The following is a 72,089-nucleotide window of genomic DNA, read 5'->3' as shown; positions in this document are numbered from 1 at the left end:
TTATGCCACTCTTTTTGTGACTAGTAGACACTGAAATGTCTGTTAAATCACCAGAGGAGAGAACGTTTCTTGCTGAAATATATTGTTCCTTATGATGTCTTGATTCTGGATGCTCTCCCAGCAGAATCCATTTCTCCCATGCTTGCAATCATATTAATCCACAAGTCATTCCATCTTTCTCTGTTGTTCAATTGTAAAGAATTCTAAACTTCTTACTTTTCCTCCTTCTCTTCCTCTTCTCTCCTGCCCCTCTATCTCCTCTTTCTCTCTTCCCAGTTCTTTTTTATTATTCTTTTCTTTCAAATCAACTCTTTACATGATTTAAAATTAAGCAGCTGAAATTAAATAAAGTCCTCTGTTGTCATTATCAGTGCTAAAATTATAGACCATATTGTTAGGGCCTTTGGTGTGATCTTGGAAATCAGGGGACTACCTCCTTCATGTTCAGTGATGGGAACCTGCTTTTTCTTCATGCACTTAACACAATTTTGCATTTGTTACTTTTCCCAGAGAAGAATAAAATATGTCACATAGCTGTTTAATATTAGGGATGTCTAAATTAATCAGTTGTGAAAAATAAGAAACCGAAGAAGATAGATGGTATGCAGATAGTTTGATGTATTTTATTAAGAGCTACACTACCAAAATATACTTAAATCTTGGGACAACTGATAATGTCTACAAATTAGACCACAGACCACAAATCCATGAATGCACACCAGTATTGGACTGGATTCGAAGGATGTCTTTATTTAAAAAAATTAAACAGTAGTTTTCAGGAGAAGGGTTCCTGTTTCAGTAATAACTTATAATTTCCTTTTAATTCTCCAAGTATTTTGGGTAAAATAAAATCAGTGGTATCTCAATTTCAAAGGTTTATTTATTTATAAATCTTCCAAATACAAGAATTAACAAATTACAAGGAAATCTAAAAAAGGCATTTTTTAAAATAACACACAAACAAATTCAAAACCCAAAAGGAAACAAACCAACATGTTCCATTTGTTAGTGTACCACTCAGGAATTGCTTTTAGCTGTGAGTAGTGAGACCCTCTCTTCCTTCCTGTTCATTCTCCCTACAAACTCAAATGGTCCAAAGACATCAGGTTTATTCTGACCTAAAAGAAGTCCAGACATAGGTAATCCAGTGTTGATGTGGTGGTTCCATTAAGTCATCTGGTGTCTTGCCTCCTTGTATCTTTTTATTTGTGCATCCTTAGCACATGGTTTCCATATACAGAAAACATTTCAAGGACCAAGATGGTTTCTGTAGCACCAGCCATTATGTCTGCATTCAGAAATGAGAAAAAGCAAAAGGGGTCCAAGTTGTCTCCTTCGCCTCAGAAAACATTCTGCTTATATCACATTAACCAGAACTTACCCAAACACGTCTAGTTAGGAAGAGTCTGAAACACATCGTCTTTGTTTCAGACAACAATAACCAGCTGTAATGTAATGTAGTCAGGGTTTTGTTAGAAGATGGGGAGAATGGGGCCCCTGGTGACTCAATCCATTAAGTGTCTCCCTTCAGCTCAAGTCGTGATTCTGGAGTCCTGGGACAGAGTTCCAACTTGGGCTCCCTGCTCAGCGGGGGGCCTACTTCTACCTCTCCTGCTTCCCCTACTTTGCTCTCTCTCTCTCTTTCACTCTGTGTCAGATAAATAAATAAAATCTTAAGGAAAAAAGAAGACAATGGGGAGAATGGATACATGGGAAGCAAACAGAAGATTTTGCTGTAGTGACTAAGGCAATGTGGAGAAATTACATCATGCTTTTTCTTGGCCACTAGAATCTATGAAAACCCTTCAACTCTAACTGCCTTGTACCTTCATCTATTGACTACCTACCTTGTGGCTTCATCCTTCCCCTGTTTGTAAGTGAGAAGTTCACTTTCTCGTATTTGTTTTTGCATCTAGGTCATAGCAATGTGGCTTATGCTCTAAGTCAGATGCTACTATCTAGGACTTTGATTTGGAATTATGTAATGTAAAAAAGCAAATACTTGTGCGGAATCCATTTTTTTAATATTATATTTATTTGACAGAGAGAGATCACAACTAGGCAGAGAGGCAGGCAGAGAGAGAGGAGGAAGCAGGCTCCCTGCAGAGCAGAGAGCCCGATGCGGGGCTGGACCCTGGGATCATGACCTGAGCCAAAGGCAGAGGCTTTAACCCACTGAGCCACGCAGGCGCCCCCGGAATCCATTTTTATGAGGGTAGTAGCTGAGATATCAAATTCCCTGAGGCAGTATTGGCAGAGGTCCATGCTCAGAGTCAGCAGTGCAATTTATGGGTCTGTGTCCTGTGCAGTGACTATCTCCAGTGGAGCCACCTGTGGTCTAAATTTGGCGGTTTTCCTGGGGGGTGGCGTGGTGGTCTCCAGGTCAGTCTTTCTGCCATTTGCTTAGAATCAGAACCACCTAATATCTTTTTCTGATTCAAACTTTTTAAAAGAGGATTCTGATGTTTGTACGTGGATTAGTTTGCTAGAGTCCCATAACAAAGTACCACAAACTAGGTGGCTTAAGCAATGGAATGTATTGTCTCACAGTTCTGGAGGTCAAAGTCAAAGTGTTGGCAGAGTTGATTTCCTCTGAACAACCTTGGATCTAAGGAAGGATCCATTCTAGGACTCTCTTTGGCTTGTAGATGGCCATCCCCATGTTCATATGTCCTCCCTACATTCATATCTATGTCTAAATTTTCCCTTTGTGTGAGAACACCGTCACATTGGATTAGTGCCCATCCTAATGACCTCATTTTAACTTGCTTACCTCTGTGGTAGGGAAGTCTCAGTCTCCAGATAAGGTCACACTCTGAGGTACTGGGTGTTAGGATTTCAACATATGAATTGGGAGAGGGACACGATTCAACCCATAATACATAAGAATTTCCAATGATGCACACATGTCTTGGGACATCAAATTAGGGGTACTGTATTTCCAAACTCCATGATACAGGGGACTCACCCCCTTCCCACTGCCTTCCATCCCACCTATTGGTTTCAAAAAGAGAAATACGAGACTGCAAAGGTCAAAGATGAATGTAGAATAACTTCACTAATTTTTTTACAGGAAGATATTTGTATAAATATAATGAATTTAGTCCATGTATAATTGACTTAACCGCAGACCACATTTGGTGGACTCTGTTCCAGTTAAGAAGAGGAGGAGTTTTATTCAATGCCAAAGGAGGAACATTTTTTATTGTGACAGCTTTGGACACTGCCTGTGGGCTCCTTAGGCCTGGTGGGGCACCCCTGTAGCTTTGAGAATTCCAGATGGCCTTTTAGATTGAAGACTCTACAACTCAGCACATTCTCTCTGCCTCATCTCTGCTACAGCTTCTTAAAAGATCACGTAACCAAAGGACCTATTTTTTCTCCCACAGATTTCAATGGAATACCCCGATCGTATGCCTCTGGTTTTACTTATCAAGTTCATCTGTCTCTCTATTTCCTATTATCAAAACAATCAGATTCAGGTTTAATTTTGTTTGCTTGCTTGCTGGCTTGTTTTGGCATGACCCATGTTGCATACTTCCACTCAGAGGCATATAATACGTAGTTGACTTGCTCTTTGGGTTCTAGCTATTATTTTTTTTAAGATTTTATTTATTTATTTGATAGAGATCACAGGTAGGCAGAGAGGCAGGTAGAGAGAGAGGGGGAAGCAGATTCCCTGCTGAGCAGAGAGACTGATGTGGGGCTCCATCCCGAGGACCATGAGACCATGACTTGAGCTGAAGGCAGAGGCTTTAACCCGCTGAGCCACCCAGGTGCCCCTGGGTTCTAGTTATTGATGGTCAGCACCTTGCTCCATTATTTTATGAAGTGTTGCAGAAAAACAATATTTATATTTTTGAACTCCATCTTCATTTATTAGCAGGATTATGTCTATAAACCAAGGCTTGCCTCATCCATTATTTGTTGCCCTGAGGAACACACACCTGTATCTTATGTGACTGCTCGGTGTCAAGAAGTCCTTCTGCATTTGATTTATTATGTACAGTTTCCAGCCTTGAGTACAGTAGCTTATAGGTCTCAGAAAGTGGTAAGTATAAGTATTATCATAAAAATATTAATAACTAACATCATTACTGAGTGCATTTCTGAGTATATCCCATGTCCCGAGTGCTATGACAAGCACTTTGTATCAACAGCTCATAATTTTCTCAACAACTCTGTGAAGTAGGTCTTTTTTTTTTTTTTTTTACAGGGTAAGAGAGAAAGAGGTGGGAGAGGGGAGCAGAGGGAGAGTGGGAGAGAGAGTCTAAAGAGGGTCCACATCCAGCCCAGAGCTGAAAGCAGGGCTCCCATCTCACAACGCAGAGATCATGACCTGAGCGCAAATCACCAGTCCCATGCTTAACCCACTGGGCCACCCAGGAATCCCGAAGTAGGTCTTCTTATTACTCATTTTTACAGATGACAATATTGAAGAATAAAAAGGTTCCCATTGCTCAAGTTCATATGGTTAATAAGACTCAGAGACAGGATTTGAATCCAGGCAGTCTGACTCCAGGGCCCACCTCTCTCAACCCTGGGACATTCCATGATAACTTAATGGTCCTCACAGAGGACAGCAGATGTATGAAGTCAATTAACTCTTCTGAATGCAGTGTGGTCAAGTGAAAATGCCCTGGGCTTTGAACTCAGAAGGATGTAAGAGAATTCTGTATCTATTATTTACCATGTGACCCTAAGCAAGCTTCTTAACCTCCCTGAACTTTCCTCATTGGTAAAAGACAAATAATAAAATCTCCTTGTTAGTGTCATTATGATGGTTAAACCTAACAATCTGTTTTGTTTTGGTCATTTTAAAAATGATTTAAAAAGTATGGTGTTCAATAATAAGAAGACAAATCACCCAATTAAAAAATGGGCAAGGAATTTGAATAAACAGTTGTCTATAGGAGAGCTACATGGCAAGAAGCACATAAAAGAATGGTTGAGTACTATTCAGTTAGTCATTAGGGAAATGCAAATCAAAACTACAGTGTGGTACCACTTCACTCCTACCAGGCTGATATAATTTAAGAAGACAGATAATAAAACGTATTAGGGGATATGGAGAAACTAGAACACCCATGCACTACTGGTGGGACTATAAAATTGGAAACAGTTTGATAGTTATTTTAAAAAACCAAACATAGGGTTATGATATGACCAAGCAATTCCACTCATGGATATATAGGCAAAAGAACTAATACATATACATACAAAATCCAAAAGAACTAAGACATATACATACAAAAATGTATATGCAAATGTTCGTATCAGCATTATACATAATAGCAAAGTAGAAACAATCCAAAGACTTAACAACAGATGAATGGATAAGGAAAATGTGGTATATCTAGACAATGGAATAATATTCATCTACGAAAAGGAAAAACATACTGATACTTGCATGAACCTTGGAAAATCATGCTAGGAATCCAGTCACAAAAGACCACATACTGTGTGATTCCATTTATATGAAATATACAAAAAGCAAATCTTGGAGCACCTGGGTGGCTCAGTTGGTTAAGCATTGGACTGTTGATTTAAGCTCAAGTCATGATCTCAGGGTTGTGAGATCAAGTCCTGTGCCACCTCCACACTGGCTGTGTTGTCTGCTTGATTCCCTTTCCCCAAACACCCCACCAAAAAAAAAAAAAAAAAAAAAAAAAAAGCAAATCTTTGCAGACAGAAAATTCATTGGTGGTTGCGTAAAACCTGTAGTTTGGGAACAAATGGGGAATGATAGCTAATGGGTGTGGGCTTTTTTTGGGGGAGAGGGATGAAAATGTTCTAAGATTATATTGTGGTGATGTTGTACAACCCTGTGAATATACTTAAAGAAATTGAGGGGCACCTGGGTGGCTCAGTGGATTAAGCTGCTGCCTTCGGCTCGGGTCATGATCTCAGGGTCCTGGGATCCAGCCCCACATCGGGCTCTCTGCTCCGCAGGGAGCCTGCTTCCTCCTCTCTCTCTGCCTGCCTCTCTGCCTACTTGTGCTCTCTCTCTGTGTCAAATAAATAAATAAAATCTTAAAAAAAAAGAAGTTGAATTGTATATTTTATTTATCTATCTATTTAAAGTAGCTGAGGGGCGCCTGGGTGGCTCAGCAGGTTAAAGCCTCTGCCTTCGGCTCAGGTCATGATCCCAGGGTCCTGGGATCGAGCCCCACATCGGGCTCTCTGCTCAGCAGAGAGCCTGCTTCCCCCGCGCCCCCCTCTCTGCCTGCCTTTCTGCCTACTTGTGAACTCTTTCTGGCAAATAAATAAATAAAATCTTTAAAAAAATAAAATAAAATAAAGTAGCTGAGATTAAGAGTTGATGTTTAACCAACTGAGTCACCCAGGCACCCCTGTACATTTTAAATGAGTAGATTGAATGTTATATGAATTTTATTTCAATAGTTGTTTAACAAAGAAATAGCTTGTATATGCATAAAAATTCATCTTTTATAATCTCATCTAATTTTATGTTGTGATTATGTACAGATTTGAAAAGTTAGCTGAATATGAATCCCTACTATAAAATAAAGATATATAAAATTCAAATATACTTTCAGGAAACTAAAATGTATCATCATTTGGTCATTGACATGAATGACATGAACATGAATAACACAAGTGATCGTATTGCATTTTAAATCAGACAAATACATAATTAGTGGTGACATTAGGTGAATACACAGACAGGATACTATTAGTGAACTTAACTAACTGTTATTCAGAGATGCTGGCTATGAAGCTGACTTTGGTTTTAGTTGGGACATAGCCGGGTATTTTTATTGTTTCCTATCGTTATCATAATAACCATATAATGAACTTCCTTTGCTCATAGGTTGTCTTAGGGGCCATGAAAGCCCCTGCTAGGAGAGCTTTCTCCCATTACGCATCACTTTCCAAGGAGTTGAAAACTGGGTCATGGATTAAAGGAAAATTTTGTGCCTTCTAAACACAGATTTAAAAGTTGTTGCTTCATGAGATGGAACAGCCTGAAGAGGAAGGAGGTTTTGAGATCTTTTGAGGAATTGAAAGAGAGAAAAAATGTTTGGCTTATCACTGTCCCTCTGTCACATGATCATCTTCTCTGCTCAGAATCCCCTTTGTAGAAGATGGAGAACCCATCTTCCCACCAGGGCTCAGGCAGGAGGGGCGGGACCCTGGATTGGGTGGTGTCAACAGGTGTCTCTAGAGATACTGGGTTTGAGAGCCTAACTCTGAGTAAAGATTTACTATAAAAACTACTGGCTATTACCCTTTCTTCAGATCCACACATCATCTTCCTTTTCTTTTTCCCCTCGTTTTCTTTTGCCTCATGCATATATTTTTAAATAATTTAAATCTCAAAAATAACTTTTTCTTTGTCAGATTTTTATTTCACTTAGCTTAAGGCCCCAAATTCCAGCCATATTGTCACAGATGGCAAGATTTCCTTCAAAAGTAACTTTTAATTGGAAATACATTCTTATGGTACCAAATCCAAAATGACACCAAAAAGGATACTGTGAGAAGTCTCCTTCCTGTCCTCAAGGACTGGAGTCTCCCACCCCTCCAGGGAACCATTGTTTCCATGTGGATTTAAACAATGTAAGAAACAAACAAGGAAATCTAGGTAATTTTAGAAATCTCTGGTCTCTCTCTCACATTCTTTTGTTCAGTGTTCATCTGTCATTTCTGGCTCCTCTGCTCTCAGGGGCTAAAAGAGGCGTCACTGCTCTCTGCTTAGACAACTGTCTCAGCCTCAGCTCCAGGCTGATTTTTAGCTTCTACAAGCCCTTGTCACCTTCTGCTGGGAAAGCCAGCAGCCACCTCAGGGTGACCGTTTACAAGAGACTATGTATCTACCTCCACAGTCTGAATTTATATGAATACTTATCATTCTGCTTGTGTTTTAATGCAGCATGTATATTTTACACACACTTCAACACATCAGGAAACATTTTCATTGACTGATTTGGGTGTGACATTCTCCTCAACATACAAAAAACCTCATATTTTTGTTTCTTTTGACTTTTCTTTTCCTAATTCAAATACCAAATTGTTCTTGTTATTGCCCCAAGAGATGGTATGTTCTTTGGGGGTGGGGATGGGAGCAGAGATAAAAAGAAAGAAAGTCAAGCTCTTCAAGGGGAATACAGGAAAAAAAAAAAAAAAAAAAAAAAAGGAAAGAGAGAGGGGGGAAAAAACCGTCTGGGAATCTCAGAACATCTTTATTTCGCCTTTTAACACTCCGCCTTTCTGATTAAAGAGTTCAGACCCGCTCCCCCGCCCGCCTTCAATTATCCCCCAGCATCTTTTCTCAGAAGCTGTCACCACCACTTGCTGAAGCGCATCCCCATCGTGAGCCATTAGCCCGGTTCTGTTCCGTTTCGCTTTTCTTTCCTCAGTTTCTCCCTGCAAGCTTTATAAATCTCCCTTGGAGGAGGAGTGTCCAAGCGGGTGGAAGTCTGAACACAATGCAACCTGAGAATTTCTGTCACTCTCTGCATATGCTCCTAAGTGCTTTAATCCCAATTAGGGGCGGCTGACACACGGTCCTATTCATTCCCATCAGCTCTTGAATACATTTGCCTAGAAATGAACTTCACAAATAGAGGCGCTCCTAAATGTGCCCAACAGCAAGGAAAATCGAATTGAGTGCGGACTCATTCGGCGGCGGCCGGCAGAGGAGCGGTGAATGTGGATGTGCCCCCAGACATTGCAATTCAGCAACACGCTCGCTGACTTTTCTTTGCACCATGTCAACCGAAAGAACCAAGAAATAAGTTGGGGAACTCCGGTTAAAAGGCAACTTGAGAGGCACTCTGAATACTTTTATTGAGCCGCTTCCAATGAAGGACTTAAAAAACAACAAAAAAGGCACCACAAAACCCACCAGCGGCGTCCGGGCTGCGTCCTGGCGGTGCGTTCGGAGTCTACCGGCGGCGGCGCACCCACCGGTCTCGCAATTAAGGGGAAAATGGCCCCGTCGCCTGCGTGTCATCTGGTGGCGTTCCCAGAGCCCGTCGCCGCCGCCCTATTCAGACCCGGCCTTAATGTCCCACCCGCGCCTCGGGGGCCGCGCAGCTGGTCCGCGCTGACCCGCCGGCCGGGCCAGGGCAGACACACTCGGGGGCCACGGCCCGGGTCACCTCAAGCCCCAACTCCGCGGAGTCTCCGGGGCTCTATCTGCCCCGCGTCCTCGCCATTGGTCCCTGAACCCGCGCAGCTCCCTCCATCCTGGGGTTCGAGACTCTGAGAGCCGGCCAGGGTTGGGGCGGGCGACTCTCCAAATACCCGGGGCCTCAAGGCAGAGAGGGTCTCAGGATGCTGCCGAATCGGCCCCCCTGGGGACCCGAAGCCCAAGGGCTTTGCGCCCCGGCCACCCCCAGCTCTGCAGAAGGGTGTTCGGAAGAGAGCGGCTAAACCAGCGTTCAAGTGCTGTAGGGCCTCTTTTCGAGGCGGAGCCCAGCCGGGTCACACGTGCTCGGCGCCGGCAGCATTTCCAGCTCGGCTCTGGGACGCTGCGGGGCGCGGGCGGGGACCGCCCCCCTAACGCAGCCGGGTCTGGAAGCAACGCGGTGGGGGGAGTTAGCTCTCTGCTGCCGGCCCCACCCGCGGGCTGCTGCTCTCAGCCGCCTTGCCTCCTTACCCGCCACCGGTTACCGGGAGGGAGTTGTGCCCGCGCGGTTCCGCGGTGGGCAGTGGGCAGGACCGCCCCCAAACCTGCCTCGCCCCGCACCTCCGTTCAGAAGGGATTTCGCGTTAACGGGGCCTCTGGACGCCCATTTTAAGTCCATAAAAAAGCCGAGTGGAATGTTTTGATTGAGTCTCAACATTGTCTTTGAATAAGGCTGAGACCATGTAATTAATGTGTCTTTTTAATAAGGGACAATACGGCCGTTCAAGCTATTTAATTTCATTTAATTTTCCATCCCATTTGCTGCACAGCCCGCTTTTACTTTTAACACCCAGCCTTTCACGGCCCATCTTGCTCCACTGGGCACATTAGATTGGTTTCACCCTTGCTTTTTAGGGGAGAAAAAATAAAAGAAAATGTGTTCCTTTCCTCCTTTGTGGACAATTTATTTCACTTGGGGAACTTCAACTCTGAGCCACAGGACAGAATAAAACTCGGCGAGCTGGTGTGAATGCCTCTGGCGCAGTCCCTTTCTTCTCGAGGGGCTGGGAACCAGCCACAATTGGCCATATTAATAAATAACTTTCCTCACAGTCGGCCTTTACATGGTCCTATTGATAAAATTGTTCGCGTGTCGTTCACGCTTTTTCACTCATTAAGGAGGGCCGGGGAGGAGCCCCGAACCCAGGCCCCGCGCTCGCCCCTTCCCGCTCGCAGTGCCGGTAATTTAAACTGGGTGTCATCCCGGAGTCGCCAGGCCAGAGGTTAGAGGGACATGTTCATGGCTTAAATTTATTGCCCTCGACTCTTCGGAGCGGCTTCCTCTCCTCCTCCCCTCCCCCGGCTTTTGCCATTCATGGGCCGACGGATCAAAGGCTCCCTCCTCTCCGTCGCTCGCGCAGCCTTTGCGCGGCACGAAGAGGGGCAGTTGGAGGTTTGAGAGGAAAAATCGGTGGCAGCTCCCTCAGAAAGTGGCCCTGGGCATGGCGCGGCTGCCTGGTCAGAGGGGCCGAAGAATGTGGCCGCCCAGATCCGCCAAGTGTCTCTCTTCCCCGCCCCAGCAGCCGGGTTTATACAGGCCTTGAGTTAGCACAGACCTGCCCCCCACGTGTTACCGCACCGTTTGACTGGAGATGCTTAGACTTGAGACCCTTGACCTGACCTGGATTCCCCCCTTATGCAAACCTCGAGTCTGGGCGAGCCACTCACTCTACATACAGATCACTGCTGTTGACCTTCGCAAAAAACCCGAGTGAAACGCTGAGTGGAAGCTGAAGGTCCATTATTGTTCCCATTTTACGGATTAGAAGAACGAGGCTCTGAAGTAATTCACTGACGTTTCCCTGAGTCTCGAACGACAGACTAAAGGACCCCGAGCCTCCTGACAGTGTCCAGTATGGTGAACGCAGGTCTCCATCGAGGGGTGCCACGGAGCTTCTTTGGGGGCCTGATGGAAACCAACCGCTGAGTTACCGGTGTCGCCACCTTGCGTCCGGCCGCTGTTGTTAATCACATTCACCTCGGCCAGTGACCTAAGAACTACAACTTCCACGGCCAGAGGCCGGTGGAGAATTTGGTGTAGTGGTTGCTGGGAGTCCTCCGCCCAAGTGTACAGTCTTTGGGCCTCCAACACACGCCAGAAACCAACAGCCTCTCACGCGGCTCCCGGAATACCGCGTTGGGCCCGCATCCTGGTCGGTAGGGTTTGGGGAGCGCCGCCCACGATGAGCGTAGCGTGGCAGGTGCAGGAAGAACTGTCACAAACATCTGATGAACTCAATTACTCAGCTATCTTATGAAAAGAAATGTCTCTGCACAAATCGGAGTCTTCCTTAAAAGAAAACGAGCACTCTGGCACTCTGGTTTAAATTCCGAAGTACGCACGTTCTCATAGTTCATGAACTGGGTTCAAAGTAGGAGTTCCCAATGCCCACCTCACCTTTTTTCTCCCGGAACCTTTGATACAGTACTCCCCCCCCTCCTCCTTTTTAAAAAAGTTAACTCCAAGGATTTCTTCTAGGTTTAAAACGTAAAAGCAAATCAGGGCTTGAGTTGGTCGGTTGGCAGGCGAGGGAGACCTGATTTTAAAAAGACCCAATCAGCACCCCCTCTTCAACCCTCTGCTGGGGATAAGGGCATAGGTTCGCTGGCAAAGCTGTGGCCCTGAGGCCGCTTCCCATTCATTCCCAGAGAAAGTGCGGGTCCCAGGTGCCCCCGAGAGCAGTGGTGCACAACGGACCACGTCTACCAAAACTAGTCCGGACGCTTCATATTTTGGGGCGAAACTGGACAGAAGGAACGAAAAAGGGGTTCTAAATAGACGACTGGCGTGGACCCAATCCCCTGAAATGGTAATATGGTCGTTATTTAAAAAGTGTAGGTATTTTCTGGTGTTTTCCCATCAAGTACCTGCCTAATTTCTGTATGGCACACGCCAGAAATCAATAGAAGTTAACAAGTCCTCCAAACAGTCCCCATCTCTTTGTTTAATCTCCTTTACAATAAAGCCAAGGGGAGAGAATTAAAAATCTTTGAAGTAGACCAAGGCTCAAAGGAATCAGCCAAGTAGACTTAAAGTAGTCACTTATTTCCCAAAACTGGTTTGTCGGAGAACAATAAAAGGAAGTAAAATTTATGGAGAAATTATACAGTGGATTTGTCACTTAAAATATCGTAACTGTCTCGAGGACAATACCCCATGCTGAGGATTAATGGTCCCGCCGGACCTTTGATTCACCAGAGCCTTTTCTTCGCCCTTGACAAATTGGATTTTTAGGAATGGGAAGGTCGCCTGGACCATTGTGCGCCAGCCATTCAGAGGCCTCGATTATGCAGAGGGCTGAGGGAACCACTCCATGTGACCCTCTCGGGTGGGACTTTGCAGCTGCTCCGCAGAGCAACTCTCTCACCAAACTCCGCGCCCTTGCGCTCGCGGTGCCAAAAGGCGCCCGCCCCGATTGAAAAGGCTCAGTGCATGCCCGCCCGCGTCACTCCGCGGGCGGAGGACGCACGTCGGGGTGCGGCTCCCTGGCTCACGCGCGGCTCGGGCACTGTCACTCGAGCCCTGCGGAGGACCCGGCGCACCCGAGCGCCTGCCTGGCGGCGGCGGCAGCAATGCACCGAGCATCCCGCGCTCCGGCCACCAGCGTGAGTGCGGACTGCTGCATTCCGGCCGGCCTGCGCCTCGGGCCGGTGCCGGGAACCTTCAAGCTGGGCAAGTACCTGTCAGACCGCAGGGAACCAGGGCCCAGGAAAAAGGTATTAGCCATTCCGACCTCCGCCCCCAGCCTTTCGCCTCCCTTTGCCCTGGCCCTGGCAGGGGTAGATAGGGCAAGTGGAGGAAAGGGGTGGTTGAGTCGTTACCTGCCAATTCTGCCTGGTGGCCCGGGGGACTCCGGTAATTCCCCGCAAGTCGTATTAAGTGAGAGCTGGACGTGGGCCGAGCTGAGGGGAAAGAACATGGCTGAGAGGGGACAGCCCCTGGTGGGGTGCATAGGACTCTTTACGCGCCGTGACCACTCGGAACCCACGGTTTCCCTGGAACTCTGGGGTTTCGTTCGCAGAGGCGTGGCGGGGCCCGGCCTCTCTGCAAATTCGCCTTTTCTGTTTCACAACGCGCGGGGCGTTGAAGGCTTTTCTTAACTTCTTCCCTTCAACGCGCTACTTTAAGGCCTGCATTTACCTTAATTTCATGTGTTGGGGGAGCGGGGGAAATCCTTGGGAATCTCTCAGTTCCCAGGTCCTCTCCCCCACCCTCCCAATTCTTCCCCTCCGCGGATGTCTGCTGGAGGGTTGGAGTAAATGGAGAGAGGGTGAGTCAGGTAATGGCTCGGATTGGGGCTTCCAGGGCGAGAAGGGCCCATCCGCGTGGGACACCGGGTCCGCGCGCCCGCAGCGGGGCTCTGGGAGTCCAGGGTCGCAACTGGGAGGCGTCGGGACCAGCCCGCTTGCTCAGACTCTTGGGGCGCAGACAGACCCCTGACCGCAGCGGGGTTTTAAAAGCCCCCGCCCGCCCTGAGGCGTCCCAGCAGGCAAGGGTCGGCTCACAGCGACGGGGGAAAGAAGGCAGGAGTCCCGTGGGGCGGAAGGAGGACCTTAGGTTTGCCTAGTCTCTGCCGAGAGCTTTCTTGTAAGAAATTGCTCAGGCGCCCTGCCAGCCGGACCTGCATCTGGCTCCTCACGTAATCATTCTCCCACCCCCCACCCTCCGCGGTCTAGAGCCTTCTTTAAATGCGCTTTAATTGCTTTTAAATGGCCGGCTGTCTAGTGCTTTGTTCGCACACTCTCACTACCGGGCTCGCGGGCACTTTGGCACCTAGGTGCTGTGCAGCGAGCGTCGGGAGGCATGAGAAGAAGGTGGAGGAAACTCTGGGTTCTGGGGCTGCCTTCAAATCCTCTCTTCCCTGGTATTCAGGAAGCTCTCAGAACCGCCAGAGCGAGAACTGGGGTGAGGGTGGGAGTGGGGAACGTCTAGGTACCAGACACCCCCAGTCGCTCAGGGAGGATGCTCTCGATCTTGGTATCGCCGAGGTGGGGGAAGAGGGGGAACTGTCGTACTAGCCAGCCTCTTCTCCCTCCCTCAAGCAAGGGTCCTTGGAATTACCTTCCTCCCAGCAGCCCATAGTGGTCTGACCAACGTGAACACAACCGTTTTCCTGAGTCCGGTGGGGTGTTGGATAAACTTTCCCTCTGGGTTGTGGGCCTGGCTGTGGCGCGGGGAAGAACGACCACTGCTTGTGTTGCAGGTGCGCATGGTGAGAGGGGAGCTGGTGGACGAGTCGGGGGGCTCTCCTCTGGAATGGATAGGGTTAATCCGGGCAGCCAGGAACCCCCAGGAACAGACTCTGGAAGCTATTGCAGACTTACCAGGAGGACAGGTACGGTGGGCTTCTCCCCACTGCCAATTCTACCTACCTAACGTTATTGAGGTGGCCACCAATATCAGGAGCAAAGCGCTTTAGCTGGAGGTCTCATTTAAATATCCCAGCAACCCTGTAAAGTAGATACTATTATTTTCCTCATTTGAAGAATGAGAGAAATGAGGTTCAGAGAGATCCAGTAGATTTTCCAGGGTCGCACAGCGTCAGAACAAGCATTCCAACCTTTCCTTTTAGATGTGTTTAGACCGATTACCCAGGAAATGACAGCAAGCTGTCCTGTTCCTTGTGTCCCAGATTTTCTACCGAGCGCTGCGAGATGTCCAGCCAGGGGAGGAGCTGACCGTGTGGTATTCCAACTCTCTAGCTCAGTGGTTTGACATTCCCACGACTGCAACTCCGACACACGACGAGAAAGGTACCAAGTATGAGAGGGCCTCTGGCCAGCCGGGTGGGTGAGAGTCCAGCCCTGGACCAACAGGGCCTTTCCCTCGAGCTGTATAAAACTGAATTCACCCTAAGCAATGTCAACACTCCCTCCTTAAAATCAACAGTAAAGGATAACAGAGACAAAAATCTGCCTCGTGATTGCAGGGAAAAAAACTATTTAAAAAAAATTATTTATTGAGAGAGAGAGAAAGTGGGGCAAGGGGCAGAAGGAGAGGAGAGAGAGAGACCCTCAACCAGACTCCCCGCTGAGTGTGGAGCCCCACATGGGGCTCCATCTCAGGACCTTGAGAGCGATTAACCTACTGACACACCCAGATGCCCCCCAAAATATTCTTTATAAACTTCCTGGGGTCATCTTTTCCTATTACATACCCAGAGACAATCATTTACTCAATTAAGAATCAATAAAGAAGACTTAACATATTATTAATCACATCATGAGCTCCAAAAAGCATAACTCAGACTCAGAATGCTTTTCGAAGGTGGAGGGGCTTCTCTTCACTGGTTTGAAGGAGAGTAATGTACTTTTACAGGATTTTAGAAGCATTACGGTACTTACAGCTGGTCCGTTGGCAGGTACTGAGGCCCTTCCATTTAAATGGTATTTATTCATTTCCCCTCCCTACTTAAATTGAATCTGGGATGTATCCCAGTTTCTTCTCAGATTTATTTGATCCCTTCCAAAGCCAAGAGTGGATTTATGCAAATTAAGGGGCAGTGACTAAAGAGAAGAACATTTCAAACCTTCCCTAGAACACTGAAGAACACTTTCTGTGAAAGAAAGCTGGGAGGTGCTAAAATAGTTAAGATCTTGAGACCTCCCTTTTAATTCACAAAGCTTCCAAGACTTTTCTCCTTCACAACTGTTTTAGTGTGCAGTTTCTCCTAAAGACACAGTTATGTTTAAAGTCAACACAATGAATTCTGTAAAATATTTTAATGTGCTCTTCTCCTGAATTGCCTGCTTAAGTCTCATCACTTTAGAAATGGGGTTAAAGATATTAATACAAATGTGAGCATTAAGAAACATTCATGAATAAGACAGAATGAAGTTTATTCGGAAGGATGAAACACTTCACTTCAAAGTATCACTGTCTTGTGGGTGGATCTGTGCATACGGTATTCATAAAGCATTATCCTAGTTTGGTCCTTGTATCACACTGTATTAAACTCTCTTGTCAACTTCTTCCAGTAAAAGAGAAACATGATAAAAGCCCTGTAGTGGAGAACTCTCAAATCAGCCACCACTGGACAATTCTAACAGCTGCTGACCTTTCGGAGCCAGACATTTCTACACAGAACACCTCTCCTTAGGCACTCTCAAATAGTACAAAAGCAACTTGTTTGAGTGGTGGCCCTTGTGTTTTCATTTCAGCCAACTGATGTCAGAATAGACACCATTTTCCTTTTGGGAATGCATGGGTTATTTTGAACCCTGACTTCCCCACCTTTGAAATGCTTGAAATCTTGGCAACCTCAGGGTTACACCCAAGGAGATGAGGCAACGTCACTTATGAAGTGTGTTTGATACTTTTGGCATAGGCTGGATTTCAGAGTCCAGAGAACATGTCAGTTGGTTAGGATAAACTGAAAAGGAACATACTGAAACAGGAACACATTTGTTACCCCTTGAAAAGAGTAAGAAATAAGTAGAGATGGCTGCTATTCTTCCATTATTGACTAACTCCAGTGGGTTTAAATTCCATGGGAAGCTTAAGTAAAGTACCAACCCTTTGTTTCATGGATAAAGCTTTCTTGGCTTTGCAATTGACTAGACTCATTCTGGGGCAGCCTCTGAAAACTCCTTCTTTAAAAAGGGGTGATGAGAGGAAGGTTCTGAGAAGGGAGGTTATTTAAGATATTAAATCAGCATACCCATTACGGGTACCCAGGAAATCTCCCCCCCCCCAGATTTATTTTGAAAGCTGCTCAATACAAGGTAACAAAAACATTGAAATGATTTTATCTAAGTCTTCCATAAACAAATAGGTTAACTTCTCAGAGGCAAATCCTCCCCCCCCCCCCACCTTTTACTTTCTGTTCTACCTTGGCTTCAGCTGAAATAAACAGATCCTTACTTGAACCTCCATCTTAGTTATCTAGGGGGACTACTTGCTTTATGCAAAGCCAAAAGTAAAATACACGAAGGGAGGAAGGTCTGGAATTTCTTCCAGTTGTTTTTATAGTGATGTTTTAGAAGTTTGAACTGCTTGTGTGCAAGGGGAAGGGAATTTAACTTGTCCACTAAATTTAATGAGACAGACATATTTTGGGTACTTCCTTGTGGCTCAACTAACTTCTTTCTCACAAACACCCTTCAGTATTACCAATCAACTGTAACATTAAAAAAGAAACCCACTGCTAGATCGTTGTTCTGTGTCCAGACGTAATGAGACCTTTTTAAATGAAAATTAACTACCATGTGATCAAAATCTGTTTCATACATGTGTCTCTTAATTGTGTTCCCAGAACCTGGCAAAATTAAAAGAAGTAATGTTAATAATATTAAACACGAGAAAAGACTTGATGCCAAAACATCTATACCGTTCCTGGTAGAGAGTTGTACACTTATACACTGAGTATCTCCATGTATCTATATATATATATTCACTTATTTCATAAAAAATAAACTATCTTTCCCAAGAACTTTATTATTAAGCTTGGATTTGTGTAGCTCTCTAGGAGTTAATTAATTACTCCAGGTGAAACAACTGACAAGATAATGCAACATCATCCTTCAGTTTTTAGAATATCAGGACGCAGGGCTTTTTCTTTTCTCTCATCAAATTAAATGGGGTTAAAGAGGAAATAAAGATACAAATAATTTTGAAGAATAGCAGATCCTAGTCCCTATGTGGTCCTTCAGTTGGTCACGCTGCAGGAAAACCTCAGGCAAAATGTTTAAGGCTGGGAGGGGGTGGGAAGGGTGCGTAGTGGACATAAAAGGCATTGTTCTATGAAAAGGAATGATTACATATGGCCCATACATACAAGATATTGTCTTGCCTGGTAATGAGGCGCTCACGACCATTAGATTGGTCTTTGTTCAGTTTATCCAAACTCCTTGACATACGCCACCTATTCTGCAAACGCCAACAGATGGGCCCGGGCACAGCACAGCTTCAACACTTGATTTAAAGCAACAGCTGCTCTCTGTTCTGGTCTCTTCCCGGGCCAGTCTGCCTGAGCGCTGCCCTCCCAACGAGGATTTGCTCGGATGGCCCGGAGGAAGTCTTCGTTGGAAAGGCACAGATCACCCCTTTGGCCTCTTGAGTAATCCCAGGGGATGGAGATGTTGACAAAGTTGGCCATTTGGGGCTTCTCGGGGTCCTTGTTTCCGGGGGGGGGAGGGTGCCGAACTAACTCACTTATTCGCTGTACCCAAGAATACTCCTGTTCCTCCTCATACCGCTGGTCAAAATCTGGACTTTGCCTTGGGTGCGCTTTCTTTCTCCCTTGCTAGTTCGCCTCTCACTGGGTCGCTTTCCTACTCTTTCTCGCCCAGGGGAGGAGCGCTACATTTGCTGGTACTGCTGGAGGACGTTTAGATACCCCAACAGCCTTAAGGCCCACCTACGTTTCCACTGCGTGCTCAGCAGCGGCGGTAGCCGAGCCTACCTGCACCACGAGCACGCGGCTCGCCAAGGTGCTGCCCCGGCCGCGGATGGCCTTCACTTCTCTCCCAAACCCCTGGCGCCTGACTTTGTCGCGGCCGCCCCCGCTGGCCCTCTGCGGTCCCACCCGCAGGCCCCGCCGCCCCTCCAGGTCTGCGGAGCTCGGGAGAGCATTAAGCGGGAGGCCTCTTCTGCGCCCTCCGCCCCTTCACCGCCCCCGGCCAAGTGGGGGCAGTCCAAGAAGGGCAAGGAGCAGCCGGACCGCGCCCTAGACATGAGCGGGGCCTCCCGGGGACACGGCCACTTTCTCGGCATCGTGGGCGGCTCCCCAGCGGGGGGCGGAGGCCTGGCCTTCTATCCCGGAGTGCGCTCGGCTTTCAAGCCTGCGGGCTTAGCCAGGGCGGCGGCGGCGGCCGCACACGGCGACCCCTACCGGGAGGAGGGTGACGGCAAACCGGGGTCCGGCCTGGCCTTAGGCAGGCTGCTGGGCGGGGGCCGTGCGGGCGGGCGCCCCGGAAGCGGGGAGAACCCCGCGGCGGGCAGCACCGGCCACCACCTTCACCACCACGCGCACCACCACCATCACCACTCTAAGTGCCTGCTCGCGGGGGGACCGCCCCCGCCGCCTCCGCCTGGCCTACCCTGCTCCGGGGGCCTGCGCGGCTTCCCTCTGCTCCCTGGCCCCCCGGAAGAGGCGTCAGCCTTTAAGCATGTGGAGCGCGCCCAGCCCGCCGCGGCTGCGCTGCCGGGAGCGCGTTTCGCCCAGCTGCCCTCTGCGACCCGGCTGCCCGTCGAGCGCTGCGCGCTGCCGGCCCTCGACGCGGGCGGGCTCAAAGCCTACCCCGGTGGCGAGTGCAGCCACCTGCCTGCCGTCATGCCCGCTTTTACCGTCTACAACGGAGAGCTACTCTACGGCTCGCCGGCCGCCGCCGCTTATTACCCGCTCAAACTGCACTTCGGCGGGCTGCTCAAGTACCCAGAGTCCATCTCCTACTTCAGCGGGCCTGCGGCGGCGGCGGCGGCGGCTGCGGCCGCCGCTCTAAGCCCTGCGGAACTGGGCTCCTTGGCGAGCATCGACCGAGAGATCGCCATGCACACGCAGCAGCTGTCGGAGATGGCGGCCGGGAAAAGCCGCGGCCGCCTGGACGCGGGGACGCTGCCACCGGCCGTCGTGGCGACGGGTGGCCCTGGGGGTGGCGGCAGTGGAGGTGGCGGCGCGGGCAAGCCCAAGACCGGCCACCTGTGTCTCTACTGCGGCAAGCTGTACTCGCGCAAATACGGGCTCAAGATTCACATGCGGACGCACACGGGCTACAAGCCGCTCAAGTGCAAAGTGTGCCTGCGGCCCTTCGGCGACCCCAGCAATCTGAACAAGCACATCCGGCTGCACGCCGAGGGCAACACCCCCTACCGCTGCGAGTTCTGCGGCAAGGTGCTGGTGCGCCGCCGGGACCTGGAGCGCCACGTCAAGTCCCGCCACCCCGGACAAAACCTGCTCGCCAAGGCGGGCGAGGACCCAGGCACAGAGCCTGACTACCTCCCGGAGCCCGGGGAGCCCAAGAGCGACAACGACAGCGACGTGGACGTCTGCTTCACGGACGACCAGAGCGACCCCGAAGCCGGAGGCGGCGGCGAGCGCAACTCGTAATGAGTTGGCTCGGGAAAGGGTGGGCTTGGGGGGCGTGGACAGAGATGAGAAGATGGGGGTGGTTCTGTTTGGGGAGAAGAGGAGCTCCTGGAGATACGAAGGATCCGGTTGACAGAGCCGTTTTTATTCTGGTCGGGCGCCAGATTTGGAAGAGGGAGAGGTTCCAGGTCCGCTGCTTAAACTCAGAGCAAAGGTTTAGAAGTGTCTCAAAAAAAAAAAAAAAAAAAAAAAAAAAAAAAAAATCTGGCCTTCTGCGCCGCCCGAGGGCTGCGGGTGTCCGCGCGTCCTAGGCCCTTGGACTCCGCAGATAGGCACTCCCACGAAACGCCCAGGAGGTCTACTCTCAAGGTTTAAGATCGCATTCATGTGAACTTCACAGCGCCCTTGAGGGCGCCGATTTTTGATTGCTATGTATTTAAAAATTTTTCTTTTCTGTGGAGGAAATTGTGCCTTTTGAAACGACTTTGTGTGTGTGTGTGTGTGTGTGTGTGTTTGTGTTTTACATTAGCATTTCACGATATAGGCAAAACAGTAGTCACAGTTCGGTAGATGTGACAACCATACATTTGTTTCCATTTCATCTGTTCTCGGGTCAAAGACTACGCCTTCCTGCATTGACTATATAGTGGTAGCAGGTGTACAAATTGGTCAAGTTGCAATTATTTATAAGAGAATAATGACAAATGTAAAATATCTAAAGCATGAATCTAAAAGCACGCAATATATAATTTTAAGGAAAATGTCTTATTTGGTAGAGTACAACTGTGATGTATATTGTTTTACACTGAATGGTGTACAGTGGATTTAGTATTTTGGTCTTGGTTCCAGTTTGTGCAATCTTTAATAAAAATAAAATACAAATGAGTTTCTTCACTTAACGATTTCAGTAGATCTTTTAAAGAGAGTTTAATTTCAAAACAATTTAAGAGGAGACTCCATAGTAAAATGAATCATAGGACACTCCAAAGACTTTGATTATTCATAAAATAAATGTTAAGTGGTGTTTTAATAGGGAAATATAGCATTTTCAATATGTGCACTTCACAGGCTCCCAGATAGCAGGCAAAGCAATAGTTTTCTGAAACCATTGTTAATTATGCTAAGAGTTTTCATATTTAGGAAAGAACTAATGACCTTCAAGGAAAAAAATGCATATTCCTCATCAAAAAGACTTATAGAACTGTAGAATCATTATTTCTTCTTATGAAATGTTTTGACAAGGGGATTTTCCTTGGGATGCAAAGGAGGGAAACTTGCGCAGTGCTTTTTATGATTCATACACTTTAGCATTCATTCAACACATGCTAAAGGAGGTACTGATCTACTGGTCTGTGTAGCTTTCTTTTCACCATGCACTCTTTCCAATGATCTTGTGCTTTTGGTATGTGTCCCATTTTACCGTCAAGAAAATACACACTTCAAGGTCACTAGGAGGCTCACAATGAGAAGAACAGAATTAGAAACAATGACTTTATTTATGGATATAAAAAAATTAATGCTAGCTAATGGAAGACTATGATAAAAAATAGATTTCTGTGCACTAAAATTGGAAAGCACCCTCTCCCCTTCCTACGCCACCCCCAACCCCATATTCAGGGGAGGATTTCACTGAAGTTTCCTCAAAGTGGAGGATTAGTTATCCCCTCCACTAAGGTCAGGTACCCTAAGAGCTCAGGTCTGTAGTGCTCTTCCCAGAGGTTGGTGGGAAGATTCTTGTAGGTCACTAAATGACCTGGATATGATCCTGATGACTTAACTCAGTTAAAAATGACTTTTATTTTCTGGATCCTGAGTACTGCAGCAATCACCACCCTGCTGTCTCCCAGTTGGGACCAGGTCCTTAGTCACAGGGTGGCTGGCAGGGACTTTTTCTAACCCATCACAGCAAGAGATATGGGTGGAGGGAGGGAGAAGGCATCTTACTTCTATAGGGGCTCATGAGCAAAAAGACATTTTTTCCTATGAGAAAACTTATTGAGGGAATTTTAGGGTTTTAGCATCAACTGACCAGAAAATGTTTTGCTTTGTAAAAGAAAGCTCAAAAAGAAAGAAAAGAAATATATGTGGATTAACACGTATATATGGTGACAATGAAACTGCCACTTATTGAGGGCTTACTCTATGCCAAATCCTCGTGCTATCTGTAGTTCTTTCCTCCCTGCAGAAGATGACCATGGGCTTGGTGCACTAGGTTCAGTGATGCCCTGACACAGACTGGACCCAAGTAAACCCAAGCTTCTGCCTGTTCAGCTTGCTCCAGGCACCCAGGACTTACTTCTCACTGCCTATGTAGAATCATAGTCCTATCCTTCGAAGCAATTATTGCCTGAAACAAAATCCATCCTAACAGAGAAATATTTGAAAACTTTCCTGCAATCAGACTGTGTAAGTCCTCAGGGAAAGTGAGAAAGGCTGTCCAGATTTAAAATATGAAAATTTTATCTGCTGTAAAAATCTTGTTTCTTTCTTTCATTAGCTAGCTCACTACTAAGTCTTATAACTACTGTTTTAAAGAAATAAAAAGTTTGGTCAAAGGAAATACATTTAAAATTGATAAAGATTTAATAAAACAACAAACCCCTAGACTTCTTTTCCCCTTTATTAATATTGACTAGGTTATTAAAATAAATTTCAGTATAAAAAATGAAAGTTGAATATAGATTTAAAAGGTTCTTAATAGCAGGTCATTTGTAACTCTCCATAGGTTGCCTCGAATAACCTGTATATTTGTCCATGGATGTGCACACTATCATATACAATGAATATGATTATTTTAATGTTGAAGTCAAATTAGTGATGCACAATCAGTAACATTAATTCTACTTATTTAAATGACAGTTGAATTACTGTTTCTCAGATGGCTTCTTTTAATCTCCAATCCCTTTGTCTCCCATTACCAGACTCCAACACTCTATCCTTCTCATCCTGATGACCACAACTAACTTTGAAGGTTATGCGAAAGCCACTGGAAGCTTCTAAGATTTTAACTAAATATTTTGCATAAAGAGAATAAAAAATGATAGGAGGATTTATATATTTTAGAAGTAAAAGTATCTAGGTTGTTTGGGCCTTAGTAAATTTGAACATTAAAATGTTTTGCTAATCTAAATAAATCAAACACTCGTTCTTGTCTCTCCCACTTACTTACTTGGTATCTTGGGCCAATCTCTCTACTGCCTCAATTCCGTCATCTGTAAAACAGGTTGAAATAAGCAACAGGGAGGTTGTGAGGATTGAATGAGTTAATGCAGGTAAGCTGCTTAGAATAAAGCCTGATGCATATAGTAGGCTCTCAGACAATATTAAAATAACCCTAGCAACTCTGTTTCATTTTGTAGACATCAACCAACGAGATAAGGGTTAACGCCCTTTTAGAAGCATTAGCCCCTCGTCTTCCTGTTGGTTCACTTCTAGCCGGGGACAAACTCGCCCCAGCTTCAGTAAATAAAGGCCTTTCATACTGTGGCTGCAGGGAAACTTCGTTAGACCCCTTATCAAGTCACCTTCCCCTTTTAAGCTCAGACATCGACCTGTTCCAGCGCCTCATAGCGGTTAAGTAGCAGGAAAAACGCTCTCCGTCTGTTTTCACTAATTTCTGACACACACGGCTGTGCGGTGAGTTTAAGGAGAAGCCTGCGGAGGAGGTGAGCGCGAGCACATCTCCCCTCCCGGGTCGAGCAGAGAGCGAAACACACAGAAAGAGTTGCAATTAATTCCTCAACATTCTGCTCTACGGGAAGTTCATTTCCCGCCTAGACTGGAGGGAAGGAGGTGAGTGGCGGCGGGGCTCCAGGGTAGACCTGAACTTCAGGGGAGCGGAAGGAGCGTTTGGTGGTGTGGGTGCTGGGGCGCCCGGGACGTGAGGGCAGTGATTGGCCACACCCCTTCCGTCCGAACGCTCTCATTGGCTCATTCCTTGGAGCCCAGGGATGCTATTGGTGGCAGGCTGGCGTCGCGCGAAGGTTTGGGCAGGTGCGGCCTCCCAGGAAGCCCGGACCCATTGGCCGTGCGGCCGCCTGAGTGGGTGCCGCGGCGACAGGTAGTGAGTGTGGCGCTGCTGCAGCTCACGGCTTCGCTCTTCCTGGGAACAGGGGTGTTTGGGTTCTGGGTTGGGGCAGAGGTGTGGGAGTCTCGCCACGTTCAGGTGTAGTGTCTGGGAGCCCTGGTGGGGAGAGAAACGCGGGGCGCGCCTTCCACCCCCTACCCCTGCAGCGCGCAGCAGGAGGCGGAGGGAGTTCCTGGCGCCTGACAAGTCCTTGTCGACGTGCCCCTGCCCTGCTGCAGCGGGGAGCTGCGGCACCAGCGCTGCGGCGCCCTCGCCATCTGCTGCCTCCCCAAAGGGAAGGAGGGGGGCATAGGCGCTGGCGCCGTCGGGAGGTCAGACTTGACCCCTGACCACCCAGGTGTGAGCTGTGAAGGGGAGGACTCAACAGACGTCTGGGCCCACGTGTTTAGTTCCAGAAGGAGCGTGGCGCTCGCTCCGGGCTGGGTGACCTTCCTACAAAAGATGAAAGGAGCGCTTCTGTCATCTGCGACTGTAGTTTAATTCAAATTAGGTGTAACCAGTTGTACGACAGACAACGTGTTAAATCCTTTGGCTAGAGAACGGTCCCGAGGTCCTTAAAAAAAGAACCAAGGTTGGGTGGACTATTCGTATGCACGTAAATCCTTTAAGGACACTGATTTTATTTCAAGTGCAATATGTTTTCTTGTTTAAATTTTAGCATTTCATGTAAGGAGAGAAGAAGTAAAGCACGATTTATTAAAAAGATGAACGTAATAGATGAGCATAAAAGGCATATTTTTGCAATGAGAATCAAACGGATTGAGGAACATTTTCATGTAGAGTGAGGAAATTTTATTACAAAATGAAACTTATTCGATATCCAAATATCATGAGTATTGTCTACCTTTTTTTCCCTCCTATCCACATATGCTTTTGTATACTGTAGGAAATGGCTGCAAATACACATTTCGTATTCTTCCATCCAAGTACTAACCAGGCCCGACCCTGCTTAGCTTCCGAGATCAGACGAGATCGGGCGTGTTCAGGGTGGTATGGCCGTAGACACATTTCGTATTCTTAATGTTGGCCGTATCATAATGTTTCTATAAGAATTTAAGTAGAGAATGATTTAAAATCCAACGTTCCATGGCAAGTTGTATCTGAATGGGAGACACTCAATTCCAGCGATTTGTGTAGAAAGCCTCAGGTGGAAATGTTTTATGTGACAGGAAATATAGTGAAGAGAAATGTAATAGCAGATGGCTTTACATAAGAACACAGTGAAGGTCAAAGATATTTATTTATTTATCTATTTATTTATTAGATCCTTGACAACCGGCAGAAAGATAAGATTCTATACTCGACACTGAGCAGTTGATTCCTGAATTATCACCTTAAGGTAAATGGAAACACGACCAGGTCAGGTTTAAGCTCACTTGAGTGCATTGGACCATAGCAGAACACATCTGTGAGCAACAAAATGCTTTCAGGTATGCTAAAAGTCAATCTAATAAGAAATGAGTCTATGTAACATGTCACATTTTATAAGCTTATTTGTAATTTTCAGCAAGCTGGAGAAAGAAATGCCTTAGCAGCCAAGAAGACATAGAGAAAAGAAAATACATTAGAGGATTTATATGATAGGCTTTCTGAATTATTTATAGTTACTTTGCTGAAATGTGGTCTCAGGTACTGCCTTTGTCATTTGTATGTGATTGTACATATATTGTGCCCCATATTTGTTTCCCAAATCAATTTATGTATTATTGGTTTGAATTGGTTGTTTAGGAATTAATGATACTCATTTTGGCCAATATTTTCCTAATAAAGTGAGAAAAAAATAGCTTTGCCTTGAAGTTTCCTGGATAGCACTCATTTCATTAAACCTTCATTATCTCACTTAATCTTTATAACAACCTATTTTCCAGATAAGGGAAATGAGGTTTGTGTTGCACAGCTAACTAGAAATATTTCCAGGATTCATCCCTAGACCTGCTGACTACACAGCCTCATTCTCAACATTCTGTATGTTCTCTTTTAAAGCACTGTCATCTGACTGACATAGGAGGTATCTGGAAATTCAGTAACTGGATCCAGTGAACGTTTCACAGGACAGAGATGAGGTGAGCTGAAAGATTAATGGGTTCCCAGACTTTTCCAGCTGGAGCCAGAGTAAAATTAGAGACCATCTTTGGCTTGTAGGGACTTGAAATTATTTAGATTCTGGTAAATTCTTATAAGGCTGGGTTTAGTTCAAACTAGCCTGATTTGGTTTTATTAAACACAAAGATGTGCATATAGGGGTTAGTCTAGAGTGCATTACCAGTGTTCCTGCTGACTCTAGGAAGAAAGTTATGGTAGTTGGGTTCTGTTGAGAACTGCAGGACTTATTGGGACCTATTTCCAAGTTAGGACCTAAAAAATCTCCCAGGCTTCTAGCACTCCTTGGGATTGATCACCAGTGATATAGTTGTCAGTTTTCAAACTCCTTTCTCATGTAGGAGGCTGGGTTCCTGGGAGTCTGGGCCAAGCAAGGAGCAGGGGTAGCGCTGGATTGGCCTGAAGCTGCTCTGCCAATGGTGGACCTGAGGGTGATCAGAAAGAGAAATACAGGGTTCGAATCAAAATAGAATGCCAGGCCCGTTATCATCCGGAAAGAGCCAGGTTGAGGCAGAATCCCAGTAGTTACAAGGTAGTAGGGATGAAATCAAGCTAGAACAGGAAGGTTGGGATAGAATGAAAGAGGTAGAGAAGGAGTGATACCTTCAACACTGGAACCTGGAGAGAGGCATTTTTTAATAAGTTAACTTTGTTTTTTTAAAAGAGGCAATATGCTAATGTATTCAAAGATAATAACTGTATAAATAAGTTTATATGTAGAACTCTTAATTTCTCATTTATGTACACTCCTGTCCACCCAGAGATAATTGCTAGTGGTAGATTAATTGTGAAACTCACTGGCAGGACCTGTACTTAATTTTGTCTTTTTCTTTAATTTCTTAAATTTTTCTTAATTTTGTTCTTTCTTAAAGTGATTTCCCCAAGTTCTGGGAGTTGCAGAACCTACAAAATCTGGATCTGTACTTTATAACCAGTTATTTTAGTTTCTTTTTGTTAAGTATAAACACTCAAGAATGGATATACTTAAGCTGGAGATTTTTTTTTCCTGTGTCTTGTGTTTGAATTTTTTAAAAAATCATATACTCTGAAGGTTTTTGCAGAGCAGCCCAAAAAGAGCTTCCTCATTCTTTTTCTTCCTTTTAAGCTGCATAATATTCTATCATATACACAAACATAGGTTATTTAACCAATTCTTCTATTGACGGCAGTCGGGTTATTTTCTATAAAGAAAGCTTCAATGAATAGCTTGTGCTAAGTGATTTTGTACGCAAGGGGCAGGTATTTGGAAGGTGAGGTGCATGTTGGGGAAATGGTCAGTGAACTGAGCTGACCAGCAGTGTCAGAACTAGACCAACCTGTAGGAAATGGATGAAGGGCTGACTGCTCATTCCTTGTCTTTGTGATTGTAAGGCTAAGTCACCCTTCGCTCTTGACCATATTCTGCAATAGGGAGACCAAACACTGAGGGCCTCCATCTGTCCTTTTGTTCTCTTGGGAATTTGGCAGATAATCCTTGAGAGACCTGAGCTATAGCACTGTACTTCTCCAGGTCAGGCAACATGGAAATCCTAATGTTAGATTAACATGGGAAATATGTGTTTGTGTGCACATGCATCCGAACTTTTAAAATTCTCTCCTGTGAACATTACCATCAAATTTTGATTTCCCTGTGACGTGTATTATTTAAAAGTACTTTATATAAAACCATCTTTGGGATTATAATTCAGACCTATAACTGGATGACCGGAGTGTGGGCCTATGGTAAGTAGTACGTACAGAGCGTAATCCACACCAGCTGTAGAATAGCGGCCGGCACTCCAGTAGGGAAACAAATGAATGCAAATGAGATGCACTTGGCCACGGAACAAAGATGAAAATGACATTCACTTGTAAATGAGTTTTCTGTGTTTGATGTAAACAGAATGACATGTATTTTGCAGGAAGACCTCCATGACCTTAGGATAGTTGTTGAATTCATTACATGGAGGTGCACATGTTTCTGACATTTTATCATTATTAGTGTATCTCATGATCTAACCATCTCTAGGCTTTTATTTAGAAGCATCTCTGTGACTTTCTGGCACAGAGGTAAGGTGAGATGTTCATCACTGACAACTTAAATGCTGCGGAATAAAACTTGAATCTGGCACCTTGCACTCAGATAAGGGCACAGCTGGTCTGATAGAGCTCAGGATCATGAGGAAGAGCATCAACTTCTCAGCTTTGCCTTCCATCGCTAGTTGTGGGTCCCCAGCCTGGATATTGGCTTACACATTAGACTTGATTGATATGTAGCTTTGCTTTTGAGTCTTATTCATCTTTCAATCCCCTTTGAAATCTCTCCTCTTCTCTGTAGCCTTCCCTGACTGTCCCAGTCCAAGGTGGTCTTTTTTTCTTTTGGACTTCCACAGCAAGTGGTCTGTGATACTCATAAATTGCTTATTTTGTCAAATGCATATATTGGATTACGTCATTTGCTTTTAAAGATATCCTTGGCAGGGATGCCTGGGTGGCACTGTTGGTTGAGCATCTGACCCTGGGTTTTGGCTCAGGTCGTGATCTCAGGGTCATGAAATTGAGTCCCATGTCAGCTCCATGTTCAGCATGGAGTCAGCTTGTTTCTCTCTACCTCTGCTCCTCCCCACGATGCTGGCTCTCTCTCTCTCTCTGGAATGAATAAATAAGTCCAAAACATATCCTTGGCATGCTTTACACATAGCTATTCAGCAAATATGCCAGAATTAATTGATTAGACACCCTGAATTTCTGATTCTTTTGAAAACTACGATGAAGCACTGAGAGCCTGCCATGTACCAGGCACTGTACTGGCTCAGGATACAGGGTGATGACGATAGTCTCAAGCTGCTCATGGTCCAGTGAGAGGGGCAAACACAGAAACAGAAACTGAAAGCATGATATGCTGGCTATGGTGATGGAGATAAGCACAGAGGAAGGGCACCTCTCAGTCAGAGAGAGGAGGGTGAAAGTAGGGAAGGAGTGAAATAGGGAAAGACTTAAAAGTTAAATAGGGAGGGGACACTTGGAACTGTCTTAAAAGATGGGTAGGCGTCATCTAGGTCAAGGGTAAAGGGAGATGGAAGGACATTTCCAGGGACAGAATAGCATCAACGAAGAAGCTGAGTAGAGAAGCAGCAGGCAGAAGGAGAGCAGCAGAGTGAGAGAAATTCTCACTCATCTCACTCTCACTCATCAGCAGTGCTGCTGGAGGGCAGAGTGGCAGGCAGGCAGTATTGCTGAGAGTCGGGGACCCATCTGTGAGAAAGTGTGGTACGGTGGTTAAGAGAGTGTATGGGCTTGGGAATTAGGCAGAGCCAAGTTTGCATCCTGGCTCTGTATCCTCCTGGCCATGGAAAGAAACTTGGCTGAATTACTTAACCTCTGTATGCATCAATGTATTCATCTGTAAAATGGGAACAACAATGGCATTCCGCTTAAAGGGTTCTTGTGAGGGTTAATTGAATTTATGTTTGCAAAGTGCATAGCACAGGGTAAACATTCAAAGGGTGTTGGCTAATTGTTTTTAAGAGACTGGGGAGTTGCCCAGGGGTCATAAAGAGAGGGCCCCTGGAACGTTTAAGCTGGTACTGACAGGCAGTTTGGATGGTAAGAGGACAGTTTGGGAGGCAGGGAGACCAATTAGGAGGCAGTCGTATTTAGCATTTCAGTTGATAGGTCATGAGGGACAGTGGAAATCGGGTTGAAGAGGGCATAGAGTTAAATCTGAGGTAACGTCCATGGGATTTTGTGACTGAGTAGGGGAATGTGAGCAATAGAAAGGAGTCATGTATATTAATAAATGGACAGCTGCAAAGTGTTCAGTAGTATTATACTGTGTCCAGGGCTATTGGTAAATACACATCATTTCAGGTCAGGGTGATCTTAGAGGTGTTGTTCTGTTTTGTTGAGAAATAGAACCTAAAAAAAAAAAAAATCTGATATGTTACAATATATAAATAACAAAAGTTTATGTTAACACCTCACAAAAACAAAACTAGAGATAATTATAGTGTAAGGAAAACACTAGCTTTGCCAATAATAGAAGGTAATAGCAATATATAAATAGCTCCTGGGGCACCTGGCTGGCTCAGTCAGTGGAGCATGAGACTCTTGATCTTACAGTTGTGAGTTCGAGCCCCATGCTGGGTGTAGAGATACTTAAAAAATAAATAAATAAAATTCAAAAAAGTAAATAGCTCATTAAAATTTATGATGAGGCCTCATGATTCCAGTAACTAAATGGCAGACAATAAGAATTAACCAAGTGGCTGGTAAACAAAGGTGTGCAAACATGTTCTTTCTCATAAAAATCAAAGATAGGCACATTAAAATATCCTTAAATATGAAAATTAGATAAAAATTTAAGATAATGCCAGTAATATTCTGGAATTGGTATTGAGTACATTTTGTTGATGTCACTAAAACTGTTTGTCCAGCAATGTGGAAAAAAATTGCCAGGAAGATAGATATCTCTGTCTCTGTCTCTATGTCTGTATATTTGTGCTCAGAACTCACATTTCTGAGGATTTATTCTAGAAAAACATTTAGCAATTTGGCAAAAGCATAAAGCGATATGCACATGGTTTTTCACTGCAGCATTAAGTCTTACAGCAAAGAAAGAAAGGAAAATTAAAAGAGAGCAACCTAAGTACTCAGACTTAACATGGTTATTTAGGGAATATCAATATTATGGTATACTATGAAGCAATGTTAAAAATAATTATTAAGAGGAACACTGGGTGCCTCAGTCAGTTAAGGGTCTGCCTTCGGCTCGGGTCATGATCCATGGTCCTGGGATTGAGTCCCACGTCGGGCTCCCTGCTCAGTGAGGAGCCTGCTTCTCCCTCTGCCTGCCACCTGCCGGCTTGTGCCCTGTCTCTGAAAAATAAATAAATAAAATCTTAAAAAATAATTACTAAGATAAAACAGTGGAAGAGTCTTCATGAAAATATTAAGTGAGAAAAGCTGAATAAAACTGATTGTCCATTATGATTGTAGTTTGAAGTATATGTATTTATGTAAAGACTAGAAAGTAATACACAGAGCCCGAAAGTCCTTGTGCAGTGCTTAAACATATTCTCATGTGCCCTATGTTGTCTGTTCAATTTTACTTTAGCAAGTGTAATTCTGTGACATTAAGTAATTGTTAACATTTTGTTATTTTTCATTGCTTATGTATTTTAAAGTACGTTATAGTTAGTATGACATATTAGCCTTTAATAATTGAGTGTGCATCAAAAACATTTTCTCCAGAACCGTAATATAATCGAGCAAAGTGAATGATTCCTTAATATCTAGTACCCAGTCCACAGTCAGATTTTCCCAGTTTACATTTTCTTTTCAAAACTGAAATAACGTGCTGAGTCTGCCCAGCCCAGTGGGATTGTTCAGTGCTGAGAGTGACTGGCTCCCAGGTCCCTGGTGCCATGGTGGTGAGTCTCAGCCCTCTGGGTCTCTCGGCAGGGAGCCCTAGGAGTAGGACAGCTGGCTCAGAGACGGTGGACTCCATCTGCAAGTAGAGCTGTTTCTTTTTTCCTGCCCTCTGCTCCTGGGAGCTGAGGGCATAGGCTTTTAGACCCTTGGAGCCAGCTGGCAAAGAGGAGTGGGAAACCAGCCAGCAGGTCTGTGCTTCGGATGAGGAACTTTGGATCGTTGTCTTTGTCAAGCCAGTTGTGGAAGGTCCCAAGATTTCACACAAACCTCTCCTACTCTGCTTGGCACTGCCAGTTCCCAAACACCTGGCCAAGATGTTGATTTACCTCCTTTATGGTTTGTGGGAAGAACTGTCTCTTCTTTTAACTAGTTGGACCTTCTGACTCAAATCAGGCCTTAAAAAAAATAAAACAAAAAATGATGATGAGGGATATAACTACCTAATAAAGTTATCAAGGCTGTCCTACAACTTTTATAAAATTAAGCAAAAGCCCCAAACAAACAAATGAACAAACAGAAAACAAGGAAGAGAGTTTTACCATGGGCATTTTCTAAGATGCCCCAACGTAGAGATAAAACGAACTTCCTGATGTTTTACCAATCTTGTTTCGTTTGCTTTCGCTTAAGTATTTTAAATTCCAAGCATTTTATCAGTTCTTAATACTTGACAGAATCGACCGTTACTCCTAAATACCATCTAATACCCAGTCCCTGTTGAAATTTCTCAGTTGTGTTAAAATTGTCGTTTACAGTTGAATTTGTTTGAATCCAGATCTAAATAAACAAGGTCTACTGATAGCCCTGATTTATGTTTCTAAAGTCCTTTCACATTTGTAATGGTTCTCTTCTTTTTACCTTCTCCACCCACCACCACTTTTATTTGCTAAAGAAACCAGGTCATCTGTCCTTTACAGTTTCCACATTCTGACTCTGCCTTCTGCCTGCTTGTTTCCCCATAGTGTTATTAAACACATTCATCTATTCCCTACTCCCTCTATTTTCTGTAAGCTGGTAGTAACAGCTAGAGGGTTGATTAGATTAGGGCTCAGTGTCTGTGTGTTCGCGGGGGCAAGAATACCTCACAGGTGATGCTACATGACTTCTTTTTGTATCACATCAGGAGGTGTGTAATGTGTGTGTGTCTCATTTTTAGTGATACCAAGATTGATTATTGTGGTCAGGTATAATCATCGTCTTTTCAACAAATGCTTTTGGCAGCCAGTGATAAAACCTGCTTACAACCATTCTTTTATTAGAGGTGCAAAATGGTGGTTTTCTAATTCTACCATTCCTTCTGCATTTGCTATTCCTTCTTCTTAAACTTTAGGTCTTGGTAGCTGCTTGCTTTAGCCAGTTCACTCACACTTCCCCTAGGAGTGGGCTGTGGCTAAGTTCATGGCGCAGCTATAACTCGCTTACTCTAATTCTGACACAACTTTGAGAAATAGCCTGGAACCAGGATTTCAGAGGGAGATTTGTGCGTTCCTCCGCTGTAAACTTTCAAGGTAATGACAACTATAGATAGTGTCAGTTTTATGCCCTGGTATAGTTTTGATGTTTGTGTGGTGTGATTTGAGAATAGCTGAAAGGTTGGCCTGATGAAAATATTTTCCTCTTTTCTGGCTATCGTGTGTGACACCCCAAAGTAGTGTCCTCCCTTAAGGACCTTATGCTGACTTGTGAATTGTAACCAGGTTAAGGTATGATGTTATCTGGGAAGGAGAATGGGAGAAGCAAAGACCAGCACATGAATAATCATATTAGTAGGAATTTTTTAATCTTATGGTTAGCTGCTTACCACCTCTTGTCTCCATATCTGGGTCTGGAACTTGCAGCTGGGAATAGAATCTGAGGTTGTTAGCTTGGATGAGGTAAGGAGGTTTCCATTGGTCCAGATAATGCTTGTCCCAATACTTGGGACTTGGTTCAGGTTTTTATGTGGGGTTTCCTAAGAAGGAAGACTGTTGAGGGGTAGAAGGCAGGGGAAGAAAAATGTTGAAAGATAAGAGAAATCACTTCTTTAGACTTCTGTAGAAGATGACTTTGGTTAAACTCTCAAAGTAGCTTAGAAACTAAACATGGGACTCTGCTTCCTGTTCTTTCTCTCACTACCATGTTGGCCAGGAAGCATGGAACAGTGGGATTCTAGGTTCTAAGGGAGTTTTCCTTATAGGTCAGCAGTAATAAAGAAGTTTGAAGGCAGAATTGAAGCAAGATGAAAGGCATAAAAGGATATGTGAGAAAATAGGAGGAATCACTTTCTTAAAGGTGAAAAATGGCAGATTGATCCCTTTTGCCATAGAAGAAGTTCAGTTTGAAATTTTAGAGAAACAAACCATTTTCCCTTTTTCACCTACTCAACAACCAGTTCTAACAAGGAAGTTCAGTATTTTTATCTTTATGATAATTTCAGAAACAGTAACCCATTTATTCCTAATAATGTTACTGAAAAATACCAGTAATTATATAATGACTGCAGAAATCACATTTTTAAGGAAATGAAGAGGGAAATGATTTTTTTCTTGTTACATGTCCTGAATTTATATGTAATTATCAGGTATAAAAGAACCTCCCTGGTATGCCTAATAACCACCTTTTGTCCTTGCATGAAAAGTCGAGGTTTCTTTTTTTTTTTTTTTTTTAATTCAAGGTTTTGTTCTGCTCGGCGTATTTCTGGCTGGTTGGGGAGATAGAGGCAGCTGTTTTATGACATGTCTCACAGGCCTTCTTCAGACCAGGGAGTGAATTGCTCTGGGAACCAGCTGGCCATATCCTTTGCCTGTCAGACCCAAGGCAAGCAAACAGAATTTAGGCAAACAAGTGGAAATCTGCCAGTATAGGGAGAAGTGGCCCTTGATCCAAAAAAACATGGTCTAATTACCTGCAACTCTTCTGATTGGTAGGTAATAACACATGGTACATAAACATGTATGGTTTTTCCCCATTAAGTTTGGGTTTAGTGGTTATTTGCTCTTTTAGGAAACATCCTTTGAAAAACAAGTCAGGAAATTGAAGAGAACAAAATAAAACAGAGCTTCCTTTCCCATTTAGTGATAGCATTGAGTGGTTATGTATACTGTCTATATGTCCCAAGAGCAGTAAAAGAATAATAGGTTTCCTTTTAATCAAAAAGAAACATTTAGCTTTTTCTACTTTAATAGATTTATTATCTACCTATACCTAACTAACATTTTATGTTTGTATTTAGTATGTTCAGATATCATATACCGTAGTATCGATTAAATTCTTTCTAATGTTTTCTAACGTTTCACATGAAATGATATTGATGTGTAGCATAATATGCAGACAGTAATATTTTTAGCATATCTATATAAATATTACTTAAAAAGGATGTGTGCATATATAATAAAGTCTTACATCCATCCATTTGTGGGTTATTTTGTTCATTCAGACACTCACTCATTCCTGAAACATTTTTTGAGTGCCTGGTTAATGCCAGGCACTGTGCAATCATAAAACCTATAAAGATCACAGGAGCTGCTGAGTGGAGAAGGTATTGTGGAATGAGGCAAGAGTAGAATCAGAAAGGCTATCTGGGGGGCTCTTAAAGAGTCTATGGTTTGGGCGAGAGCCCAGGCAGGCAAATAAGGATTTCTGAGATATCCCATGGGAGTGCAAAAGAAGGAATGGCAAACCAATTTGCAACTCAGCAATGATGTTAATTTATTACCAAGGTAAGATGGGGGAGGCTTCTACTTGTTCCATGTGTGTGAGATGGCAGGACAAATGGATCCCAGAGATCCAGCCTGCTTGTGTGGACAGTGCTTGGCAGCTAGGACAGGCACTTAACACTCCTGATTCAGCATGAAATGAATGGGTGTCCGACAGACAGTAGCCTTAGTTCCACTTGATCTTTTGTGACCTTGGACCCATCAGGATGTCACTGTATCACCTCATTACTGGAGCTGGGGTAGGACTGGGTCTGCAGGTGGGGAGATGAATGGGGCTGGTGGTGGAACAGGGGAACTGAGGCCTGGACGGATGTTTGCTGCTGCCGTTACCTCCGCTTGCTGTTTCTTTCCTCAGTGTGAAAGAAAGGTCCAGCTCATATGTCCTCTCATATGTCCTCTTTTTGATGAAGATCTGGATTTTCCTTGCAGTACTAATCACTCCTAGTACATTTAGTACACATCTACATTATAGTATTTATAATACATTTTATTTTTTTAAAAAGATTTTATTTATTTGACAGACAGAGATCACAAGTAGGCAGAGAGGCAGGCAGAGAGAGAGGAGGAAGCAGGCTCCCTGCTGAGCCGAGAGCCCGATGCGGGGCGCAATCCCAGGACCCTGAGATCATGACCTGAGCCGAAGGCAGAGGCTTTAACCCACTCAGCCACGCAGGCACTCCTAGAGGGGACTTTCTGAGGAAGTAACATTTAAGATGAGACCTGGTGACTAGAGGAGCCAGACACTGGTTATCAAAGGTATAGGACAGGACAAAGCTAATGCATGTGCCTTATGCCAGCAGTGAGTCTGGTACTCTGAAGAAAGAGTGGGATGAGCTGAGGTAGAGGTGAGGTCAGTCTGGGCTCAGCAACTGAAGGTGAGGCCGATGACTTTAGTTCGAAGTGTAGTAGGAAGCCATGAAAAGGTTTTAGTCAGGGCAGTGATATTTAGAAAGATTATGTTGGCTGCTGGGTGGGGAAGGTGTTGTGGAGTAAGGCTAAGGTAGAATAAGAAAGGCTATCTGGTAAGTGATGGGAGTACTTCAAGGGAAAGACGATGGTGGCCTGGACTCTAGTGTTACTAGCAAATGTGATGACAAGTGGTTGGATGCTGACATATGTTTTGGAGACAGGCCCAAAGTACTTGCAGATGGATTTCGTGTTGGAGGTTAAGGAAGGAGATGAATCACTGTTAACTTTTAATATTTAAGGTGTATAAACCCACCAGGGTGGCTGTTAATACTGTGACTGGGATGGGGCCTGGGGAGGAGCAGTTGGGGAAATGGGGAAGCAGGAGCTCCTCACAATTATGATTTTTCCTGAAGAGCTTAGCAACAGGACAAGTAAGAGAATGTGAGTGAGTAGGTCATTCTAGTTAGTCATTGCAAAGGGGGTTGAGGAGGTGACGGCCTTGCAATTGCACAGGGAGTTTGTATAGAGTTATACTTGGAGGAGAAGAAAGAGTTGAGATGCTTCAGCATGATGTGATCAAAGATCGCATGTACAGTAGAGTCAGGTCGGGTGAAGCTTGAAGGATGAGGGGATATTAGAGTTTGAGATTTTAGATGTGAGACTTTTCTGGGTGATTTTAGGATCCAAGCTGTGGTGATGGGTGTGGACAGCTGAAGAACGGAGGTAAAATCTTTAGGGCTTAAAATGTTGAAGAAATGTGGTACTGTTGGAAAACTTAAAAAAAAATAAAAAAGGATATTGGCTCCCAAAGAAGGATGAAAGTAGCCAAGACAGAGGAAAAAAAAAAAAAAAAAAGAACTAGGTGCCATGATCATGGGAGGAAAGCTCTGGAGGTTGGCAGATGACACTTAGGAGGCGCGATGGAAGGTGGTGCAGAAGCACAGTACGGCTTTCAAAGACTGGTGTGGAAGTAGACTTGTCTGAAGGCAAAAGAAGATGGGAGAATGTTGTCCCTGAATCCCTTGAAAAAAGGGAAGGGATAGTTCTTCACTAGAAAGAGACCGCAGGGGTGCTGAGCCCTAGGATGGTGGGAAGTGTAGGTTTCAGTTAACTGGGGAAGTATAGGGAGAACTCGTGGAAGGTTCAGGGCATGGGAGGACTTGCTGATGAAGGAATGTGGGCTCAAAGGGAAAAATAGAAAAGACTGTGATGAGGAAAGACAGTAGAATAAGCTGTGGGTTAAAGGTTGGAGGAGTGGGAGTAGGACTGGAGAGAGGGCTCAGAACTAGCTGGGGAGAAGATAAACTATTAGACTTGGAATTTGGGCAGTAATAAGAGTTATATAATTTCTGCATAAAACTATAAAGCTTTGGGACAAATTTGTTTGTTACAACTTGGTGGTGTTAAAATCTTAATTCCACACCACAGATAACTTGTTAGGTAACTTTTCAATCTGTCAAGGGCATTGTAATCAATATATCCAATTTAATATACCAGTAATTGGACGAACTGACTTGTGTTCCTTGATGAAATGCACTTGGAATGACCCAGCGGCAACCACACCGTACTCCTGCCCCAAATGTTCAATCTAAACTTGATCATGAGGAACAGGTCAATATATTTTACTTATTTGTCTTAAAGATTTATTTATTTGAGAGAGAATGAGTGAGACTAGCACAAAGAGGGGAAGGAGCAGAGGGAGAAGCAGGCTCCCCACTGAGCAGGGAGTCCAACCAAGGGTTCAATCCAAGGACCCTGGGATCATGACCTGAGCTGAAGGCAGACATTTAACTAACTGAGCCACTCAGGCGCCCTGAACAGGTCAATTTAAACTGAGGGGTATTCTTTTTTATTCTATTTTTTAGAAGATTTTATTTATTTATTTGACAGAAAGTAAGAGATAGTGAGAGAGAGAACACAAGCAGGGGGAGTGGGAGAGGGAGAACAGACTCCCCACCGAGCGGGGAGCCTGATGCAGGGCTTGATCACAGGACTCTGGGATCCTGACCTGAGCTGCAGGGAGGTGCTTAAAGACTGAGCCATGCAGGTGCCCCAAACTGAGGGGTATTTTTCAAAATAATTGGCTTAGATTCTTCTCAATGTCCATATCATGAAAGACCAAAAAGGACTAAGAAGCTGAATAACTGTTTTAGATTAAAGGACATTAAAGAGATAACAGTTAAATGCCATGCGTGATCCTTGATTGGATCTTGGCTTGGAAATAAACATACATAGCACAGACATCCCTAAAACCCACTTTGAAAGGACAAGGAAAATCTGAATATGGATTATATATAAGATAATAGCATTGAATTAGTATTTATCTAAGTGTGGTAATTATATTAAGGTTATAAAGGAGAATGTCCTTTTCCTTAGGAGATGCATGTTAAAGTATTTAGGGGTGAAGTGTTGTAGTATATGCACCTGACTCTCAAATGATTTAGCAATATCTATATATTTATAATACCTGTATCTTTTTATCTCTATATTAAAATCTGTTTCTTGGGTGCCTGAGTGACTCAGTTGATTAAGCAACCGCTTTTGGCTCAGGTCACGATCTTGGGGTCCTGGGATTGGGTCCCGCATCAGGCTCCCTGCTCATTGGGGAGCCTACCTCTTTCTTCCACTCTCCCTGCTTGTGCTCTCTCTCTCTGTCAAATAAATAATAAAATCTTTAAAAAAATAAAATAAAATCTGTCTCTTTACATTTCATGAGAGAGAAAGTAAATTTCTAAATTGAAAGATAAAGCAAATGCCTTAAATTTGTAGACTGGATTTTAAGATGTGATCGAAGTGAAAAATATTTCAACATTGATTAAACAAAAAGAATTATTAATTTATCAATTGACATTTAAATAAAAACTATTTTGAGGATTATATTAAAATCAATCACAGAGCAGTGTCAGTTAATGATATTGCCAGTCCCTTGCCAGATCAATAACCAATCATCATGATGAACTTAATAACAACATGCCTTATTTTACATCTTAGAAGTCATCCAAATAACCTCTGTTGGACAGATAGAGAAGCATATACTTTATTATTTATTCAAATCAGTATCTACTATGCATGCCAAAATACTTCCTTCATTGAGGAGGAAAAAGAGAACTTCTTTAGATGGACTTTTTTCATTCCTTTCATACATCTCTATCATTCATGGTATTTCTGGGGTAGGAGTCCATAGGCAATGTGGTGGGATTAAGGCCATAAAATGCATTATTCTGGCTCCTGACTTTCTGCCAGCCTCGTAAAGTGGGACAGCCACTAATTCGCAAAATGTATGCTTGGTTTCTGCTCTTAACAAGAGGAGAGATGGTTCCAGAGGCAACAGCTATACGTTGTGGCTAAGGAGAAAGTGGAGGTGGGGGAGGCATAAACAGGTGTCTCAAAACCTGTGTCTCTCCTTCAACCATATGAAGATGTGAGATGGTGCCATCTATGAATGAGGAAGTGAGCCCTTTCAAACACCAAATCTGCTGGTGCCATAATCTAGGACTTCCCAGCCTCCAGAACTATCTATGAAATAAGAGGACCTGACATGTGGATGCATTTTTTTAATTTATGAAACAATGAAGCTTTTTATTATTTTTTATTTTACTTTATTTTTTTGTTAGTAGAATCCCGTTTATTAAAAAAACAAAACAAACACTTGGGGTGCCTGGGTGGCTCAGTCGTTAAGCATCTGCCTTTGGCGGGGGTCATAATCCCAGGGTCCTGGAATCGAGCCCTGCATCAGGCTACCTGCTCAGTGGGATTCTTGCTTCTCCCTCTCTTTCTGCCCCTGCTTATGTTCTATCTTTCTCTGTGTCTCTCTCTGTCAAATAATAAATAAAATCTTTTAAAAAAATCTCAAAAAAGTTTTCTAGCCACACACAGGATGGGTATGTGTAGGGCGAGGTGTCTGTCCATCTAGCCCCAGCCCCCAGCCACATAGTTTTGGCAGCAATAAGGGTTGTGGGGTCATGTCCCTACTCAAATTAAAATGGTGTGTGTGAGTGTATGGGAAGGAGAGGGGGGCAAAAGCAGTGGGAGTGGTGGAGGAAAGGGACAGACAATGTCAGTAGTGGCAATGCCACAGGTGGGTGGCCATTTCATAACATTTCCTGTTGATCATACCACTGTGAACACCGTCTTTGCCCATCAACAGGACTAGCATCGCAGCAGTCATGGTGACAGTGATGTTGAAAGTGGGAGCTCTGCTGGTGCTCTTGGTAGGAAGATCCATGGTAAATTTCCCATCCCGCACCAGTGAGTCAAGGATAACAGAACATTTCTGGTCCCCAGGTGTCAGCCCACTTGTGAGAGATCTTGACTTGTTTTTGCCAACCAGGACACCAACCCAAGCAGGAATGATGTTGACAAAGGTTTCCCCAGATTGGTGGCCCAGATGAAGGGGGAGTCCTTATAGCATATACAGCCATCCTGACAGGCCCCGTGAGGTTGTTGATGTAGTGGTTCTATGGCGCTACTTGCATCTGGCCACTTTCTGTGCTGCTGCTGGGGCTGTGCACTGGGTTCCGGGGGCCTTGGGCTGGCGGGCAGGGGGAGGTGGAGATCTCGGGGCACGTGCTGAGATCAAGACTAAGAATGAAGCTTTTTAATTTTCTTTTTTTTTTAATTTATTTTTTAATTTATTTTATTTTAATTTTTTATTTATTTACTTGACAGAGAGAGATCACGAGTAGACAGAGAGGCAGACAGAGAGAGAGGAAGGGAAGCAGGCTCCCTGCTGAGCAGAGAGCCTGATGCGGGGCTCGATCCCAGGACCCTGAGATCATGACCTGAGCCGAAGGCAGCGGCCTAATCCACTGAGCCACCCAGGCGCCCCTTTAATTTTCTTTTTAAAAAGATTTTATTTACTTATTTGAGAGAGAGACAGTGAGAGAGAGGATGGTAGGGGAGAAGGTCAGCGGGAGAAGCAGACTCCCTGTGGAGCTGGGAGCCTGATGCAGGACTCAATCCTGGAACTCTGGGATCATGACCTGAGCCGAAGGCAGTTGCTTAACCAACTGAGCCACGTAGGTGTCCAAGAATGAAGCTTTTTAACGATCAACAAAAATGTAGGTTAAATGATCAAGCTGTAAAGGGAATTAAGAAAATAATTCCATTTACAGCATCATCAAACCCCCAAATATTGAGAATTAAGCCCAAAGAAGTGAAAGATTTCTGCACCATTATGGGATCAGTATGGCCATTCTTCAAAAAATTGAAAACAAAATTACCATTTAACCAGGAATTTAAATTCTAAGTACATAGACAAAGTAATAGAAAGTAGTGTCTTGAAGAGATATTTGCGATCTCACATTCATAGCGGCATTATTCATAATAGCAAAGAGGTAGAAGCACAATAAGTGTTGATCTTCAGATGAATGGATAAACAAAATATGGTATATATCCACAACAACAAAAAATCTAAACAATGTGAAAACAAAACTGAACAAACCTCTGTATCTCTGTGGCCAGTATGTTCTTGGGACATGAACCCACTTACACTAAGTAGTACCACCTAGAGTACTAGATTGTCAACTGTACTCCAGGGGGACCACATGTAGTTTTTCTTCTCTTCGCTTTGAGAAGATCTCTACCTTTATTGATGGGACAGATGTATCTGTCTTTTTTTTTTTTTTTTTAAAAGGTGAATCTATCTTTGAGATAGAATACTGAAAAAAAAGTAGGATCCAATTTTCTTCAGGTTATATGGAGGTAGAAGAAATGAAATATTATGGAGTCCAGTCTGGGTTCAGATGTCTGGATTAGCAGGTTTAAAAAAAAAAAGCCTGTTGTAAAGCAATGTTAGTTGCTTACGACATCAAGAAAGAGAAAAAATATTTGAGACATAGGTATTTTCATACTCTTAAAAACTTTATTTTTTAATTTTTATTTATCATTTATTATTTTTATTATATTCAGTTAGCCAACTTACAATACATCATTAGTTTTTTTCCTTTTTTAAACTTTATTTCTTCAGTGTTCCGAGATTCATTGTTACGTCATTAGTTTTTGATGTAGTGTTCAACAAACTTTATATTTTTCTAAAGATTTTATTTATTTGAGAGAGAGAGAGAGCATGAGCACGAGGTGGGTGCAGAGGAGAGGGAGAAGCAGATTCCCTGGTGAGCAGGGAACCCTACTTGAGACTATGTGGGGGCTCTGATCCCAGGACTGCTGGATCATGACTTGAGCTGAAGTCAGATGCTTAACCCACTGAGCCACCCAGGTACCCCATACTCTTAAAAACTTTGTAAAAACAATTTTCTTATGATTGTCAAAATATTTTTAAAACTATTTATTAAATAATATGCATATTTTCTAAAAATGAATTTTCTTGATTTACTTTACTGATTCAGTTGATGATTACAGAGCTGTTTTACCCCATTCAACATGTCTTTTAAAAATATATATTTTAAAAGATTTCTTATTTATTTATTTGACACAGAGAGAGATCACAAGTAGGCAGAGAGGCAGGCGGGGAGTGGGGTGGGGAAGCAGGCTCCCTGCTGAGCAGAGAGCCCCATGCAGGGCTCTATCCCAGAACCCTGAGATCATGACCTGAACCGAAGGCAGAGGCTTAACCCACTGAGCCACCCAGGTGCCCCTAAAAATATTTTTTTAAAAGCTCATGCTTCTAAGTCAGAAAAGAAGTATTTACTTATTGCAGAAAAATCAGAAAGTTCAAATTAGCAAAAAGAAGACAATTTAAAAGTGACCATAATATTACTTACCTGGTGAAAAACAATGTTAGTGCTTTGGTCTATTACCTCCCAGACTCTGCCCTATCATGTATGTGCACATATGTGGTTTTCATATAAATGAAATTTTACCTTACATGGGTTTTGTCATCTACCATTTTTTTTTTCTCACTTGACAAATATCATTGATATTTTTGAATCCTGTCTTTTCTTTTAGCGGGAACTATGAGCTTTCTTTCCTAAGCAAGGCTAGATGGCTCCCATCGTTATGACATTCAGACATCTTAAACTGATGTGTGATCAAAATGCATTCACTGAAGTCCTGTTTATCAAGGTGTTTAGTCTTCCAATTTCAGACGTTTCTAGCAGGAATGAATATGGTCTTTCTGGTCCTATAGGATTCAGTGTCTTCATTTCTTTTCTATGCTAGGAAGCATTTTACTAATTTGGGCTCTGGTATGGATATTTGGAGAAGTTGTAGCTGCTTTACTTGTTTACTGCTCCATACAGTCCCTATATCTCATCAGATCACACTACACAATCTTGTTAGGAAAAAGGAAGATGGGCAAAGACCAGAAGGGCCAGGCTGGAAGATAAGACCACCAAATAGCTTTACAAAGGTGACAGTTGAGCACACACGTGGCAATATCAGGCAATGGAAGTGACATTCCAAATGACATGTCTTTTCCCACCCCCACGCACTAAAAATGCTTGTATGAATTGCCAGCAGATAAAAGGTGAAAGAATACAATGCGTGGTAACTCCTGTTAAAGCTTACAGGTAAAAGACTGAATTCTTGTGTGAAAATAATGGCTTCCTACTTAATAAACTGGAGTTGTTCCAAGGACATCTTTTCATGTATGGAGCAGGTGCAGATGAAGTTTTGAGAAACTTGTGCAGTATTTTAAAAAAATAAAACATTTAATTAACAAGCTTGAAAACAGTGGAGCACTTGAAGTGGAAATAAAACAATTGTTTTATATCAAACAGTGCAAATCCAATTTGTGAATACAACTATATTGAAAAGCTGTAAAATATTAATAAATTGCTGTGGGCTTTAAAAAAGAAGTTTTAATTTTCTTTCAAGGTTTCCTCTTGAGACAAGTTCTAAACCGGAAAAGATGTTCAAATGAATGCAAAAAAAAGTATATTCTTTTTGAAGGTCCAAAAGCTTATTTAAAAGAAGCAAGATGAAAAGGAGAATATTTATAAGCACTAAAAAAATAAGTCATATGCAAACACATCTCTGTATGTGGATTTTGTTTGCTGAGTTTGTTTGAAATTGTGATTGCGGATTTTGTTTGGAATTGCAATTGTTTTCGTGACTCTTTAATAATTTGAAGGGATTTAAACATAATGGATTAAAAAAATAATGTCATATTAAAGATACATGTAGTTTTCTAAGGGATAAAGCATAAGGAGATCTGTAAAAGTTATGTAATAAGAAGAATCTGGAGAAAGGTATCATTTCAAGATAAGAAGACTCTGCATTAAATTTTCCATAAAGTAATTCTTTCTGACCCCAGCCTTTTGTGTTAAAGTCTCTGGTGACAGCACACACTGTTGGTCATATTCAGTCTTGCTCCACCATGTTTGGTAGGCTCTCAGGTATCGGTTCTTTGCTGACTCTGGTCAGGTTAGGTGCCCTGCAAAGCAAGCTGGGAAAATCCTTGTGATGACAGCCAGACCTTTTGGCAAAGTGTCCAGAATTGACAGGTCACCCGTGCTCTTTCCCTTTGCATTTCCTGTTTGGAAAAATGCAGCAAATACAAATCACAGAGCTGCTTCTGGGAAAGTCTGCTTGCACTGTGGTGACCTAATGAGATTAAAGAAAAACTTGATTCCTGGATCCTAACAAGGAACAGGTGATCCTGAAGCTACCAGAAGAAAATGAAAGGTCCGTAGGTCGATGTTTTTTCAAGGCACTCACAGGAAAAGGCAGAACAGTGGTCACCATTTACAGACTCCTGGACATACTGTAGTCCACAAGCCTTTTAAATAGCTGTTCTCACTCCTCATATTAACCATATAGGTTAAAAGCAGATAATGGCTTAAGAGATGATGCTCTGATTTTCCATTTAAGAAAACTAAGAATCTCATTCTATATGCTTACTTTTCCATGTCTTGAAATTGTAATACCTGGACTTAGAGTATAATAATTTGTTTTTGTTTGGAAAAAGTAAACAACCATCAGTGAGGAAAAAACAAGGCAATGGATGGGAAATGGAGAAACTAAGCTGCTGAGTACATAGTGCATCAAGCATTCTGTGCTATTACGTTAGTTAATGCTTACGCTTACAAAGTGCTCCATTTTCTCAAATGTAGCTGCTATTCCCCCTCTAAACGAAAGCCTTATTAAGCTGCTCAGTTTCACTTCCCTTGTATTTCACATGGGGTTTAGATCTTTTGATCTTTCAGTCGCATTTTGCCTTTTGATCCCTTGATTCTCTTCATTCAATCTGTTTGCTTAATTATTTAATCTTCTTAATTCTCACCCTTTTCCTCTACTCTCAGTCAACCTTTCATCTTTTTAGGTGTCCTGGAACATCTTACTTTTCTTTCTAACCTTTTATCTCATGAAACCTTTTATACATTGAAAGAAGTCACAGAGATTAAGGATAATTTCTACTTACCTAAAAAAAAAAAATCACAATATTTATTTTTCCTTTTCGTATCTCATCGTGGGGAATGAAATACAAATATTGTCATGTTCATGTTTTCCTGTATTATTGTTAAGTCCTTGCTAGGATATTGTTCACCATGTAGAAGAACCATAGAGAATTTTAGAAATTATAGCTACTCTTTTTTTTTTTTAAGATTTTTTTAATTTATTTGACAGAGAGAGATCACAAGTAGGCAGAGAGGCAGGCAGAGAGAGTGAGAGGCAGGCAGAGAGAGTGAGAGGAAGCAGGCTCCCCGCCGAGCAGGGAGCCCGATGTGGAACTCGATCCCAGGACCCTGAGATCATGACCCGAGCCGAAGGCAGCGGCTTAAACCACTGAGCCACCCAGGCGCCCCGAAATTATAGCTACTCTTAACCAGAAATGAAGAGGAAGACTTTATCAGCTGATCTCCTCCTGGAGCCTCCATCAGCATCTGGATTTTATTTGCTAATGTTTGAGAAAGTTATGGAGGTCTACATATGACATACAGCAGAATTTCATCCCCAGGGTGGATTTGACCAAACTTCTCCAGGTCAAGGGCTCCATTAAAGAGAGTAGTATTCAAAGAGGAAAACAATGCTTTGGTCAAGCACATATATATGTGAATATTGGAAAATAATTTTGGGAGAGATACTAGAGTACTCTAGTAAAAATTCATAACCTTGACAAACTACTGAACTTCTCTCAGCCTGTTTCCTTACCTACAAAATGGGAAAGGTGATGATAATATCTATCTTCAAAGTTGTTGTGGGAATTAATGAGTTGCTAATTATTAGTGAAATTTTGCGACAAATGGAAGTTACTACTAAATATTAAAATATGAGATTGATTATCACATCTTTTTAAACACAGTAGGCAGAAAAGATATTTTTTCCTTTTTTTGTGGTTAAGAATTAAAAGGCATAAATAACTCCAATACTCTTAGTCACCTCTGAAATAGGTATGAATGTATACTCATACTTTAAATGGCTTTAGGTAACTATGCATTGTTGATTTTTTTGGTCTCCCTCTAGTTGTAGACATCATTTCTGGCTGCCATCAGTCAGTTTTCTCTTGCTGATTCCAATACGCTGCTGTATGTTGCATACCATTCATTCACTCTAAAGACCAGTCCTATCTAATAGCCAATAACTAACTTAAAGTTTACTAATAGCCACATCAAGCAAGATAAAAAGAGTCAGGTGTAATGATCTTTAGTGATTTCTTTTTTTAAACCCAATATATAAAAATATCATGTCAACATGTAATCAATATACAAATATTATGATTACATATGATTACAAATATTTTATATTCATTTTGTCATACTAAATCTTTGACTCTGGTGTGTATATCTTACTCTTACAACACATCTCAATTCTAATGTTAAATTTTTATTAGATACTTGTTCTTTACTTAGATTTCATAAGTTTATAGTTGAAAGTGTAGATTCACATATCCAAATTGTTTCAAATATTTTAAGTTTCCCAGTAAACAAATTGAGTATCCATTTTAAATTAAAATAAATTAAAATTAAATAAAATTAAAAATTCAGTTCCTCAGTCGCACTGGTCACATTTCTGGTGCTCAGTAGCCACTTGTGGTTGTGACCACCACATTGGTCAATGTTGCTAAGGATGCTTACTGAGCACCTATGATGTATATGAAGGCATTAGGCTAGAGACAGATTACAAGATATTGTTCCCTTTCCTTTCCTCAAGAGTAGGGAAGTTGAGGGGAGTACAAAATACGTAACGTTCTGAGAGTAGTTCTTTGTTTCTTCCTATAGAATAATACGATTTTTATGGCTGAAAGTACTTGTTTTTTTCTGAAGATTTTATTTATTTATTTGAGAGTACATGTGAAGAGCGTGGGTTGGGAGTTGGCAAGGGGGAGGGGCAGAGGGAGAGGGAGAAGGAGAAGCAGGCTCCCGGCTAAGCTGGGAGCCTGACACCAGGCTCCATCCCAGGACCCCAGGATCATGACCTGAGCCAAAGGCAGATGCTTAACTGACTGAGCCACCCAGGCACCCTGGCTGCAAGGACTTTTCAAAAATTCCTTTTGAGTCAGTGTCCATGACCAAGATGACTGAGGTTCCCTGGCAGTCTGGCTTGTCAATAGTGAGCATTATTCTCTATTTGTATATGTCACACATACAGGACTATGCATGATTGTTAAAATTATATATGCTTTTCATGATCTAGTAAAGCACTTTCCATTTAAACTGGGGCTTTAAACAAATAGCCCAATATATGCCAGTGCACCATCCAATTTTCTAAGGCCAAAATGTATGCATTTGTCAATAATTCAAGCTTCCACTTCATATTGTTGTTAACTTCAGATTTCTCTCTCATTTCGTTCCTAGTTATTTCATCGAATAACTAGCTTTTGCTCATTATTTTTTGCTACTGAACTCAGTGTTGCACAGAAAAGTTGATTTGTTAATTAGTTTAATCGCCTCTTCTCATAATGACGGGGTAAGATTAGCGGAGGAAGCTTGTTATCAATCTGTGCTACTGGTAAGCAGTAATTATGGATAATGATGCTTTTGTCTTGCCGCATTCTGAAGATTGTCTTGAAATCCTCCTCGCTGAAATAGCAAATGGACTGTCATGTTGAATTTTCCTCTGGTTTCTTCCCATAACTCATCCCCTACTCTCCCCCCAATGAAACAAAATTGCAGCTTGTTAGGTGGAAGCTCATTTGAAGTCTCCATTCTCTTGAGTGTTCAGCTTGCATAGGGAAGTGCCAGGTGCTCAGCCGTGGCCACAGCCTTTGCCTTTGGCTTCAGGTTCCGGCTCAACTGGCATCCTACGTCTTTGATTTTCCTTTTGCTTGAAGAGGCAGCGGTTGTCTTGACAGCAGAGCTAAAGCTCTGTCCTTGTACTTTGATGCACATTGTGGTACAATCTAATAATCAAAGTCATTTGTCAAGGAACGGGGTGTTCACACTTTTCTCTGAAGAGACTGGAGTAAACAGCAGATTTTATGTGGATGTACGCCAGAAATGGCAGTCTCCACCACTTTAGAAATGTGCCTGGAATGCAGAGCCCAGAGTAGATTTTAACCAAGACCATATCTTTATATTAGTGGTTCTTAACAAGGGACAGTTTTGACTTCTAGGGGATATTTGGCAATATCTGGTGACATTTGTGATTTTTGTGATTGGAGAAGGAAGATGCTGCTGGCATCTAGCGGGCAGAGGTCAGGGATGATGCTAAACATCCTGCAATGGATAAGACAGTCTTCCACAATAAAGAATCCTCTGGCCCCAAATGTCAGTAGTGTTAGGGTTGAGAAACCTGCTTCGTATGATTCCGAAGGGACCACTGTGGCATATTTGATCCTCTCCCTTCTCAACAGCAAATTATTTATATGGGTTGGGGAATAGTTCATTCAGTACAAAAATTGGAATTGCAAAAGCATGAATTCCCATGGCCTGCTATGGGGACTCTTTATGGAATAAAAATGGGGGAAAAAAACACACTCTCTCATAATTAAAGTAGAAATTTGTTTAATTTATATGTTTGCAAAAAGGTAATGGAGGCAATGTGCTAAACTGACATACTTTATTTATTTATTTTTAAATGTATTTATTTGACAGAGATCACAAGTAGGCAGGACAGCAGGCGGGGGGGGGGCGGAGCAAGCTCCCTGCTGTGCAGAGAGACCAATGTGGGGCTCGATCCCAGGACCCTGGGATCATGACCTGAGCAGAAGGCAGAGGCTTAATCCACTGAGCCACCCAGGTGACCCTAAACTGACATACTTTAGAGTCACCACCAAATTCCCTAATAGAACCACATTTTTTTTTTCCACCAGCAGGGAGAAATTATGCAGTTCACGAATGTAACTGTATATATTTTGGTCAAAGGCTGCTTGTATTTTTTACTTCTTGAGATTCGACTCCATTGGGGGAAAACCCTAATGTTGTGGTTTTGTATGGCCCCAAATCCATTCTAACTCAGAGTAACTTGGAGAGAGGTTCAGATATGAATATATCTTATGAAAGTAAAGAGTTTGTTTGAATACACAATTTCTAGGGGTGTCTCACTGAGGGGAATGTCTGGAGTTATAGAGGCAGGGATCTCTTTAGAACTGACAGTCACCATCCTTTCTCATATCTTCTTCTTCTTCTTCTTCTTTTTTAAGATTTTATTTATTTATTTGACACAGAGGCAAGTAGGCAGAGAGGCAGGCAGAGAGAGGGGGGAAGCAGGCTTCCTGCTGAGCTGAGAGCCCGATGTGGGGCTCGACCCCAGGACCCTGGGATCATGACCTGAGCCAAAGGCAGAGACTTTAACCCACTGAGCCACCCAGGCACCCCTCTCATATATTCTTCTGAGCAGTGCCACAAACATAAACTTATTCTCGGCACTTACAGCCTGGCATGTGAAAATGGGATGACATATTTAAAAATATTTATGTATTTCCCTAGATCAATTTCAGCAAACAATGGTAACTTCATAAAGGAGACATTGTTAATGATTTTAGCTCTCTCTCTTGAGAGGTGGTGAATTTTCTTTCCCTTGCTGCAGCTTTTCTGGAAGTAGCTATATGATCCCATGGGATATTCTTATTGCATGGAGTTGGAAATCGTGTTAGGTGATTTCTGAGATCCTTTATAACCCTGTGGTTCTCTGATTGAATGGTTTTTTGAGTTTATCATTAAGAATTTATAATAGTGCAGCCTCTCAATTCCTAACTCCCCACTCCTCTATGTACACTTCTTCCTAATTTCACCTCATTTGTTGTTGTCTCCATGATCTTCCAAATGGAACCTCAGTGAATATCTTCTCTGTCCCGTGCAAGTGCCATGCTTTGTCAGTGTCCTACTCCTGGAGTGTCTTCTGTTCCTTAAGTCTTAGCTCACGTCTTACCCTTCACGAAGCTCTTTCCTACTGTTGTAGTCCAAACTACAAGAAACTGTGGTTCCCCTTTCTTATTGCTCCTATACTTCTAATCTGGGTTATAGAATATGGGGAAACATCTTGATTTTTTCATAAAAGTAGATGTGCCAGCAGAAGACAAGTGGATTTCTATGGTAAGTCCTATGGTTTTTATGTTTACTTCGTATGTACGAATTTTTCACCTCTTCATAATTTATGATGATGAGGCTGTTTATCCCTTGGTTATAAATTGTCTTTCATAAATGTTCACCTCTTTAATTAAACTCTAATTTTCTGGAGCTGTACATTTGCTTTGATTCCCCATTTATGCCTTTTATAGTACTGGTGTCAGGGGACTCAGGCAATACAGGATGACATTTAATGAGGGGCTGTGGACCCAGGTGACCTGGTAAGCATGACCAACATGGTGAGGCACACCTTATAAACCAATGGAAGTTAATGTTCAACTTAAATAATCACACGTACTTATTTATATCTATTTTTGTATCTCCTGTAACAATAATAGAAATACTTCCTCTCAGGTTATTTTTTCTGTTCTTTTAAAAATGTCAGTACACGACTCTGTTTCAGTTCTCCTGGGACTCACATGAAGCTTATTTATTTTACTGTCCACACCACTTGTAATGTCAGGAGAGGAAAACAGAGAAATGGGAGGGAAGCAGCAGGTTTTGTAGGTAATTACTACTTTTGTGATGCTGTGTGGCTAAGTGGTACATCTATTACAGTTTCCCTTAAACTCCCCCTGGATCCAAGGGGAGTTATTGTTGTTTGCAGAGAGCTACTAGACTGACCACTTCTTCCTTTCTTCTTGCAAGATGTAAGAAGAATGAGAAGGATACTCAGGTGTAGATGTTTTCAGTATAAAATGAATAAGGGATGTCAATTATAATGAAAACAGATGCATATACTTTTCAGTTTTGTTTTTACATCAAGAAGTCAAATAGATGATATATTTTGAATTATTAGTAGATTAAGAAATGCTATTACTTATTAAAATTCTATTAGCTTTTAGAATTTAGATATTAATCATAGAACACTGGCATATGAACTTTAAAATATTAATTTTCATATTAATGAATGAGAAGCTTGTCAAGGAAATGACATTCCAATCTTTTCTCTTCTTCCTTTTTAAAACATTCTCATTTATTTTTAAAATTTCTTTTCAGTGTTCTAGAATTCATTGTTTATGCACCATACCCAGTGCTCCATGCAATACATGCCTCCACAATACCCACCATCAAGCTCATCCAACCTCCCAACCCCCTCCCCTCCAAAACCCTCAGTTAGTTCCTCAGAGTCCACAGTCTCTCATGGTTCATTTCTCCCTCCAATTTCCCCCAACTCCCTTCTCCTCTCCATCTCCCCATGTCCTTCGTGTTATTCCTTATGCTCCACAAATAAGTGAAACCATATGATAATTGACTCTCTCTGCTTGACTTATTTCACTCATCATAATCTCTTCCAGTTCCGTCCATGTTGATACAAAAGTTGGGTATTCATCCTTTCTGATGGAGGCCTAATATTCCATAGTATATATGGACCACATCTTCCTTATCCATTTGTCCATTGAAGGGCATCTTGGTTTTTTCCACAGTTTGGCAACTGTGGCCATTGTTGCTATGAACACCAGGGTACAGATAACCCTTCTTTTCACTACATCTCTATCTTTGGGGTAAATGCCCAGTAGTGCAATTGCAGGGTCATAGGGAAGCTCTATTTTTAATTTAACGAATCTCCACATTGTTTTTCAAAGTGGCTGCACCAAATTGCATTCCCACCAACAGTGTAAGAGGGTTCCCCTTTCTCCACGTCCTCTCCAACACCTGCTTTTTACTGTCTTGTTAATTTTGGCCATTCTAACTGGTGTAAACTTGTATCTCAATGTGGCTTTGATTTGAATCTCCCTGATGGCTGGTGATGATGAACATTTTTTCATGTGTCTGTTAGCCATTTATAACGACATTCCAATCTTCTCCTAACTTTTTATTTTATTTTTTATTTTTTTAAAGATTTTATTATTTATTTGACAGACAGAGATCACAAGTAGGCAGAGAGGCAGGCAGAGAGAGAGAGGAAGGAAAGCAGGCTCCCTGCTGAGCAGAGAGCCCGATGCGGAGCTCAATCCCAGGACCCTGGGATTATGACCTGGGCCGAAGGCAGAGGCTTTAACCCACTGAGCCACCCAGGCACCCCCTAACTTTTTATTTTTATTTATTTATTTATTAACATATAATGTATTATTTGTTCCATCATTGGATTCATCAGTCTTACACAATTCACAGCGCTCACTGTAGCACATACCCTTCCCAATGTCCATCACACAGCCACCACCTTCAACCCACCCCCCTCCCCTCCAGCAACCCTCAGTTTGTTTCTTAAGATTCAGGGTCTCTTATGGTTTGTCTAGCTTTTTATTTTTATTTTAGTATTTTTAAATTTTTATTTTTTAATAAAGATTTTATTTATTTGATAGAGAGCTAGAGAGAACACAAGTAGGCAGAGAGGCAGACAGAGAGAGGAAGGGAAACAGGCTCCCTGCTGAGCAGAGAGCCTGATTCGGGGCTTGATCTCAGGACCCTGGGATCATGACCTGAGCTGAAGGCAGAGGCTTTAACCCACTGAGCCACCGGGGTGCCCCTCTTCTGCACATTTCTTGACAGATTTTTTGTTTTTGTTTTTTTGGGTGTTGAGTTTGGTAAGTTTTTTTTTTTTTTTAAGATTTTTAAAAAAATTTATTTGAGGGAGAGAGAGAGAGAGCACTAGCATGAACAGTGTGAGGGGCAGAAAGAGAGACAGACCTCCCGCTGAGCAGAGAGCCTGACTCCAGGCTCAGTCCCAGGACTTTGGGATCATGACCCGAGCCAAAAGCAGACACTCAACCAACTAAACCACCCAGGCAACTCTTTTTTTTTTTTCTTTTTTTTTTTTTTTTTTCCCGGGGAAAGCGCGAGCGCAGTCCCCCACTACCACAAATTATGCAGTCGAGTTTCCCACATTTGGGGAAATCGCAGGGGTCAGCACATCCGGAGTGCAATGGATAAGCCTCGCCCTGGGAAAACCACCTTCGTGATCATGGTGTCTCCCCTGCCAGGCAACTCTTGCTGAAATTTTTGCCTTCATGTTCATTAGGTATATTGGTCTGTAATTCTCCTTTTAGTGGGGTCTTTGTCTGGTTTTGGGATCAGGGTAATGCTCGCTTCATAGAATGATTTTGGAAATTTTCCTTCTATTTTTTGGAAAATATTTCAGAAGAATAATATTAATTCTTTTTAAATGTTTGGTAGAATTCCCCTGGGAAGCCATCCAGCCCTGAACTCTTGTTTGTTGGGAGATTTTTGATTACTGATTCTATTTCTTTGCTGGTTATGGATCTGTTCAGGTTTTCTATTTCTTCCTGTTTCAGCTTTGGCAGTTTATATATTTCTAGGAATTTATCCATTTCTTCCAGATTGCTTCTAAGTTGTTGGTATGTAATTGCTCGTAATGTTCTTTTACAATTGTTTGTATTTCTTTGGTGTTATTTGTGATCTCTTTCATTCGTGATTTTATTTATTTGGGTCCTTTCTCTTTTCTTTTTGATAAGTCTGGCTAGGTGTTTATCAATGTTGTTAATTCCTTCAAAGAACCAGCTCCTAGTTTTGTTGAACTGTTCTGTTTTTGTTTTTTTTTTTTAAATATTTTGTTTACCTGACAGAGAGAAATCACAACTAGGCAGAGAGGCAGGCAGAGAGAGGAGGAAGCAGGCTCCCTGCTGAGCAGAGAGCCCGATGCTGGGATGCTGGGCTCAATCCCAGGACCCTGGGATCATGACCCGAGCTGAAGGCAGAGGCTTTAACCCACTGAGCCACTCAGGCGCCCCGAACTGTTCTGTTTTTATTTTTGTTTTCGTTTTTTGATTTCTATATCATTGATTTCTGCTCTAATCTTTATTATTTCTCTTCTCTTGCTGGATTTATGCTTTTTTTTTTTTGCTATTCTTTTGCCAGCTCCTTTAGGTGTAAGATTAGGTTGTATTCTCTTCACTATGTTTTAAGTTGATGTACTGAAATTGCGACAGCTTGTTATTGAAGATTTTATTTATTTCATTACTTTCAATTACATAGGCTAAACCAATCCAGCAATTTCTCTAAACTATAATGTACTTCTCTCCAAATATCACTTTTAGGCTTAACTGGAAATCTTGTCTTAATAGTCTTATTTAAAGTCATGTTGTTTTGATTCTTGTCCCGAAGATGTTACTATATGTTGGTAACATTAAATTGTAGAAGTTTTCTTCATTGAATAAAATAAATAGGACTTGTTTGAAAAAATATTCAAAGGCTTTAAAATAAATTTTTGTGCATGAATATTACTGCTGGATAACCTTCAAAATTACTTTTGAATGCGGTGATTATTTTACAATGTGCACATATCCTGAAACATCAAGTTGTACCCCTTAAATATCTGCAATTTTTATCAATTTTACTGAATAAAGATGGGAAAAAAGCCCAATTTATTTATTTATTAAGATTTTATTTAGAGAGAGAGTATGCATATGTGAGTGGGTGAGTGGCAGAAGGCAGGGAGAATCCCAAGCAGACTTCCTGCTGGTGAGGAGTCCAGCAGGGGCTCCATCTCAGGACCCTGAGATCCTGACCTGAGCCAAAGCCTAGAGTTGGATGCTTAACAGACTGAGCCACACAGGTGCCCCAGAAGACCCCAATTTTTAAAAAGGGTCATATATGCTATACTCATAGTATGTACATAAAAAGTTAGGCTGGCAAAAAAGGAAAAGAGAAGGCTTTGCTTTTTGAATTTAAACATATGCTGAGAACAGACTGAAATTATGCTGAGATGTGTGTGGTATGTATTAATCTATATTAGTGGACACTAGAGAGCAGGGTGACTTTCTTAGAGACATTTGGTTTTGAGCAGAGACTGTGCTTAGAAATACAGTGATTTGTAGTTTCTTTCCATGTTGCAAATTTTGACTCAGAATCATTCCTTAGAAAAGCTTAGAAAATTTTGGGGAAACTCCCCAAATCACTTTCAAACCTCTCTAAAAGGATTATGTAGTTAAGTTATTCCTTCTTGGTGTCTGAAAGCAACTTATTTTATGGGAATAATTGCATTTGGAAGCAGATTCTTGTTTTCATCAGGCTGTTTTCTTAAGATCAGATTTAAAAAAAAATCTTTAAAATGAGCATCACTTTTTTTTATAACAATGCAGATTTTGTTTGAAAAACTGAAAAATTATACAAATATAATTAAAAAATTATTATAGAAAATTTCAAACATATGCAAGAAATAGACAAAATTGTATAATGAAGCCCCAGGTAACCTCTCTTAGCTTCAGCAATGATAAAATCATGGCCAAACTTATTCCATCTGTGTAAGTGGTTTTGAGAGAAGTGTCTCTTTTCTACTCTCCTTTCTGTCTTCAGTTGTTCAACAGTCACAATTTAACTGACTATAAAAGTCCTTGGTGAGACAATGATAGAAATTATTTAGGAATTTTTTCTGCCCTTTTTGTTCCCATTTATTTTGAGTGACAGTTCAATTTTATGCCTCGTGGAGATTTGGTTCAGCTGGATGGGTGTGGCTGCCTCAGTTCCCGAGGCTCTTTTGGTTGTCCTTTGCCCTGGTGATATCCAGGGGCTAAAATCCTGCTAGTTTTTCAAGGGACAGATTTAGGTTTTAAGGTAGTGTTGAGCTAAGACACAGCCTTATGAAAATCTTGGCTGTCCTTTCCTTAGCTGCCTGCCGCGTGGAGAGTGAAGACTGGTACCTATCTGGCACATCCGACCCTCAGAAAACAAAGGTACTGACCTTCAAGCATGAAACGTAGGAACATTTTGCATCAATCCTTTTTTTCAGATTTTTTATGAAAATAATGAACGAGAGAGGGCTTTGCTCTGAAGGAGACACTTCCTTCCTAAGTACCGTCCCTTTGTGTCTTTACTGTCTCAGTTGTATGTGTACAATGGAGAGAATAGCTCAGGAGACCCTTTGCCCAAGTCTATTATGCTGTTATTCCATCTGTCTGTGGCAAACCAGAAAAAAACCGTGTTAGGTCTTGCCTTATGGCAAATTCTGATCCACAGTTGCTGTTTTCCCACACTTACTTAAGCTTCTTTGCACATCTACTGGCACAAAGGCCCCAGGCCTTCCTGCTGAATGTGAGTTACTTTTATACATCCGGGCCCTCTGGCCTTGCCTCTGGCAGATACAAACAAACAAACAAAAGGCTGCTTGGAGCTGACTTCCAATAGTAGAAACTGGTTCACAGCCAGAACAGGAGAAGGCGCATTAGAACTGCAAGCATGTGCTTCCACTTGTCTGCAGATTGGCAACATTTTGTCACTTTTTGAGTAGCATAGGTGTTTTTATGTAATCTTTTGAAATGAATTAGCATTAAAAAAGACACTCATTGGAGAAAGCGACTGATTTTTTAAATACAAGCCTGTCTAAAATGTAATGTGATTTGAAAATTGGTGAATAGTTCTAATAAATCTGGAGGAAGGTGAATATTAGGCTGCATATTATCATGATCCTTATAGAATTAAAAAAAAATATAGATTGTCTTACAAACAACATTTTATTTTAAGTTTCACTGAATCGAGTTTTGGCTTCCAATGAGGTAGTGTTGCAACCCTCTTATGTTGTATATCAATGACCAGATTGGTCCTTGAGAATGACTTTATGACAACAGAAGTTTTAGGAAAAATGGAAAAAAATTATATATGTATAGTATATATATTTATTATATATTATTTAATATATATTATATATTAACATATACACATATATGTATGTATATAAAGTATATTTAAATATATATGTATATATTATATATATATATGGCATTCGGTTAGCCATGATTTGTTTCTTTTGGCTATCCATCTCCCCCCTGAACATAGAATGGGCAGAGCATCTTTCTATTTTCAAGCTCTATTTTCAAGAATAGACAATTGAAATCAGTGGTTGGATCTGAAACTTTTGGGAAACTGAGCTTAAAAATTTTGTGTGGTTTTAGAATAAATGAGAAACCATCTGAAGCAAGAATGTCCTCCACCCCTGTGGATACTAGTTGTTAAATAGATCTTGTTCCACAGAACCCCCATTTTTAAGAAACCAACCCCGTATTAGGGAAAATGAGAAAGCTGGGAATTTAGTTATGAAAAGAGCAATAACTGAATTTTACCAACGTTTTGAATGGAGGAAATAAATAAATGTGGTTGAGAATTTCTATACTTGGAAGAGAAATAGGATAGAATAGAATGGAACAGTTAGGTAAATCTCTGCGTTTGCATCTATAGCCCTTCAGCTCTGCAGTTTCTCTCCAAGTCAGAGGCATTTGCAAAAGAAGACGGGATTTCCCATCTGAAAGATGAGAAGGCAGAGGGGAGGAGGCCTTTTCTCCCTTCTCTTCTCTTCTCTGTGTCTGGCCTGTAGAGGCCAGTCGTTGGGTTCAGCTCTATCCCAGTCCCTTCACTGTTGCCGCTTGCCCTGCAGTGGGAGGCCGTTGGTATGCTGTCACCATGGCTGCTTTTCTTACCAGGGGGTTCATCGTGAGGCAAGACTTGAAAATGAAGGACAGTCCACTACAATTAGTCTTTCCGAGCTTTACCTCCAGCTCCTGGGGGCCCACTTTCCAGCCTGCACTGCAACTTGGCTCTGATTTTTCTGGAGCCGCTGCTTTTCCTTATTTCTTCTTTTCATTACAAATTGATTTATATGCCTATAATTTTCAGTTTTCCAAAGGGCACTTTGGACCCATAATGCCAATTTAATTCCATGTGGAATAAAATTAGATGAACTATTTAAAATTCTGGTACAGTCTTGCTTTCCTTTGATATTTCAATCTGGTCAAAAGATCTAATATCTAATATCTTTTACTAGATAATAGATCCTTGGGATTTTTTTTTTGACACCAGTGTATTTGACTTGCATAACTTAATTTCCCAATCCTCCTGCCCAAGGATGCAGGTTGCTTGAGTATAGCTAATTCATCCCGGCATCTGCTACGTCTTTGTGAGGTTTTTAGGAAGCTGCGAGGACCTGGGAGCAGACGTTGCCCAGGGTTATCATGTATTGTATGGGGACGGATAGCTTGGGAGCTGGCTTATAATTTTAGGAACTAGTGTCTGTTTCTACCATGGACCAGTAGCTGTTGAACCAACTGGTTCAAGACTATCCAGTCACCTTCCAAGATATTTAGAGTAGGCACCCCAAAGGATGCTATGAACAGGGATTTTCAGATACGCTGATTAAATGCTGCATAAGGCATCATTGTCTCAGAGATTTACAACACATATTAACTTACAGACCCCAAGAAGTCCTGTAGTAAAGAAGGCTGTTTGTGTTTAATTCAGTGTTTCTGAAAGTTATTTCGCCTTAGAACCCTACAGGTCACCTTATTTATTAACATTTCCTGGGATTTGTATTTAAAAGAATAATTTTGGGGGGAATTCTGGCTTAAGCTCTTTCTTTCATGACATTTAAAAATGACTTTAGGGCATCTGCCCTTTGCCTCCTTACCCCCCGATAAATAAATAAATAAAATCTTTAAAAAAATAAAAATGACTTTATCTAAAATACCCTTTGCAAAGCAGGGTATTTTAAAATAGAATACTCATCTATTCTATGATGAGACTCATGCACTGGGTACTAATTAGTCATCAAAAGTTGTTCGTGATCATGGAATTTTAGGGAGATGTAAATTATATGTTATGTCTGATTTAGGTTGTCTTAATGGAGATCTTGATACTCAATTCATTGAGCCCTTTTGAAACTTTATTGTGCCCTTGTTACACAGAAGCAAGAATGTGACCATGGCAGTGAGTAAAGGTAGCAGTGGATAAGCTGAAAATGAGATATGATTTACCTCTCCTGACAAACCAAACCTTTCAAATGGAAAGGTACCCAGTTAGTAACAGACAGTGCTGTTGCCAGCAAAATGTGCCTTCAGATTCAGGTCCCACAGTGTTTATTGTGCTCCATCCAGTGCAGGGGACTTCCTTGGCAAGAACATGTGTTCTTTCTGACAAGTTACTTACGTAATCTGAGTTACCATTTTGTCCCATACTAACCTTTTATTGTTATTCATTATTATTATTCATTCATTTTTCTGAATTGGTTATATTTTTGGTCTGTTTAATTTCTTAACATGTTGGACCGAATACAAAACTTCAGTGGATAAAAGGGTCAGGACCATTGTCCTCTGTCACTCTTCCTTGCTCCTTTCAGAATCTCACAGCCCATATGGGGCCTTCAGAACCATTTTGGCCTTGCCCTGATTTACCACAGTTTCTTAAACTCAGGCCCTGCTGCTTCTCCAGGTGGATGTGCCCAGGCCTTTCTATCTTTGCCCTTCCTAAGCAAGGACTGTTGGTCTGATCAGTTTATTTCACATTTAACAAGAGCTTACTCTTTGTCCAGCATTGTGTTAGGAGCGAGGAAATTAGAAGAGTAAGACACAATCTCTGCACTTCCAGAGTTAATAATCTAGGGGGATGCAGATGAGTAAACGGATAATTTCAATATAATGTAGTATGCGGTGATAAAGGTAGCACGGTGTTCTGTGGGAGGTGTAAGCAGGGTTGCCATGCCCAGAGTAGGGAAGTCAGGGAAGGTTTCCTGGAGGAAGTGATTTGAGCTAAGACTTGAAGGACGAGAGTGTGGTAACAAATGAAGAGGGGCATGGTGTTAAGGCTGGGTTTTCCAGGCAGGGGGAAGAGTATGGACAAAGGCATGGAGGTATAAACTGCAAATACTTTGGTATTGCTGCAGTGTAAACTTTGAAGCCAAAGAAGGCCGGAGATAACATCTCTGTTTCCTGTTTGTATATAGACTCAACTCAGGCTGCATAGCTTCCTAAAGGATGGCAGGAACAATTTATCTTTGCTAAGACCCAAAGGCAGCCTGGAGGAGAACAATCCTATCATTTAAAAAGATCACAATACAAAGGGCTAAGATGGTATTGGTGATTCTCTTGGGATTTATTCTCTTAGGATTTTATTCTCTTGGGGTTTTCCTGATTTTTATCTACTCTGTATTGAAGAAGGTATAGTTTTTGGTGATGATCATTCCTACTAGATACTTAGATAAGCAACAGCTGGAAGCCATTGTCTTATATCTAAATGCGGGACATAGATGTCCTGATGATAAGCAATGAGAATCAAAGTCAATATGTCACTTTCACAGTTTAACTATTTATTCAACAAAGCTGTTTTTTTTTTTTCCCCCATGGGCAGACATTGTCTTAGGGGCTGAGCATATGCTGATGAACAAAACAGAGGTGATTTCTGTCTCCTTCCTCAGAGTTCCTAATCCAGTTGGGAAGAAAGAACTTGAAAAAGTAATTAAAATTGTGTTGGACACAATGGGGGATTCTAACTAGCATTTGAGTAAGAGGGCTAACATGCTTAACACAGGTGCCTGGGTGGCTCACTTGTTCAAGCATCTGACTCTCAATTTTGGTTCAGGTCATGGTCTCAGGGTTGTGAGATAGGCCCCATGTTGAGCTCCACACTCAGCAGAATCTGCTTGAGATTCTCTCTCTTCCTCTCCCTCTGACTAGCCCCCCCAAATACTAGTAATCATATTTCTAAATATAAATGGCTGTCCAAGCACTCATACACACAAGAGAAGATGTCTGCAAAGAGTGCTATCCTGGGACACCTGGGTGGCTCAGTTGGTTAAGCAGCTGCCTTCGGCTCAGGTCATGATCCCAGCGTACTGGGGTCGGGGTCCGTGCTCCGCGGGGAGCCTGCTTCTCTCTCTGTCTCTGCCTGCCACTCTGTCTGCCTGTGCTCACTCTTGCTCTCTCTCTCTCTCTCTGACAAATAAATAAATAAAAATCTTAAAAAAAAAAAAAAAAAAAAGAGTGCTATCCTTACCACTGGAGTAAAAGCTAATAGCTCTGTGGTCACTCTCGGTTTTGGGATTTCCTAGTAAAATTTGGAAGGAAGATGGTCACTGTGCAAAATTGTCTTAGAAATGATCATTTTATGGGTTAAAGCAAGTTGCTGATATGAAAATCAAGCATAACTCTTTTCACCAAAGGCCCAGGAATATTTCAACCAAGGGCTCCATCTGTCAGTGGGGGAACTGTAGTGTGGCATGGAGGTGGTTAGGTAATGTTGCCAGAAGCTCACTGACTGCAGGTTGTGACAAATGACTGACCCCTAGGGCCACCAACCCTGGCTGCCTGGTGCTCTGGTTGGCCCCTGCCGAGTGGCTCCTATTCTCTCACTTCTGACCAGACCACTCCTTTACCCTGAGGCGGGTATTTTCATTATGATCCATAATAACATCGAATGGACTTTGTAATTGAATGAGCATCGTACACCGGAGACTTTTGATGGGCTCAGCTCATCAGGGTTTGAAGAGGGCCATGTTGAGGGAGAGTGGGTGGTGGGGGGCTGGGTTTGAAATGGCAGCCAAGGGACACACTTGCTGGCTTGTATGCTCGGCTTCTGCCGCCATTTGCTGAAGCGAATCAGAAATAAAGGGTCTTATCAGTTTACAGTGGCATGAATTATAAATAAAAATCTGTGTTTGTAGTGATAATGAGGAATGAAAACAGGAAAAAAATTCTAGTTGGGATGATCAGCTTGCTGTGGATGCCCTTTGTAGAAGTAAACTCTCTTTAGATCTCAGGATTCTTCCTCATTCATTGTCTGTCATAGATAGCAAGATTTAATGGGAATGAAGTCAAGTCTCTGCCTGGATAAGGGGTACATGGTGTGAACAGGCTAAAGTGAACCTACATGTCTTTGCCCCCTCCCCCATGTTAATTATTGCTCACATTTTCTGCTGATTGAATACTTAGCCTATTCACCAATGGCTGACGAGACAATTTCTAGTGAGGCTGTTACAGGCAACATTGTGAACAATGAATACGGTTTAATGAATTGCATAGTCGATGGGGAAGGGAGACAGAGTGGTTGAATGAATGTGTATGTATTGGGTGACGTGAAAGAATTGGTCATTGTTTGGATAATGTAGTTTATCTTCTCTGATGGACAGAGGCTGTAGCATGAATCATCCCAAATGGAGGAGGAAACTTTAAAAATTATATGTGATATGTGACACGGGTTGTAAGCTGCATTTCCAGTGTGCATATCTGGAGTACCAGAAATTAAAAAGCACCATATTCGAGTCATTCTGTGCCCTCAATACGTGTTTTTTAAATTACTTGAGTGCCAGCAGAAAATTAATTTCCTGCCTTCAGTCTAGCTTGAGTACCAAGATGCATGTGCAACAGTGAGAAAACAATCGCATGGGAGATGGCATGGGCCACATAGGCAGATAGATGGAACAGGGATGAGGCCCTGGCATGAGGGAGTGGAGGACTGCTGGGGGAGTAGAGCTTGCCAGGAAATACTAAGTGTGGACTTGAGAATGGTTGGTGGAAGGCATCAACATTAGACAGATCTTTAGGAAATAAGGAGCTACTGTAGGCTCTTGGTCAAGAGAGTTAGAGCTTGAGGCACTCAAGGGCTGAACAGCATTGACAAGATGGGGACTCCAGCAGGTAGTAGTGTGTCCTCTCAGCACTGATCCAGAGCGGAGACGGTGTGGCCTGAGCTGGAGTGTGGCTACAGAGTGAGACATGTTCTAGATGAAGGATTGGAAAAACGTGGTGATGAAGATGTGGAGGAAAATGTGAGTCAAAAATAACCTCCAGTTAGCAACCGTGGAGTCACAATTAGAATGATCCAGAAACATCAACAGAGTAATAAAGCCCTGGAATTACAACGTATGTTAGGAATTGCTTAAGGGGGTTTCTCTGCGATTCATGAGTAGTTCAGGGTATCAGAAGAGAATGGAAGGAACATCGCCTGTGATACAGTGTTTCAAGTCTGTGTCCTTTTTAGACTTTGGATCTGTAATGGATGCAAGAAGAACCTCCTTTTACTTAAAAAAGCACACACAGAATAATTACTACTTATACTGGTGCTTTTTTTTAATGATTGAAAATGTTTTTCTCAAGAGATACAGAATTGTAGAAACAGTCTTCTGAGATTTCTCAGGGCAGTGCTAGGAAATGGCAAATGATTAAGTTCAATGTTTAACCAAACCGTATATTTAGTATTCCTATGGAGGGTTGTCCTCTGGGAGTCCCTGGTTGTGCCTCCTTGCCAGTCGAACTACTGAAATTACTGCTTGCTATTCAAAAACAAATTGTACAAAGGATCTTCAAGAACGTATTTAGAATCAATCCCAAAGATCTGGGTCAGTCTTGGTCTCCAGCTCCTATCACAAGAGATTTGAGCTTTTTCTTCTGGTTTATACAATTGTTATATTATTTTTATTGGGTATCTAGGAATTAATTCCATTATGCATGAATTCCATTAATTTTGTAATACTCTATAAGGCACATCATGCTCTCACTGCCATTTGCTGGGCTTGCAGACAGAATGCATGGCATGGTTATACAAATGGTTATAACACGGCCTGCATGCATTTCAGTCTGGGTATTCCAGAACAGACAGAGAGCAGGTGGTGATTTTCTTACACAAAATTTAATAGTGAACTTTTGTACCTATTCTTACCAAAATGTCTATAATCACGGAACCCTTCTGATTCTTATTGCAATGTGAATTCATATATTGTAATATTTGTTTTGAAAATTTTATATACTGGCTCACCATATGAACATGTTCTCATTGCCTACTCAGGCCTTTGAGCAATTTGCAGTCTTTTGTTAGCAAATAAAGGCCCTCAGAGCCTCCTATTTTGAGCCCCAAGTTTACCAGCTGCTATCCACTACTGGGCCTCATTAGAGGCCTGCAGCTCTGCTGAGAACCACACCACATGCTCTACCCTCTCTTGTCTACATATTAGCCTGTTGCTGCTCCTTAAATTACCTGGTACAAAAGCTGGCTCTATTCCTCCACAGAGAGCTACCACTCCTATCCAGTTTGAAGAGGGTCTATGTCATGATCTCTCAAGCTAATTAAGGTTTGTGGGCAGGCCACTGGTTGCTATAGAGGAACTTTCCTGAAGGCTGATATCTACGAGGATTTTTTGCGGGGGGAGAGCAAAAAAGATTACTGCAGCTGTAGCTTATATTGAAAAGCCTGTTTTAAAAATAAAACAAAAATGCCTCTTGCTTTAATCTAGACAATATAATTAATTTTATATTTCAAAAGTTATTTCCTAAGGGAACTAGAACACCCTATTAATTAAAAACATTTGACATGAAAGATTTAAAGTGTTATCAGAGGTAGGGGCTAGTAAATATTCTGCAAAAGTGTTTCCATGAAGATTTCCTGGAAATCATTGGTTGTATCCAGTATTATATTAATTAGATAGTATTTATATTTTTAAATGAGAACATCACATCTTTCTAACTTTTAAGAAGATTTGTTTGCAATTTAGTGGTTTAAGAAATGGATTAGATAGTGTCAGTTTCCTCTTGCTAACTGGTTGAAATAAAATTTCAGGAACTTTTAGGATTTCTGGGAAATTTTTGAAAATTTGGCTATAAATTCAGAAAGAATCGTAAAATCACAGGTGTTCCAGATTTCCAACAAAATGAATTGATGAAAATCTGTGTCAGCACAAAAGGTAAATTACCGAGTGATTCTTCATTAAAAAAGCTACAGTTTACCAAAAGGACTACTTTAAGTGGCAAACCTCTCTCATACATTCAAAAAATAATTCAATAATGGAAATTATATTTGCACATCAATTGCATTAATTAGGAAGGTCTGAGTTAGGCAGGAAGATGTGGCTTATCAACCTTTTGGAACTGTTTACATATTTTTCACAGAATTTTTTTTCTTTTTCTTTTTTTTTTTTAAAGATTTTATTTATTTATTTGACAGAGAGAGATCACAAGTAGGCAGAGAGGCAGGCAGAGAGACAGAGAGAGAGGAGGAAGCAGGCTCCTGCTGAGCAGAGAGCCCGATGTGGGGCTAGATCCTGGGACCCTGGGATCACGACCTGAGCCGAAGGCAGAGGCTTTAACCCACTGAGCCACAGAGACGCCCCCAGAGAATTTCTTATTATTGATTTCTTCATTCTTTCTCTTGTTTCTTCTCTTTGTCCTTTGCTTTCCATATTTCTTGAGAATCATATTTGATTGTTGCAAATACCTCTTATATTTCAAATACCTCTTACATTTCCTTACCTGTTAATTTTTTAGAGTAATTTCATTATTGACCTAATTCATCAACCTCTTCTTTCAAATTTCACCTCATGCTACCCTTTCTTCTCTGGCAACACCTTCCTGGTCAGCCAGACTGATCTTTCTGGCCACTCTCTCAGCCACTACAAGGGAATGAAAATGCCCCTGGCTACCCGACTGAATATTCCAGGTAATGTTTTGAGTGAAATATGTGTATTTAAATTGTGGGTATATATAGTAAGTCTATCCGTCTATGAAAACTTAATAAGGATGCAAGCACCAAGCATTATGTCAAAACATGGGGGAGATTTCTGGCTACTGAATCTGTAATGGATTTAGGGAATGAAGAATTTCTGAATCTAGTTAATTTGCATGTGTAAGTGAGGAGGGGATTTTTATCTGCCTAGCACTCTTTCTAGGGCTTCAGAGAGACTGTAAATGCTTTTGGATGAGAAGGAAAGTAAAGAATATTTAGGTTTATCAAATCCTACCATGCAAACATTTTCTGTGGGTGCAAATAAGCACTTTTTAAAGTAACTGTTGGATAGGCACAGGGATTATGACAGCTTCAACGGTGACTCCAGTATAAACAGTGCTTTAACAAATGTTTGTGGATCAGAAATCAATTCCAAGGGGCATGTTTATGAGGTCTGTTGTGTCTTGTGGCATGGATGGGTAGATGGGGAGAGGAAATGGGTCATCCACTTCCTGGAAGATGACCATAATTACTAATCAAAGAAATATTTATTAAGTGCTTAGTATGTACCAGGCATTGTATTAGGTGCTGGAAGGACAAGAGCAAAAAGACAGATGCCGTCCCTGTCCTCATGAACCTCATGGACTGGTGGGGGATAGAAACAAATAAACAGAAAACTGCTCTGTGTGTTAATTGGAGCTATGATGGCAGAGAGCAGAGTGTGCTGAGAGGACAGATTGGTCCTGCAGGTAGTAGAAATCATCCAAGTGTAGGCTAGACTAGAGAAACAAGCCTGTGGTTTCTGGCCTTCACTCTCCTACTGGGGATTCTGGGCCGGAAAACATCAACCTTCATCTGTAATTCTCTTAGAAACAACCATTGTGTTAGTATCTCAGGTGGTCAGTTAGGGACTCTTGTTCTTTACCAAACCCTATGGTGATTTCATCTGTTTAGGGTGTGTGTGTGTGTGTGTGTGTGTGTGTGTGTGTGTGTGTGTGTACAACATGCATTTTGCTATATCATTTGAAAATAAGTTGTAGATACTATTAGACTTTGGTATGTATCTCCTAATAATAAGGTTCACTTTCTACATAAATCATAATAACATTATCTCTAGAAAATTAACAGTAACTGGATGAAATTATAGTATTGAGTCCATGTTAAAATTACCCCAGTTACTCCAAGAATGACTTTTATGGTTATTTTTCTCTCCAAACAAGGATTCAAATAAAGTTTATGCATTATAATTAATTGTTATAGCTTTCCAGTCCCCTTCCACCCCAGAAGTAAGCATTATTCTATTTTTTTAACCTTCTTTAAATGTTTGGTAGAATTCCCCTGGGAAGCCGTCTGGCCCTGGGCTTTTGTTTGTTTGGAGATTTTTGATGACTGTTTCAATCTCCCTACTGGTTATGGACCTGTTCAGGTTTTCTATTTCTTCCTGGTTCAGTTGTGGTAGTTTATATGTCTCTAGGAAGGCATCCATTTCTTCCAGATTGTCAAATTTGTTGGCGTAGAGTTGCTCATAGTATGTTCTTATAATTGTCTGTATTTCTTTGGTGTTAGTTGTGATCTCTCCTCTTTCATTCATGATTTTATTTATTTGGGTCCTTTCTCTTTTCTTTTTGATGAGTCTGTCCAGGGGTTTATCAATTTTATTGATTCTTTCAAAGAACCAGCTCCTAGTTTCATTGATTTTTTCTATTGTTTTTTTGGTTTCTATTTCATTGATTTCTGCTCTGATCTTTATGATTTCTCTTCTCCTACTGGGTTTAGGGTTTCTTTCTTGTTCTTTCTCCAGATCCTTTATGTGTAGGGTTAAGTTGTGTACTTGAGACCTTTCTTGTTTCTTGAGAAAGGCTTGTACCACTATATATTTTCCTCTCAGGACTGCCTTTGCTGTGTCCCACAGATTTTGAACCGTTGTGTTTTCATTATCATTTGTTTCCATGAATTTTTTCAATTCTTCTTTAATTTCCTGGTTGACCCATTCATTCTTTAGAAGGATGCTGTTTAGTCTCCATGTATTTGGGTTCTTTCCAGCTTTCCTCTTGTGATTGAGTTCTAGCTTCAGAGCATTGTGGTCTGAAAATATGCAGGGAATGATCCTAATCTTTTGATACCGGTTGAGACCTGATTTGTGACCCAGGATGTGATCTATTCTGTAGAAGGTTCCATGTGCACTAGAGAAGAATGTGTATTCTGTTGCTTTGGGATGAAATGTTCTGAATATATCTGTGATGTCCATCTGGTCCAGTGTGTCATTTAAAGAAGAACTAATTCCTATTCTCCTGAAACTGTTCCAAAAAATAGAAATGGAAGGAAAACTTCCAAACTCATTTTATGAGGCCAGCATCACCTTGATCCCAAAACCAGACAAGGATCCCACCAAAAAAGAGAACTACAGACCAATATCCTTGATGAACACAGATGCAAAAATTCTCGCCAAAATACTAGCCAATAGGATTCAACAGTACATTAAAAGGATTATTCACTACGATCAAGTGGGATTTATTCCAGGGCTGCAGGGTTGGTTCAACATCTGCAAATCAATCAATGTGATACAACACATTAATAAAAGAAAGAACAAGAACCATATGATACTCTCAATAGATGCTGAAAAAGCATTTGACAAAGTACAGCATCCCTTCCTGATCAAAACTCTTCAAAGTGTAGGGATAGAGGGCACATACCTCAATATTATCAAAGCCATCTATGAAAAACCCACTGCAAATATCATTCTCAATGGAGAAAAACTGAAAGCTTTTCCGCTAAGGTCAGGAATACGGCAGGGATGTCCATTATCACCACTGCTATTCAACATAGTACTAGAAGTCCTAGCCTCAGCAATCAGACAACAAAAAGAAATTAAAGGCATCCAAATCGGCAAAGAAGAAGTCAAACTATCACTCTTCACAGATGATATGATACTATATGTGGAAAACCCAAAAGACTCCATTCCAAAACTTCTAGAACTTGTACAGGAATTCAGTAAAGTGTCAGGATATAAAATCAATGCACAGAAATCAGTTGCATTTCTGTACACCACCAACAAGACAGAAGAAAGAGAAATTAAGGAGTCAATCCCATTTACAATTGCACCGAAAACTATAAGATACCTAGGAATAAACCTAACCAAAGAGGCTAAGAATCTATACGCAGCAAACTATAAAGTACTCATGAAAGAAATTGAGGAAGACACAAAGAAATGGAAAAATGTTCCATGCTCCTGGATTGGAAGAATAAATATTGTGAAAATGTCTATGCTACCTAAAGCAATCTACACATTTAATGCAATCCCTATCAAAATACCATCCATTTTTTTCAAAGAAATGGAACAAATAATCCTAAAATTTATATGGAACCAGAAGACCTCGAATAACCAAAGGAATATTGAAAAAGAAAGCCAAAGTTGGTGGCATCACAATTCCGGACTTCAAGCTCTATTACAAAGCTGTCATCATCAAGACAGCATGGTACTGGCACAAAAACAGACACATAGATCAGTGGAACAGAATAGAGAGCCCAGAAATCGACCCTCAACTCTATGGCCAACTCATCTTCGACAAAGCAGGAAAGAATGTCCAATGGAAAAAAGACAGCCTCTTCAATAAATGGTGCTGGGAAAATTGGACAGCCACATGCAGAAAAATGAAATTGGACCACTTCCTATTTTTTTAACCTGTCAGGTCTGTATTTTTATACTTTTGCTATGTATATTAGATATCTAAAATAAAATATATTACTTGTGTTTACAATTTTACTTAAGAGGTATTATCCTGGGATGCCTGAGTGCCTCAGCTGGTTAAGAGTCTGCCTTCAGCTCAGGTCATGATGCCAGTGTCCTGGGATCGAGTTCTGCATCGGGCTTCTTGCTCAGCAGGGAACCTGCTTCTCCCTCTGCTTGCCGCTCCCCCTGCTTGTGCACTTGCTCTCCCTCTTTCTCGCTCTATCTCTAGAAATAAATAAATACAAAATCTTAAAAAAAAAGTATTGTCCTGCATGTATCATTCAACTGTTTTCTTTTTTATTGAATTTAATTATTTTTATTAACATATAATGTATTATTTGCCCCAGGGGTACATGTCTGTGAATTATCAGACTTACACATTTTGAAGCACTAATCATAGCACATACCCTCTCCAATGTCCATAACCCAACCACCCTCTCCCTATCCCCCCCCTACCCGCAGCAACCCTCAGTTTGTTTCCTGAGATAAAAAGTCTCTTATGGTTTGTCTCCTTCCCCAGTCCCATCTTGTTTCATTTTTTTCCTTCCCTACCCCCCAAAGTCCCCTCCCTGCCTCTCAAATTCCTCATATCAGAGAGATCATATGATAATTGTCTTTCTATGATTGACTTATTTCGCTCTGCATAATACCCTCTAGTTCCATCCACATCATTGCAAATGGCAAGATTTCATTTCTTTTGATGGCTGCATAGTATTCCATTGTATATATACACCACATCTTCTTTATCCATTCATCTCAACAGTTTTCTTTTAATTCAGTATATGTTTTCAAGATCTATCCGTGTTAACACACGCAGGTCTAATTCATTCATTTTTAACTGATGTAAAGCACTGTAATTTATTTATCCATTTTTAATTGAAAGATATTTAGGTTATTTCCATTTTTTCATTAGCTACATTATCTTGCCTTTCAGCATTAATCAGAGTGTTATTAAATTAGAAAGGTGTTTTTGCAGATGAGTTAGTTAACTACTCAGTAAATCTCTCTTTTTTGTTCAAGTCCTTCTGAGACTTTTTCTGCTGTGAACTTGGTTTCAGTTTTAGAAACCGTTTCATTGGCAGTTCCAGTGTCAAATGGCAGCACACTCTTTGCCTCCCAGAGACCTCCATGATCACCTTCTTTTTTTTTTTTTAAAGATTTTATTTATTTATTTGACAGACAGAGATCACAGGTAGGCAGAGAGGCAGACAGAGAGAGAGGAAGGGAAGCAGGCTCCCTGCTGAGCAGAGAGCCCCATGCGGGGCTCGATCCCAGGACCCTGGGATCATGACCTGAGCTGAAGGCAGAGGCTTTAACCCATTGAGCCACCCAGGCGCCCCCATGATCACCTTCTTGCTGGTATTGTAGACCAGAGGTTCTCGAATCTGCCCGCACATTAGAATTATCTAGAGATATTTAAAATAGACTGATGCCTCAGTCCCACCCCCAGAGATTCTGATTTATTTGACCTGGGGTGTGGCCCGTGCAGCCATGGTTCAGAATCATGGGTGATTACTGTGAGAATCACACAGGGTCTTACTGCAAGAAATTGACCAGTTGGCTATATCTTAGCTCCTGTTCGTGACATGACCTTGATGGTGTTGATACTTAGAACCTAATGAAGCCTGCAAAAGATAAATGGCTCTATATCCCCCAACCCTTTCTTGTGATGAGAACTTTCAAGATCTGTTCTCTTAGCAACTTTCAAATACACATTACTTTAATACTAAGGAAAAGTTTTTATTTTCCAAGGTGTTGATATGTTCCTCTAACTAGAGAGTGAAAGTGATGTCATGATTATGATTCCCTATTTGTCTTGGCTCTCAGAAATTTTTCTGGAAGGGAAAACATCTATCAGTCATATAACATGGGAGGCATTCTACCTATAGATTTTATTTAATCCTCTAAATAACCTTTTGATGGCCTTGTTCCCATTTTATATATAAGAACATGGAGGTTCAGGGAAGTTAAGTAATTTGCCCAAATCTAGAAAGAGAGCTTGTGGAAGAGTCTGGATTGGAAACCAAGCTTGTCTGACTCCAAAATGCAGGTTCTTTCTATGCTTCTGTTGACCTGGCAGGCAGGTTTTTAACAGTTACCCATGGTATCCTTTGCCCAAGTTGGCGGGTGCCCCAGTCAAAGCCCAGATTCCTGATTTCCAAGACTGCGCTCACAATCTGGACACTACAAGGGGAAAAAGTCTCCAGCAGAGTGTGGTTGGGGAGACTGGGAATAAGGACACTTGCTGCCACACCTCTGTTGGGGGCGTCTTCAGGATCATCATATCTAATTCTCTCCTGCACAACCATTTTTCTGCTTGTTTCATTGATGCTACTGGGCTCTCTCCAATACTGCAATCTTGGCATCTTTTCCCTTTCCCCATGGCTTCATCAGTTATGCCTTGCCCTATCCCTTTT

General features: G+C 42.1%; 1 protein-coding gene and 1 non-coding gene across 2 annotated transcripts; one reads left to right on the top strand and one right to left on the bottom strand.

The window, feature by feature from the left end:
• The first annotated feature begins 12,730 nt into the window (after window positions 1–12,730).
• PRDM13 (PR/SET domain 13) lies at window positions 12,731–20,205 on the top strand. Its single transcript, XM_046006052.1, has 4 exons — window positions 12,731–12,874; window positions 14,362–14,493; window positions 14,791–14,911; window positions 18,449–20,205. The coding sequence occupies exons 1-4, from the start codon at window positions 12,731–12,733 to the stop codon at window positions 20,203–20,205; spliced, it is 2,154 nt and encodes a 717-aa protein (XP_045862008.1).
• A 33,355-nt stretch (window positions 20,206–53,560) lies between these two features.
• Window positions 53,561–53,724, bottom strand: LOC123942775. The gene has a single exon (XR_006818469.1). It is a non-coding gene; the product is annotated as a U1 spliceosomal RNA (small nuclear RNA).
• Between the last annotated feature and the right edge of the window lie 18,365 nt (window positions 53,725–72,089).

This window comes from Meles meles, chromosome 5 (assembly GCF_922984935.1).
Source record: "Meles meles chromosome 5, mMelMel3.1 paternal haplotype, whole genome shotgun sequence".
NCBI lineage: Eukaryota > Metazoa > Chordata > Mammalia > Carnivora > Mustelidae > Meles > Meles meles.
Note: the sequence above shows the minus strand (reverse complement) of the source record. Positions and strands in the feature narration are given on the sequence as shown.

Coding starts and splice junctions, on each gene's coding strand:
- PRDM13 (XM_046006052.1), top strand. CDS start 12,731: ATGCACCGAGCATCCCGCGCTCCGGCCACCAGCGTGAGTGCGGACTGC. Junction 12,875..14,361: donor AACCAGGGCCCAGGAAAAAG/GTATTAGCCATT, acceptor CTTGTGTTGCAG/GTGCGCATGGTGAGAGGGGA. Junction 14,912..18,448: donor TCCGACACACGACGAGAAAG/GTACCAAGTATG, acceptor TTTCTCGCCCAG/GGGAGGAGCGCTACATTTGC.